Genomic DNA, 66,314 nt, shown 5'->3' on the forward strand with positions numbered 1-66,314 from the left:
TCTCTATATCTCCTGTCCTATAATCCATTATAGGATGGCTAGTTATTTAGAATTATTCCTTTAGTTAAGGAACACACATACACACACACACACACACACACACATACACACACACATACACACACACACACACACACACACACACACACACACTTTCCTGTATGCTTTGTAGATCTTTTGTCAAACATAAATGGAATAACATGCAAAGTATCATATAAACTGGAGAGACATAGAAGAATTTCAGTCTGCTAATACAGAAGATATCACAGATTATTATCATAATCTTCTTGAACATTTATATAACACTTTAAGAGTTACAAATCACTATTGCATATATCATCTTATTTGATCTTTACAACTCTGAGAAATAAGCCCTATTATCATTCCCATTTTACAGATGAGGAAACTGAGGCTGAGGAAAATTAAGTGAATTTCCTGAGATCACATAGCTAATAAGTGTCTGAAATAGAATTTGGACTCAGGACTTCTTGACTTCAAGTCTGGCATTCTGACTATTAAACAACCTAATGGCTGCTTATCATTTGATCTATTCGTGCCCCACATGTATTAATCCAAATAATGATTGGCTTCTTTTTTAAAAAAATTATTAAAGCCTTTTATTTACAAAACATATGCAAGGATAATTTTTCAACATGATCTTTACAAAACCTTATGTTCCAAATTTTCCCCTCCTACACTCCGCCCCCTCCCCCAGATGGCAGATAGACCAATATATGTTAAATCCAATATATGTATATATATGTATGTATATATATATATATATATATATATATATATATATATATATATTCCCAACTTGAAGATTTCTTACCTGGATGATCTTGGGAAGTCATTTAAATTCCCTTATCTAATAACAGGGAAGTTAAGCACATAAAATTTAAGATCCTTTTCACCTCTGTATCTCCAATCCTATAATCCATTATAGGATGGCTAGTTATTTAGAATTATTCCTTTAGTTAAGGAACACACACATACACACACATACACACACACACACACACACACACACACACCTTTCTGTATGCTTTGTAGATCTTTTGCCAAACATAAATGGAATAACATGCAAAGTATATACTGTATGGGAAAGTATCATATACAGGGAAAACTGTATATTATATATATATATATTAATATATATATTATTATATTATATATATAAATATATATATATATTGCTGAGGATGGCCAGGTCCATCAGAACTGGTCATCATATAGTATTGTTGTTGAAGTATATAATGATCTCTTGGTCCTGCTCGTTTAGTAAACATATTTAAACAAAATATGGCTTAATAGTCCTACTGGGTTCATAACAAGAACTGAAATATAGACCATGGACCAAATAAGATGTAGTACAAATGAGTTATGAATTATGAAAATTATGGAAATTCAGGCATACTCATAGGCTAGATACAAATTTGGAAAAGCAATATGAGGAAAAAGTTGGTAGAGACAAAGGGATTGCATGGACTTGAATGGTCCACGTTAATGAAAAAGAGCTGATGTTTTTCAATATTAGAGTGCCACCTGATGGCTTGCAAAGATACAGCAATTCATGTAGCTATTTCAGATCTATTTCTCCCCTTAGTGATGGGATGTGCCCAGAAAAGCAAGAAGATATTATTTAGATCAATGATCTCATATCATTCTCTAAAAATTTGAGATACTCCATCTCAAGTTAGAGATTGCTCCACAAATCCAGACATTGTGAGCACCATAGTGAGATAATTACAAGTTATCTACTTTGCTCAGCAGGATATTAAAAGAATTGGTATATACGGGATCCCAGCTTGTTTCATCTCATCAATTACTGCAGAGATTTCCTTTTATCTTCTCAAGACATAGTGTTGTTTAGGATTGATGACTTGGGTACGAATCAGTAGATCCAGTATCTCTTGCCTAAGTTCTACTTACTAGGACCACCTGGGGTTTGATACCTATCTCCTTACCAAAAACAGTCTCCTGTTTATTTAAATTGTCTAGTAACTAAGAGGCACAGGGGATGGAATGCTAGACTTAGAGCTAGTAAGACTAAGTTATAATCCTCTCTTAGACATTTAATAGATCTGTAACTTTAATTTTAATTAATTTTTAATTAATTTTAACTTAATAGATCTGCAACTTAATAGATCTGTAACTTTGGCCAAAACACTTAACCTTTCTCAGCTCCTACTCATCTGTAAAAAATGGGGGCATTACTATTAGCATTTACTTCACAGGTTTGCCACATGGGTTATATTAAATAATATATATGGGTATCATATAAAATAATATAATACTAAAAAAAAAAACTCTTTGCAAGCCTTCAAACACTAGGTGATGAATGATGATGATGATTCAATAATCAATTAAGATTGATAGACCATCACCACCAGGATGTCCAACCATCATGTGAATGCTAGATATGGCTTCCAAGGTGGTGATTCCTCCAAACTATGCTAATTGTATGGGAGTCTTGTTCCACTTCACCACCTACTTCTCACATGCCTTGGATTAGATCTCCAGTGGGAGATCAGGCTTTAATAGCCACATCTCTAACTCCCATAGGACAGGACCTCTCACTCCTGGCTTGCACCATATAAAGTCATTTTAAGGACCTGATGCCCTAAATCTGCATGAGCTCAGTTCCTTAGGTTCATGAGCATCAGGTCCTAAATCTCCTCAAGTGGGGTCATGAATAAAAGCAGATAGCACTCCCAGATCATTTCAGCTCTAGATAATTTTAGCCATGCTGGAATGGCTACATGGGGTTGTTGGGATTCTTCGAGAAATCTTTGGGAGGATTACCTACCTCAGGAGATCAGTTCATAAGACGGCTTTATATTCCTTGGAAAAGGCCCCTTTGGGATCATTTGTATTTGCAATGACCTATCTACCCACTGGATAGCAGCCTCTTGCTGAGGTCCCACTTAGGTAATTCATTGGACCTACAAAGGCCTCAAAAGATTAGTGGTCAAGACTCTCAAGTCTTTCAACTCACCATCAATAGGGTTAACATGACAAGCCTCATTGTCCAATGGTCATAAAAGCCATCTAAGAAGCATTTCTCAAGATCACTAAAGAAATATGGTTTGTACCTCACTCACTTCCTTGGAAGAATATTGCATTCTTAGACGGTGCCTATTCCACCATACAGCCTAGATTAGTGATAAGAACTAGATGTGCTTCTTCTCATTTCCTTAAGAAAAAGGAGTTGTGAAAGGTCTGCACCCATACTATAAAGTGGAATATACAGTCCTTCAACCAGTGTGCTTGTGGGGAATTTCCATTCAGTCAGTCAAGAAGCATTTATTAAGCATTAGACTATAAGCCTGGAACTATGCTAAGAACCAAAGATCGGGGAAAGGCCAAAACACAGTCCCAGTTCCCAAAGAGTTCACATTTTAATGGAGAAAACAACATGCAAACAACTTTATTATTTCCCATATAAATGGAAAACAAATTCAGAAAGGTATTGTCTACAAAGGAGTGGTTAGGAAGGACTGAAAAATGTCTCTTGCAGAAAGAAGATGGGAATCCAGGTGAATCTCAAAGAAGGCTAAGGAAGAAAAGAGATGAACTTGAGGAAAGATTATTGCAGATATAGGGGACAGCCAGTAAAAGAACATGAAGAGAAGTGGGGTGGAGACCATTGTGTCAGGATCATATAATACACTTAGGGAAGTAAAGGTAAGAAGACTGGAAAGGTAGAAAGTGGTTAGGTCGTAAAGTGTTTTAAATGCCAAAAGAAGCATTTGTATTTTTTCCTGGAGATTATAAGGAGTCACTGAAGTTTATTGAGTAGGGCACTGAGAAGATCAGAGTCAGATATACATTTCTTGAAAATCACTTCGGCAGAGAGTGGACAATCCCAATGGGTCCTGATATTGTCTGACTTCCCACCCACCTCATACTCTTTGAGAGTTTTACCTTCCAAATTCCATGGTTCCTCAAACTCAGTTCTAAAAGATCAACTTCCAAAGGGGTTAAGGATGGATCTCTCAACCTATAGGCAATCTAGAGCATGCTCCTGTCATCCTTTCCTCTTTTATATCCTAAAAAAGTCAGACTATTTTCTCTCTTTTTTTCTTTATCGCATTAAGAGAATAGGCATGAGATTGTGAGGTTAGGTGGACAGAGAGGAAAGGACAGAGAGGAAACTGGGAAGAAAGGAGGACAGCCTCCTTTCCCCTGCTTAGTTTCTTTCAGTTCCTTATTTATCCATCTGTAATGAGATGCTAAGGTTATCATTCTCAGTCAGCAGTATCAGTTTGAAGAATTTGACTCCAGGTAGAAAAAAAAGAATAAGATTTGGAAATTAAAGAAAGATCTAAGAGAACAGAGGAAATGAAGGCAGAGAGGAGACTATGAAATCCCTAGGGGACACTGTAGGGACAGAAAGAATAATAGACAAAAGAGGAGACTTGGAAAATGAAAAAGGATCTAAGAGATCAGAGGAAATGAAGGCAGAGAGGAAACTATGAAATTCCTAGGGGAATAGGCATTAAATTGTGAGGTTAGGGTGGGCAGAGAGGAAGGGAGAGAGGAGACTAAGAAAAAAAGAAGACAGCCTCCTTTCCTCTACTTAGTTTCTTTCGGTCCCTATCCTTATTGATCCATCTCTAATGAGATGCTGAGGTTATCATTCTTAGTCAACAGTATCAGTTTGAAGAACTTGACTCCAGGTAGAAACAAAGAGTACAAGGCTTGGGACAACTAAATGGTACAATGGACAGAGTGAAGGGCCTGAAGTCCAGAATTCTTGAGTTCAAATGTGACCTCAGACCTGGCCAAATCATTTAACATCCATTTACCTCAGTTTCCTCATTCGTAAAATGGGGGTGACAATAGCATCTACCTCTTAGGTTGTAATATTTGTAAAATGCTTAGCAGAATGGCACATAAGTGTAATATTAATCTTAATTATTATTATTCCTTTAAAAATGAAAAATTGAACAAGAGCAGAATAACTGATTCTTATACTCTTTGGGAGGGCCCTCTCTATCAGTTTAACCAAAGGTTAGGACCAGGTCAGGATTCCTTCTGGAAAGAGGAGCAAGCTGCCTCCTGCCTTCTATCTAACTACTTAACAACTCTGAGCTGCTACAAGCTCCAACAATCAGGGGAAGTTTAATTTTTGTTTCCTACAAGCAGGGTTGGATAGGGAAGGTGCACAGAAGGGACAATCATCCTTTGATGAAGGAATGGGATGTGAGCCTCAGCTTATCTGGACCAAGAGTCTTGAGAAAAACTTTGAATGCACTGGTTTATGAATGAATGACATGAGGAGAGGAGCAAGGGAGGGGAACATGGCTCAGAATATAGGCAGGAAACATGAATAAGGAAGTTGTTGACATGTCCATGTGGCCAGAATTTCATTCCCCATCCTCATTGTCACTTCCAGCATGGCAAACTCATCACAGTTGGTTGGTACCCACACTGAAGTTTTTCAGGTTTCTCCCTTGATGAGCCTCAGATGATTGAGGTTTTTTGATGGAGCTCAGGGAAGGTAGTGTGCCAGTTTTGTGACCCAGACTCCTCTGGCATCATCTCTCAATGAGTTTAATCCCTGAACATTTCATTATTCATATGTGGGGTTTTGTTGTTGGGAAAAAGGGGCCTGTTTTTGGCTTATGGTCTTCCCAACAGTGTCTCATTCTGTAACTTCCTTTAGCACCTGGAGCCTCCTCACCCTAAAGCATCCTAATGTGTTTACAATCTCTTCAAATTGAAAACGCCTCTATGGGGCTCATCCTCCTTTCCTATTGGTGAATTACTCCTAGAGTCTCCATTTTGAATTCTCCATTAGGAAGAATTTGTGAATTCCTCTTAGAGTATCCCTCTTTGGGAGGGATTCAGACTGGCCTTTTTTCTCCTCTTAGCTCTATTCCAGACTCTTATACTTCAAAATTGTGCTCTTGAGAGTCCTCATCCTTTCTTTCCCCTTTTACTCTCTTCCATATGTTCTCTTCTCCCATTCTAATGGAATCTCCTTAAGGAAGGGCCCTGTCTTTTTTCTTTGCCTATATTTGTATCTCCAAAGTTTGGTGTGATTCCCAGCACATAGTAATCACTTAGTAAATGTTTATTTCTTTCCTTCCAAGGGAATGTCAGCATTTGAGGCTGAGCTCAGTTCTAGGACCCCAAGTTATCCCCTTGTTCTTTTCTCTCTAGCCTGACAGATTGTCCTTTGCAATCCCATTCTTGGCCATGTATCCTTGTCTCCCACTCCACTCTCTCAGCCTGGACCCCTTTGACTTCCTAGATTCCTTCTAGGAGTATGTACTTCCTGAGCCCTCCTTCTGGTTCCTCTCTTACCAGAGAAACAATAGTACATACAGCATTAACACTGAATCTTTAAGGGTGCATAGAACTCAAATTAGATTTATCTTTATCTCAGAAGAAATCTAGGCTCTTGAGTTGTCTCCTAAAGCATCCTTATACTTCTTAACTCAAGAAAAGCCTTGGGAAAGGGAGCCGACATAGGTTGCATTTGGGGCTCAAGGAAATCTTTCACCAGGAAGTCTCTCCCTATATTTGACCCACATCCATCCTGATGGAAATTAATACCCTTCCCCCCTGTGATTCCTTCCTCAACTATAAGAATGAAGGATAGTGGCCTCCCCAAGGATATAGTAAGAGAAGGTAGGCACTGGAAGGTGAGGCTGGATTTCTTCCCCACAGGCCCTCAACTTTCAAAGCCTACCTTCTGTCATTGGACATGGCCCTACTGGCTTCAAGCAGCGCACATGGCCATAATCCCATGAACATGAAATGGAAGCTGTAATATCCCCAAAATAAACTTCATATAGGGAAAAGATAGTAGGGGAAAGTGTTTCTGCTCCCCAAACTATAGAAACCTGGGGAACTTGGGCTGTGAATATCTGACCACAAACACACTCTGACTTATTTCTACTTCCATATCCTTACATCTAAAGAAAGGAAAATCCTAGGCTATTTCAAAGGACAAAAGCTGAAGAAATACTACTCTGAATCTCATACTGGAATCACTAGAATCATTCTGGGGCTCAATTGGTCATGCCAAGGTCCAAATTGTGTCTCTCAGAGTTTCCTAGGCTTCTGGGAAAGCAAACGTTAGAAGTCAAGTCAGGGGACCAGAGACCAAACTTCACCTTTTCCACCCACAGAAGGGACACTATAGAGACAGAATAACAGGCTAAAGAGGAGACTTGGAAAATAAAGAATTATCTAAGAGAACAGAGGAAATAAAGGTAGAGAGGAGACTATGAAATTCGTAGGCGAATAGGCATGAGATTGTGAGGTAAGGGTGGGAAGAGAGGAAGGGACAGAGAGGAGACTGAGAAAAAAGAAAATAAGATGAGAAACTGGAAGGATAGATGGTTGGAAATATGAGGGAATACATAACAAACAAGAATTATGAAATAATTTGGGATTCCATCCCATGAAATGGAAGTAAGATCAAAAGATCAAGAACATGGTGGTGAAAAGAATATTGATAGCCAGGGTCTTCATCAATAGCAGTCTCAGGCCCAGCAATCCGAGAAGCACCTGGTTCCTCTGCTTGGGTCCTGATTTCCCTGATAACAGAAGAAAAGGTCGGGGTCAGGAAGAAAGGAATCTTTGAACTGCATTAGGAATCAATGATGGGATCTAACTGTGTGAGTAAATAAGCCCCAGTTGTCAACTGCCTCTAGGGGAGGGAATATTACATACATGATGGATATTCACAAATACTTCGCCCTAGCATGGCATACCATGACATACTTTAAATGTTGTTTTATTATATGCTTAGTTTTTAGCTATCAAACATACTGAATCAAGAGACATCTCAGAATCTGAGCCCAGGGGAAATCATACCCTAAACAATGGCTTCTCCCAGGCACTGAACTCTAAGACACCACATATTCTGAGCATTGGGTTATCACACACTGAGCCTGAAGCTATCACTTTGATGACTTGGTTTTTTCAACCTTTTGTCTTGAGCTATCACAAACATTGAACATGAGCTACTGCACCTTTTTCCTGGATGATTATGTATTAAAATTCCTGGGTTATTACCTCTCATCTTGAGACTATTACTAACTCTAAAATTTGGCTCATTCTTCTTCTCAATCCTTAGAAAGATATTACAAGTTCTGAACCCTGGATTTCTTCATTATTTCATTCATGTGAGATTGTTGAACTCACATTTATTAAAATGAACACCAAATACTATGTTAAGTGCTGAGGGATATACAATATTTTGATTATACATAGTACCTGTTTCCACAAAACTAACAGTCTAGTAGGAGAATAAGGTACAAACAATGGTAATGATAATATATGATATTATACATTACAGAAATGCAAAACAAGGTGCTCTCTGAAGTTTGAGGGGGGAGGTCACTGTAGAATAGGGGCTTCAATTGAAGAATTAAAGGATAAGATAGAATTTCAGTGTGACCTAGAAAGATGGGCAAATTTCACAAACCAAGAGGGAAACATTGAAATGTTATTAAGACATAATGGAAAAACCTGAGAAATACAAGGAAGTGAAGAGACATGTGGTATGTTCAATGGGCCATGAGTGGGCCAGACTGATGAGAGATTAGAATGTACAGAAGAGAGTAAAATGATACCAGGGTGGCATCAGATGGTAGAGGACTTTGATAGCCAAACAACAGATTTGGACATTTTATATGGGAAACCAAAGAAAACCACTAATGGTTTCTTTATTTTTTAAAATTTTTTTCTTTTGTATTTCTTTTTTTTATTTTTTATGATTTCTTAACAGAGTGAAATTATTATACATGCATTTATATATAGATACACATGTATATGTATACATATACATATACATAAAAGTCTGTATGTGATCTTCCCTATATATGGAAGATTAGTTGATGATTGTATTGTAATGTGGAGGAGACAGCAGAATTGGTAAGATATATATGGGGAATATCTCAGCAATCCAGGAAAATGATAATTAGAACCTTTACTAGGAACATGGCAATAAGAATAAAGAGTTGCAGACAGTAGTTAAAGATGTTGTAGAAGCAGAATTGGCAAGATTTGGGGGACTAATTAGATATAAGACTGAAGATATCTGAAGAATCAACAATTACCCCAAAGATACAACATAAGAGAAGGGGTGAGCTGAAAGGCAACAGAACAAGGAGAAATGTCAAAAATAGGGGAAAAGAGAATGAACTCCATTTTAGACATGTTAAATTTGAGGGACCCATGCTCTATGCAGGAAAGCATGTTCTAAAGGAATTTAGAGATGTGGTTTTGAGGATTCATAAGAGAAGTAAAAGTCTGGAGATACAGGTTGGTGAGTCACTAGCAGAGACTTAGTAGTGAAGTCAGGGGAATGAATGAAATTTTTAAAAGGAAAGAGAGTCAAGATTAGCCCTTAAGGAATATCCACACTAAAGAGTATTCAGAGAGGAAGATAGAGAAGGAGCAGTTAGAAAGGGCAATGAAAAATAAAAATAATCTAGTGTCCCTGGAAGACAGTGGAAGAGATGTTGATTAAAAGTTTCAGAGATGTCAAAGAAGAATGGAGACTCAGTTTCTGCTTAGAAAGACACTGAAAAAGCTCCCTGTGTTAAGGAGGGGAGTATGAAAAAAAAAAAGATGTAAAGGGCTTGGAGAGAAAATGATTAGAGAGTTGATGGAAACAATTCCTAGAATTTTAGCAGTGAAGAGAAGAGTGTCCATAGAGCAAGTAAGCAATTAAGGTCAAAAGGTTCGAGAAGACCCAAGTTTATCATCAGAGAAAAGGAGCTAGGAGTAAAGGAGACATTGGGGATAGAGCAAAGCTCTGGAGGAGGCTACTGGAGATGGGCTTAATTACAGAGACAGCACTAGGAGTTCCTCATGGTCAGCATGATGAATTAGAAAGAGTGCTAGACTTAGTAAAGAAAAACTATTATTAAGCCTTCTGTTTGGGTCTCCCTGCCCCACGTTTTTCATCACTCAAGCTTATTCTCAACAACCACCAAAAGACTTTCCTGAAATGAGGAGCTGATAGCAAGTTAGAATCTAGCTTCTAACTTTTACCAACTGGGTGTTGTTGCTATTGTTCATTCAAGATTAAATCATGACTAATCTTTGATGACATCCTTTGGAATTTTCTTGGCAAAGATACTAGAATGGTTTGCCATTTCCTTCTCTAGTGGATACATTTTGTCGAGCAATCAGAGGTTAAGTAACTTGCCCAGGATCAGACAGATAGAAAGTGTCTGAGGCTAGAACTTTGGGTCTTCCTAATCCTAGATCCAGTGCTCTATCCACTGAGTCACTAGTTGCCTTCTTACCAATGGTGTAATAATGGACAAATCATTAAATCTCGCTGAAACTTTGTTTCCTCATTTATTAGAGGGGGAAGAGGCAATAGCTCTAATACTTCCCTCATAGGGCATTTATGAGGCTCAAATGAGATGGTGTGTATGTGTAAAATGATTTGAAGACTTTAAAGTGTGGAGTAAATATTGGCAAATATTATTCTTTGGTCAGAGTTTGGGAGGAGATAATGAAGCTAAAAAGGGATGAGCACGAGTTGGAGGACTATAAGGGAGAATGCTCACATAGGAGAGCCTCAGGATATTTAGGGAAATTACAAGCTGTCTTCCAAACCTGTGAGAGTTGTGAGTTGATGAAGGGGTAAAGAAGAGTAAGTTTAAAATTATTACTATAGGAAATAAAGATGGCAATAAGACAAAACTTATTTTATTAGTAAAGAAAAATTCTGGATGTAACTCCTTTCACCAAGGCAGTTGGTACCTACTATGTAAATTGTCATGTTAAAGAGTAGCCTAAAGTAATAAACTGCCCATGGACACACAACCAGTATATATTAGAGGTGAGATTGAAATCCAGATTTGAAGATCCGCCCTCTATCCACTATATTGACAAATGAAGAGTTAAGTAAATATAAATTCGAAGTGATGGCCAAGGTGAGATGCTATAATATAAATCCGTAATAAATGAAGTCAATTCAGGTTTGAGATTTCCTACATTCTGACTCACCATTCCAAAAGTAGGAGCAGAGAAAGGAGAAGTGGGAGCTACCAGGGAGGAAGAGAAGGCTACTCCCCATCTTGAGCCCTGAACTGTCATGTTCCCTGGATTTTGAATCTTCACATATTCTGAAGGCCATCTAGGCCATCACTTCCTCCACTCCTTCAGTCATTACTCACACTGAGCTCTTCTGCATACTACACTCTGAGTCCTGAACTAATACTTATCTAGGTAGTTTGTATCATGCTCTGTGTTGGTCATATTGTCAAGAGTGGGAAATGTGAAGACTAGCATACTGGTCAAATTGTTTCCCTTTTGATCAGGCTGCTTAAGTTCAATCTCTTTTTCTCTATCCTTTTTTCTTTCACCTTTTACCTACCTGTGAGTTCCTGGTATTGGAAGGTTGGTTTTAGCTGAAGAAGGATCCCAGTGTCTGAAATTAGAAAGATATAATCAGCCACAGCTTTGGGATCCAGTGAGCCCGGGACTTTTTCCTCCAGCCCAGGACTTGCCTCTATAAGTCAAAATCCCTTCATCAGTCAGGCTCCCCCCTTGTCTATCCCATGAATCTCATCCATTATTTATGGATTCTTCTCACACACACACCCAGTGAGGAACTCTGGTCAGAATAGCCCATTTTACCCAAGGATCCCTAGCCCAGTCCAGGCCCCTATTCCCTAACCAGGGACTTCCTCTGCCCTTTATAGAATTTTCCATCGATTCCTAATCCTGCCCCTGTTTTTACCCCTCAGTGATATGGAAAATAGTTCCAAAACACAAGCACCCACCATCCCCTGCAGGGACTGCTCATACCTGGCTGGAAGGACACAAGGGTCTCTTTCCCAAGGTGCTGCACTGAGCAGGTTATTGATTCATTCTCACCAATCCTGCCAATCTGGATGGCATTGTAGGTGCCATGGGCTGTGGGAGTCACAATGAGGGACTGGGCTAAGACTGAGGCCCTAAGAGAGGCCAGGGACACATGGAGTTCCTTGGGATAGAAGTCAATGACCAAGCAGGCCACAGCATCCTGACTCCTCACCAGGAACACACTGGGTGACAGAGGAGCCCGAGGTCCTGCAATCAAACCATAGTTTCCTGTCACTCAGCTGGCCCCTACAAAGCATCCTGCAAGTGTGCAACCCAGATCTACATGTGGCAAGGCACATATGTGACCAAATAACAGTAAAAAGCAAACCTCACCCACTTCCTGGCCCCCTCTCAGCCCTGGTCTGGCCCCTTGTGTGGGGAGCAAACACATGAAACCAAGTTAACTGTGAAAAACAAACCTCACCCTTATTTCCCAGCCCTCTCTCACCTGAACCCCCATGCATGGGAAGTGAATTCATGTGACCAAATAACTGTGAAAAGTAGACCTCAGCCCCAGCGTCAAGGCTGGCTCTCACATCCCTAGCTCATATGCCTGTACTACCCCAGAACACAGCCCCTTTTCTCTCTCCCAACTTCCCCCCATCCCAGTCCTAGCTTCCACTGTGGCTAACAGTTCATTGGACTTCATATCTGGGTGTCCCAAGTCCATTAGCCTTATAATGACAAGAACTCAAAGTCCTTCAATCATCTTCCATAGTCTAGCCCCAGGAATTACTACCCAGAGTGGATGCACTAGGTGTGCATGTTCACACAGCACTCTGATACAGAAATGAAGGATCTTGGGCAAAGTCTGGGCACTAGCAACTATGTGACCCACAACTAGTCCTAGTCTCACAATGTTTTTTTTTCCCTATAGCAGAGACAGAAGAAATACTTACTAGGGTCCACAGTCACATTTGTCCCAGAACCAAAGATCAGCTTGTCTGTATCACCTCCATCACCCACCCTCCTTGTGCAATGATAGTAGCCGGAGTCCCCCAGGCTAAGATTCTTTATCTGGAGAAAAATCTGACTGCTGCTGTCTTCCCTGCTAGAGGTGACGTAGTTCTCTCTGGCTTCTGAAAATGTACTGCTGAGGTTGGTCAGCCAGATTGGGGTACGTCCAGGGGCCCAAAGGTACCAGCTCAGTCTGCTTGTGTTCAACTGAAAGCCAGATACTTGGCACTTGAGGCTCAGTGTCATTCCAGTCAGGTGTGGGCTTCCCCCTGACTCTTTCAGCAGTGTCTCATCTCCTATATAGGAAAAGGATGGTAGAGGCAGAGTAAAGAGAGACCCAATCCTCCTCCTAGGAGTGAAGATCTTGAGTCCTTAAATGCCATTTTGTTTTACACCCTTCTCTCCTCCCCTAGGACCTTAGGTAACAAATATTTAGATATATCATAAAGAAGAAAATTGAGGACATAAGCCCCATAGCCAAAAGAAAAGACAAACATGGTCACTGATAAGATTCAAGGACTATTTATAGGGTTGAATAGAAGGGAGCTCCCAGAGTCAACCAGTTTGGGGAATTTCTTGGGATTGGAAGGTAAAGTGCCTAGGATCAGGAGAGGGGGAAATCCAATGCCTTTGGATTCTTAGATCTGGGACTCAAAGATTTGGAGAATGGCATGTGTTAGAGGTTTTGGGAGGGATGACTTTGGGATATTTTAGCATTAGGAGACAGGACTGTCTGAGGAAACTGACTCACATAGCCACCTCAGGCTTAGCCAAAGGATGGCTGAGATCATCAACCCAATCCAAGATTCTTCCCACAATCCTGTAGTTTTTAGGGGTGCAATGGAATAGAATCCCCTGCCCATCTTCCCCCACCCCTGTTAGAAACATGGAAACTTACGTGGAAGTACAGTCACTTTTGTTCCAAGACCAAAATTGTTCCATTGAGCTCACTGTGTCACAGGAGAAAACCTAAACCTCCATCCTTGGGAAGAGCAAGGGGAGTATCAATTGACAGGAAGTGGGTTGAAAGATAACAGAAGGATCCAGGAAGTGAGCGCCAATAGCAGCTGGTGTCAGGCTTATGAGAATCCAACAAGTTCATGAAGCCCCAGTAAAATGGGGGATTTTGAGAGACAAAATGGCATAACAGCATAACTTTGGAGTCAGGAGATCTCAGCTAAAGTATGACTCCAGCATTAACTGAATGTGACCCTAGGCAAGTCATTTAACTCTTCAATATCTCAGTTAACTCTCTAAAACTGAGTCTCCAAGGATCTTGATCTGCATCAAGAATGGCCTCACTGAGAGTTCCCTATGTCAACAAAATAATAGGACTGATTTTTAAAAACTGATGAAACTCAAATTGGGTTCTGGTCAAAGGCAGGTGTAAGCAGGTTCAAAGATCCCTTCAGGTTCCATTCTTTAATAAGATCCCATGAAGACCAGATTCTCAGAGCTTTTAGCAGGACTTTTTGATAACGTATCTCACACTAGTCTTGTGGGAAAGATAAAGAATATAAACTAGATGATGAGAGTTAGATATACTCAGTGCTGGTTGGATGGTTGGACTCACAAGAATCATTAATAGTTCAGTGAAGAATTCCAGGAATCTGTTTCTCTTTGTGCTGTTTAGTATTTTCATTATTTGTGAAATGGGGAACTGGAACATTGACAATGCATTGTTGTGCTCTGTTGAGGGAAATTCCCCATGTGGAGGAGGCTTCCTTGGTTCCAAGAAGGAATTTTTATGTTTGTTCTTGTTGCATCTTCAATTAAATTATCCCTTCATAAAAGCTCACTGATGTTGTGTTAAATAAATAGTAAGTTGTGCTCAGTTTGGGCACCCCGGTTTAAAAGGGACATTGGTTAATTGGAGAGGGTCCAAAGAAGGGCATCTAGGAAGAGCCTTGAGCTCCTGCTATATGAAGAATGATTGAAGGAACTAGAAATGCTTAAACTGGAAGAAGGGAAGACTCAGAGTAGGACATGATAACTTTGCTCAATTATTTGAAAAGCTATCATATAAAGAGAAATAAGATTTGTTTTGTGGGGGTCCAGAAAGTAAAAGCAACGGATAGCGATTTCAAAGAGGCAAATTAGACTAATCTCGAGAAAAAGTTCATAGTAATAGGTTTATATGGCATGAGGCTTAATGGTGTGTTCTACATACATTATCTCATTTGGTGCTCATGATAAAAGAGGAAGATGCTCTTATCCCCATTTTATAGATAATGAAACTGAGACTGAGAGAGATTAAGTGACTTTTTCAGAATCATACAATTTAGACGTTTCTTCCTTACTTCATCCTAACAATTAGAACTACACAAAAGTGGAATAGGCTATTTCAAATGTGTTCCATCTCATTAGAGGTCTTTGAGCAATCTTTGGATGATCTGGCCCCTTCTTACCTTTTCAATCTTCTTACACCTTACCCCCCTTCATATACTGTACTCCAGTGACACTAGTGTTCTTGTTCTTTCTCAGACAAAACACTCCCAACTGCAGACATTTCCAGGCTGTTCCCAGTGCCTGAAATTCTCTTCTCCTCATCTCTGGCTCTTGATTTCTCTTGAACTCTACTAAAATCTAAGCTTCTACCAGAAACCTTTTCCACTCCTCCCATAAACTTAAAGTAATTTCCTTTGTGGGTCATCTCTAATGTATTCTATCTAATCCTATTTATACATATTTGTTTGTTTGTGAACTCCTTGAAAAAAATAACTGAATTTTGTCTTTCTTTGTATTCCCAGCACATAGCACAGCTCTTGGCACATAGTTGGTGCTTCATAAATGCTTATTGAATGACTGATCACTTGCTCAATATGTTATAGGATACCTCTTGGTTATGGGTTAAACTACATTGTCCCTGAGATCCCTTCCAATTCTCAAAATTCTCAAAATTTTGACTCTTTATATACTATAGACCAAATGCAGAAATAAACTTATATTGAGATTACATACACATACACAAGCCCTTCATTGATAGGCATTGTGGTACATACATGTGTAAAGTATTTTCCCATTAGCCTTGAAAAATCATAAATCATTCTGGTCACTGGCTAATGAGACCTTACCCTTCAGCAGTGATTTAGTGTACCTTGCACCCTCAGAGCCTCTATCTTATAATCTCCATCATGAATTTAAATGTCAGATGACTCTTACTTAATTGAACAATTGATTGATTGCTTGATACCCCATGTAAAAAAAGTTTTATTGTCTCTAGTTTAATTGTCTCTAGTCAATGTCCCATTAGTAGACTGAGCCAAATTAGTAACCTGACTTTACCTATACTTGATAATTACCTGATAGATCCCTCTGAGCTTCACTACCTTATGTAAATGTGCATAATTATCTCATTCATGATACATTCTGGAACTGTCCCAGGGATCAAAGACAAGTTCACTGGCCTATACTTTGAATCCTTCAGGACAATATTTGCCAATCTCTCAGGAAAAGTTCAAAGGACTCAGTGTCTGGATCCTATGGCCTTGTCTATAGTGATGAATAGAATAAGAATTCCCAGCAAAAAGAATACTCCTTCCTCCTCCTGGAAGTCTCTGCTAATTCTATTTAGCCCCAAGGTTCCATCTCTAAATAGAGGTTTTTGTAGTATGATCTGTAAGGAATGCACTACTGTGTAGTCTATACCTTCCACTATGATCAAGAGTCCCACCAAAACCCTGCCCCTCTTAGCTCCTTATCTCTCCTCACTCTGATCCACAGCCCTGAAGCATGGGGTTTATGATTCTTTGAAGGTAGGGCAAAAAAGGAAACAGAGCAGATTCTTGTGATGCATAGTTAAGATAAGATGCATTGACCTCCAAGGGACCTAAGTATCTCTTGGGGGAAAAAAAAATTAACTTTCCTTGTTTTTGAGTCTCTCCTGATATTTTGCTTGAAACTCTCTGCCTCTGTGTCTCTCTGAGTGTCTCTGTGTCTTTCTCTGTCTCTCCTTCTCTCTGTCTCTCGGTCACTGTCTCTGTCTCTGTCTCTGTCTGTCTCTCTCTCTCTCTCTTTCTCTCTCTCTCTCTCTCTCTCTCTCTCTCTCTCTCTCACACACACACACACACACACACACACACACACACGCTCTACTCCTGGGCAGCCATGACAGCATCTTAACTGCTGGCATAGTGGCCCCATGCTTAAACTAAACTGAATTCCACCTAAGACACAATAGGGATGGCATGGTGAAAGGGTCACTTCATGGGGCCTAGAATCATAGGAGCTAGAGTTGGTGGAGGAGGAGTTGGTGAACTTATTCCTTCCCAAGGGATGCATTACTGTGTAGTCTATATTTTCCATTGTGATCAAAGGTCCCACAAAAGCCCTGCTCCTCTCAGCTGCTTCTACTCTCTCCTCACTCTCCCTGAAGCATGAGATTTTATGCTCCTTTGATCTATGGTGAACCTTTGAGATTGCCACTGCAAAACACAAGCAACTCTTCCAAATAATAGGGAGCCACTTATTTGATTATAGGTGTTGAAGACAGGGAGTAGAAAAAGGAAAAATTAAAACTCATACTACATAGTACACAGGGCAAGTGGCTGGCTGCCAAGACCTTTCAAAAATGAAGTTATGACCCTATCTCTTAAAAGAGGCAGCAGTTGCTGGTGGGCTTTGGGATGACTAATGCTAAACTTCAGTCAATGCCCTGAAAGCTTTTATACCGAGTCTTTTGAAATATTATTTCTTGGATTAAATATATTTTAAAGTGTAATATGAGTTTATTTTCCATTTATCACATGGCAAAATTGGAAGAAAGAAAGAGTCTTAATGGGAAATGAGGCACAAATTATATTTGGAAATTTCCTTGAGTTCAGGATGGGAGTACAAAGTACAGGTCAAGTTGTGATAGAATTACAAAATATTATAAATTGTTTTTGTTTATCCTTTGTTCTCAAAGAGGACCAATTACATCACAAAGGGTCATGTCTTGACTTGTGCATGAATTGGATATGAGGAGGGCAGAGCTGCACAAAGTCTTTGTCAGCCTCACACTCTCCTCCGTGATCATTAAAGTCCAGTGACAAGACAAAGGTCAAAATGACTAGTGATGACCCAGGATGCAATGAGTGACCAGGCCTTTCTAAATTTATGTGTGTGTGTGTGTGTGTGTGTGTGTAATTATATATATGTATATATATATATATATATATTCTACATTCTATAAAATATTCTATGTATTCTAATAATTTTATATTTCTAACCCCAAACTGAAATAAGAGGAATCTTGGTCAAGGAATATAAGATAATTTTCTGATCTACAATATATATAGCTATAACATCAATACCTTAAAGGAGTAGAGAATATAACCCTCTATATGTAGAACCTCTATATGCCTACAAAAAAGCCATCCTTTAACTACTATGTCAGTCTTTCTCAATCAGTTTTTCTTAGCATTATCCTGAAGTCTTAAAGTTCTAATATTCATGCTTTCTGTTGTCTCATTTCCACAATTAAAGTCTCTGTGTTCATCCAGCAGCATGCTTGAAAGTCCATTTTCTCACACATCTATCCTTTTATTTATATTGTGAATGTTCCTCTGTTTCCTTCCAATCCACAAGAAAAGGAAGAAGAGAATTTGGTTTACTTCGTACTGTCACATACTTGCCAAACTTAGCAAATCTGACTAATGTTCATCTCCCATGTCATTCTTTCAGTCTTCATCACTACTCTTCCAATGTCCTTCTCTAAGAACATTCCCCTTCATTCCCCTTTGCAAAGTCCGATGATAACTGAGTTTACTAAGGGCTAATTCTCAAAGAAAATGCAAGATTTCACATACATACATAGAGGAATTTTTTTTAAAGAGATAGTAAGAATTTCCCAAATGTTTCTACTGATTGCTGTGAAGCTTCCTCGTATAGGTGAGTCTCAGCAAGTCTTCTTTCATGTCAATGCTCCAGAAGGTATAGCAGCTACTTCTGGTTAATAAAACACTATGTGAATCTCTGGGTTCCCTCTGAGCTCCCTTCTTCCTAAGCAGCTCTACTTGGGACCTTGATTCTTTCCTTATGCAAAGTATATTCCAGAAGTCACAAACCACATGGGCATATAAATCAATCCCTACAAAATCCCCCCACCCTTACACAGGCACAAAAACAAAAACATATTTCAGCATAGAATCTCACTGTAGGAATCCTTTAGCCTTGTTATATATTTCTACTTCCTGTAGGTTATTTAGCCTGGACTTTGTTCTGGAGATTTGCCATCCCCTTAATGCCTGCCCTCTAATCTATAGACTCTGGGAAACATTCCTACTCTAATAGCCATTTCCCTTTCTTGGTAAGAGTGACCATTTTGTCCTACGTCTTTTTCATTCATTTATCCATTCTATTCATTCCTTCGGTTTCATTTATTCCATTTCATTTGACATTTGAAACCCTTTTGCCTCCTTCCCAGATGACATGGTTTGAATTCTTAAGTCTATATAAAAGACTGTGTATCCTAATATTAATTACACAGTGCAATAACTGAATTTCCCAGCCATGTTTCACTCAACTTGAGCCATCACCCAAATGGTCTTTTCAGTCCCTCTAGAGTGGCTTTCCTAAAGGGCTACAATATTTTCACTGACCATGTGAAGATAGCTTCATTTTTTTCTTCCAAAAAATAAATTTTTATTGTTTTGGTTACATATATATAAACTTATGGATTACAGCTCTTGGAAATGTACTGTTGTGTAGCAAAACTGTGGAGGTAGAGATAGAGATGCGCAGCAGGGTAGTAATGCCTTCCTCACAAAGACAAAGTGACCTAAAGGTTTATATTTCCTTGGGGTACATCATGAAGCAAATTTGCTTACTGAAATGAATTCTGCAACAAAAAATAAATAAATAAATAACAAAAGAAACTTAGAATAAAAGAAAAACCATTTACACAACAAGCTTAAATCAGAAGCTCACACTGTAATGCTAAAGTAAAAGCAACTGAATTTATTTTTCCTTTTGTTTAAGAAAAATTCAGAAATGTAAAAAAATCATCATAGATATGGGCAAAGTTAGACAGGCAGTGCCTTTGGTGCTGGAATTACCCATCTGAGGTCAGGAATCTGACTTTCAGATTCACTCCCACTTTCAAGCCTGCAGCTTCAAGCAGCATCACCAGTTACATTCAAAATTAAACTAGAAACAAATAAATGTTATTCAAAATAATAAAATATGAACTAGATATAGAGGTAACTCATGAGCTTTCCACTTCATCTAACTGGGCTCTCCTCCTTCTATTCATAAGTACCCCATTCACTGTGAATTATGAAAATGCATTTTTTGTTTTCCTTCTCAGGTTATTTTTACCTTATTTCTAAATCCATTTTTTCTTGTGCAGCAAGATAACTGTATAAATAAGTATATATGTATATATATATGATATATATATATATATTGCATTTAACATATACTTTAACATAGTTAACATGTATTGGTCTACCTGCCATCTAGGGAAGGGAGTGGGGAGAAGGAGAGCAAAAGTTGGAACAGAATTACCCATGCATATGTCTTGTAAATAAAAAGATATAATAAAAAAATTTTAAAAAGAAGAAAGTATATACAAAAAAAAAAGAAGAAGAAAAAAGTGCAAAGGGAAAACTGACCAATCTCTGACTAAATAGGAAACCTTTATATAATAATGTACTGCCTTATTAGATAGAATTTGCTCACTTCAGGGGGAAAGAATCAAAGTACCCCAGTAAGCTCCCCAAGGTCAGAAAGTACTCAAATCTGAGTAAGAATGAAGCACAGTGATCTCACACACACACACACACACACACACACACACACACACACACACACCCTCCAACAAGCTGGTTAGTTTGTGCCACAGTTGTTTCTAAGATTGTGTCACTGTGGCTTCCACTTAAATCAGCACAGTGACAAATAGTTTACCCTAAACCCCAGTTGTGGCAGGCCCTGGGGGAAGTACTTCTGGAAGTTTCATAGGTACTTGTAGAGTCTTCAGAAGTCATTATTGAAGACATGTAGGTCCCTACAGGACAGGCAGAGGCTAAACAGAACATATACTAGCATGAAAATATTGTAGCTGTCTTTAGAAGGTCTCTAGAGAGGATGCATAAGCCCCTTAAAGAATTTATCTGTCATTCCAGGTGATGCATAGTCCTCTTTACACTAAATGCTAGATCCCCACAAAGAATGCTTGAACCTATATGGAGCATGTAGAGACTAAAGAGGGTCTCTTTTAGAGGAAATAGAGACTCATAACTGAAGATACCTAGTTTCTCTCAAAGGATGTACAGGTCCAATAAACAATTTTCCTATTAGCTCTATAGCGAATATTTTTTTTATTATAGCTTTTTATTTACTAGTTATATGCATGGGTAATTTTACAGCATTGACAATTGCCAAACCTTTTGTTCCAATTTTTCCCCTCCTTTCCCCCATCCCCTCCCTCAGATGGCAGGTTGACCAATACACGTTAAATATGTTAAAGTATAAATTAAATACAATATAAGTATACACGTCCAAACAGTTATTTTGCTGTACAAAAAGAATCAGACTTTGAAATAGTGTACTATTAGCCTGTAAAGGAAATCAAAAATGCAGGCAGACAAAAATAGAGGGATTGGGAATTCTATGTAGTGGTTCACAGTCATCTCTCAGAGTTCTTTCGCTGGGTATAGCTGGTTCAATTCATTACTGCTCTAATGGAACTGATTTGGTTCATCTCATTGCTGGAGATGGCCACATCCATCAGAAATGATCATCATATAGTATTGTTGTTGAAGTGAGCACGACCAGGAGTGCTCATTTCACTCAGCATCAGTTCATGTAAGTCTCTCCAGACCTTTCTGAAATCATCCTGTTGGTTATTTCTTACCAAACAATAATATTCCATAATATTCATATAGCACAATTTATTCAGCCATTCTCCAATTGATGGGCATCCACTCAGTTTCCAGTTTCTAGCCACTACAAAGAGACCTACCACAAACATTTTTGCACATACAGGCCCCTTTTCCTTCTTTAAAATCTCTTTGGGATATAAGCCCAGTAGTAACACTGCTGGGTCAAAGGGTTATGCACAGTTTGATAGCTTTTTGAGCATAGTTCCAAATTGCTGTCCAGAATGGTATACCTAATATTTATAAAACAACAATTCTCTAAAGAATTTCAAGCTAGGAAAAAGCATATGAAAGAAAGCTTTAAAACACTAATAATAGAGAAGTAAAAAATCCAACAATTCAGAGGTTTCTTTTCATACTCAGAAAATTAGCAAAGATGACAAAACTTAAAAAGAGTTAATGATGGAAGGGCTTCCAAATGACAAGCACACTAAAATACTGTTGTTAGAGCTTTGAATTAAGCTTTTTTTTATGGTGACAAAAAACTAGAAATAGATTGAGGAATAGCCTAACTTATGAATTATATGAAATTAGGGCTATGAAGATGAGAAAAACATTGAATGACATGAATTTATGCAGAATAAAGTAAGCAGAATATCTCAACTATTGGCCTGTCCATGAGTAGAGCTCCAGGAGACAATTGCTGGCTCTAACCCCTGTCAACTAAGTGGGAGACTGTAAGCTCAGAGAAACAAAACTAGGTTGACCTCTAGTCCTACAGCCCTAGTCATGGTCATTTGCTCCTGGGCTGAAGCCAAGATATATCTCTGAGGTCAAAAGAACAAAGTTATAGGCCAAACCCTATTCTACAGTCTTACCCTGGTCACTCATTTGTGAAACAAATTAGCAACTTTGGACTGAAAAAATGATGTCCCATGGTTTTTTTTCATAGATTGCCTGATCATTATTTGAGCTGTACTCTTCTAAGATCCTTATTGAAGTAGTTATGGGGAAAGCTGAGCTTTATTTCTTTCTCCTATTCTACAATCTTTGACACTTTCTAGTTACTTTTTTCTAGATTCTTTTTTTACTTTCTTTTAAAATCTTTCTTACAAAGGATGATTCACTGAATAGGAGAGATAAGAGGAATATACTGAGAAATGTAAATGATACAAAAACAAAATGTTTTAAAATTTTAAATTAGAAAAGAACTGCCCTGTCCTGAAAATACACAGGTTGCTGTTACCTAGGTTATCCTTCCTCCCCAGTCATAATTAAGATTATAATATAATATTAGAATACTTATGCAACTTTGGAGATGTATTTCTTCAATAGCTTCACATGCCTCTAAAATTTGCTGCTCAGTGTCTCAAAGTTTTCCCAGTTAAGGAAGAAATGGATCTCTACCACAATTTGTATCAATTGGGACTGAAGTGAGTAGAATTAAGCTAGTCAGTCAATAAGAATTTATTAAGTATCTATTAAGTATCTACTATATGTCAAGCACTGAGGATACAGATGAAGCAAGAGTTATTGGGGTTTTTTAAAGGAGGATGAAAATCTTTAATGGAATGAGAGTGACAGAGAAAAATTAGAAAAGAAATAAGAACTAGTAGAGAAAGAATAAGAAAGAGAATCACTTGTCTCAGGAGGTATAAAATCTTACCCAAGTAACAAACTCCCCCAAAATTAAAATGGACAAAAGAGAATCCAACGACTTCATGAAGCAACAAGAAATATTAACACAATGACAAAAAGCTGAAAAAATAGAAGAAAATATAAGGTACCTCTTTGCAAAATCAACTGAACTAGAAAAGAGAAAGGAAATAAAATTTTAAAAAATATTGGTCTATCAGAACACCATGATTAAAAAAAAAAGTATCTAGACATCCTATTTCAAGCAGTTTTCAATGAAAACTTCTCAGGTCTTCCAACCAGAGGAAAAAGTGAAAATAGAGAGAATACACTGCCCACTTCCTAAAGGAAACTCGAAAGTAAAACTGTCCAGGAACCACAGCCAAAATCCACAATTTTCAGGTCAAAGAAAACAAACAAAAGAGAAAAACATGACAGAAAAAAAAAAAGAAAAAATGAACATAGCTTGTGTTGACATACATTCAGTCTCTATAGTTCTCTTTCTGGATGCAGATAGTTTTCTATGCAAAGTTTATTGGGACTACCTTGGATCACTGAACCACTGAGAAAAATAAAATCTTTTATAGATGATCAAATATATATGTATATGTATAGATATAGATATAGATAGATATAGATATAATTTGTTACTCAGTGTCTCAAAGAGTAGTTTTCCCAGTCAGGAAGAAATGGATCTCCACCACAATCTCTACCAATTGGGACTGAAGTGAGTAGAATTAAGCTAGTGCTTAATTCTTGCTGCTTCATATACAATGTGTTGCTGGTTCTGCTTGTTTTGTTCCACATCAGTTGATATAAATCTTTCCAGGCTTTCTAAAATCAGCTTGTTCATCACTTTTTATATAACAATAATATTCTATTACCTTCATATACCACAATGTATTCAGCCAATCCCCTTCTCATTGTCCATTTCTTTGCTGCTGCAAAATGAACTACTACAACATTTTTGCATATATGGGTCCTTTTTCTCCTTTATGATTTCCTTGGGATACAGATCCAGTAGTAACACTGCTAGATCAAAAGATGTGCTTCTATAGATTTACGATGGAGAGAGCCATCTGCATCTAGAGAAAGGGCCATGGGGACTGAATGTGGATCTCAACACAGTATTTTCATTTTTGTTGGTGGTTGCTTGCTCAGTTTTTTTCTCTCATTTTCCCCTTTTTGATCTGATTTTTCTTGTGTAGCATGATGAATGTGGAAATATGGAAATATTGAATTACATGTTGTCTAGAGGAGAGGGTGAGAGGAGAGAGACAGGGGGAAAAACATGGAACACAAGGTTTTCACAAGGGTGAATGTTTAAAATTATCTTTGCATATATTTTGAAAAATAAAAGGCTACTATAAAAAAAAATCTTTAAGAACACTTAAAGAGTAAAGGTCTCACTGATAAGGATTAACACCACAAGCAGAGTCTCTTCTATATAAAAGCAGCAGCAACCCAATCTCAAATGACACTACTGTCTAAAAACTATCCTGTTTCCCCTCATGTGGACAAGTGCTTATATTCATGTGGAGAAAGCTAGTACAGTCATAAGTAATTGTGAAAAGGAGAGATTTTTACAAATTGATGATGACTGAAGCAAGGAGAACCAGAACAGCAACTAATATAATAAGTACAATAATATGAAAGACAACTGAGTAATGCTGAGCCTAGAGTTAGTAAAATCTAAATTCAAATCCAGCCTCAAACACTTACCATACAAGTGACCCTAGGTAAGTTATTTAATCCCTATTTGCTTCAGTTCTTCATCTGTAAAATTGGAGACACACTAGAGAAGCAAATGGGAAACCATTCCAATATCTTTGCCAAGAAAACTCCATGGACAAATCTGTGAGGCCACAAAGAAAAAATATGACTGAATGACTCAAGAGCAACAATAATATGATGAAAAATGTTGGTGCTTGACCAGAAGAAACCCCACAGGCCTGAAAGAATGATTCCTTCATCTGGAAATATTCCAGGTTGTTCTGGGAAACACTTGACACTCTTAATATTCTCTAGCTTCCTGAAATCCAACTGACTGTACTTCTCTGCAATAACACTATCTTTCAACAAATCTTACTACAAAGATGAGTTATGTATATATTGGATTTTGTTTCCATCTTTTAGTGGTAACGAAGTCATGATTACCATGGAACTATTCACTTCAAAAGTATTAGCTAATAATTGTTGCAGAGTGGATAGGAAAGTCCGTTCACCTATCCAACCATTAGAACTTGCTAAACAAATCTAGATGAACAAACCACATTTTTGTATACTTCCTCTGTTACCTGCCCTTAATTCTAATGTCCATGTGTCATTCTGTCTCTGTATAACATACTGAATTATCTAGGAAAAGGGAAGAAGATATGGATTGAAATTTCTTGGATAAAATCCTAATGTTCAAAGCCTAGAGAATTAATACACATTCATGTCTGATATTCAACAAATATTCCAAATAATATAATAAATTCAAATTAAAACATGCAAAAGAGTCACTTTACAAACATCAAATTTGAAAAATATATCTGTGTAGTGAAAGATAGAAATAGTTCATATTGGAAAGACTGAATTAGAAAAATCAAGCAAGAAAAGTTGCTTTAATCTAATAAATCCACTGCTGAGTCTCTCAGTCAATGATAAAATGATCCCTTCATGCCAAAATATTCATAGAAACTTCATTTGAGAACTTGCAAAAAATGGAGACAAAGTATGTGCCTACTGAATAGGAAATTATTGAACAAATGCTAGTATATGAATGCACGGAAATATTACTGTATTATCAGGAATAATGAAAGTGAAAATTCAGCAAACTGTGAGAAAAATTGCATGAATTGATGTAGAGTGAAGAAAGCAGACAAAAAAGAAAAATATATGCAATAATTACAATGATATAAAGAGAGCCCTGAAAGACAACCAAATTTAGGGGAAACATAATAGCCAATATTGTATAATGTCCAGGCTAGCTCTTTGGAGGGCCTCAGGATCAGTCAGAGTCAGGATCAATCAAAGTCCTTGGTCTTCAGGGGAGAAATGAAGGAGGCAGGCAAGCTGCCACGTGGCTTGCCAAAGATGAATCCTGGACTCCAGAGTCCAGAGCCTGATGCCTCTCTCCTCATACTGTGGCAGAGTGACTCTGACCTTTTTCCTTCTGCCCTCCAATCCTTGCCTCACTACCACACATTCAGCAAGCACCAATAGTGAGGAGAGCCATCACATCACCATCATATCTAAATATATGTATACAGACCATTATCTCACATTGAATAGTTAATTAGCATTAAGTGCTCTGCTGTCTCAGATTCAAGTACATCTTTTCAGAGTTTCAACCCTCTACAATATTGTTTCTGAATGAAAGTAATAATCACACTCATTTTCTTTCAAGAAATGGTCATGGCAGCTATGTGGTTCAGTGGTTAGAACATCAGCCCTGAAGTCAGGAGGACCTGAGTTCAAATTTGGTCTCAGACACTTAATACTTCTTAGATGTGTGGCCCTGGGCAAGTCAGTTAACCCCAATTGCCTCAGGAAAAAAAAAAAAAACATCATTTCTCTTGTAATTGCTTTCAAAAGACCTAGAAGCTTCTGCCTTATCATGTGATAAGCAGCCATTTTGGACTTGTGGGTAGAAGATGATGATACCTAGGTTTAGTAAAGTTAATCCGGGAGTCAGGAGGTAAGGAAAGAGGGGTGTGAGGGGCAATCAGGGGGAGTAATTGAGTAGGATGAGCACATTCCAAACTGCTGTTTTGTTTACAGCTTTCTCCCTGACCTTGGTACCCTCTTAACTTTGCCCTTAACCCTCCATCAAAGCCCTTCTACAATCCTTTATTAATTCAGTTTTTCCTGAGTGAACTGTTTCAGAGGAGATAGCAGAGCTCTGCTATCCCACACTATAGCTGCCAAGAAGTAACTTGGGGGAACAAGGTCTTCACATAGGGTCTACACAGAACATAGGAATCTTTAGAAGGTAAGAGAACAGGAATCAAACAGGGCTTAGGTGAATCACTGAGGTGCAGGGAGCAGATTCCCTGGATGGCCTTCCTTGTGGGTTTGAGGGTGGGCTACTTGTTGCCTTGTGTACTCCCTGGGTGATCTTGCACAGCTTACTGGGCTATGAATATAATGGAGCTGCTCATGGTCCTGAACAGAAAGAACAGAAAAGTGACTTGATGATGTTAATAACAGGGTTTCTGAAGCTATCTCCTCTTTCAGGCTATGTCAGAATGAAACATCTGGGAACTCTGTGGGTTAAGAATTTCCCTGAGGTCTTATAAGCCCACAAATGAGGGGAGGGGGGAAGTTACTGGCCCAGCATGAAGCTATCAGTCAGGAGACCTAGTAGCATTTTAATGTGAACTGTGCTGCTTATTGTATCTGTAACTCCAAACATTTCACTTATCCTCACTAGATCTCGTCTTTAAATGAGATTTAAGGAAATTGCCTTAAAATGGGAATACTTAGACTTGTGCGCTATATCTCACAAAGGTATTTTAAGTAAAGCTTCCTGAGGACAAGGCCCAATCAGCAAGTCTCCAGACTTTGACTTCCAGGGGCAGAGACCAATTCTACTTTTTTTTGTACAACCCCAAGAACAGAACTTGGGCTTGTTGCTCTGCCAATTGAGAGCTAGATGCATAATGGGATGGAGAAGAAATCTTTCAGTCAAGACAAGATTTGGGTCAGTATTCAACATGACTGTAGACATTATTTACCCTAAGTCAAACTAGTATTTGACCCTCAAATCCTAGCCTCTGAAAATGTGGCCACCTTCCATTCATTTTTAGGAAGGAGGTGGTAGATGAGCAGAACATGAAATGAGTATAAGGCAATAGTTAACATCCCTAGGGGTGTGGAAGGTAGTTAAAATTGGAAGAAAAGCCCTTTTCCTCATTGAAAGACACAAACACAACCTATCTTCCATCTAATCTAAAACTCTCCCTTCCTCCAACCTTCCTTCTCCTCCTCTCTCCCTTCCTTCCTCTTTCTCTCCCTTCCAACCTCTCTCTGTCTGTATGTGTGTGTCTGTGTCTCTGTCTCTGTCTGTGTCTCTGTCTCTGTCTCTATCTCTATTTGTCTGGCTTTTGTGTCTGTCTGCACATACACTTGTAAGACTGGTACAAGATCTCTTTTGTGGGTTAATTGGTTGGGCAAAGATATAACACCTGTGCTCTCAGTTTCAGTCCTGGTCTAGTAGGTTTATGCCAGGGTCTCTGTCTTGGTCCCAACATGGTGAGGCTGGCACAGTAGTAGATGCCAGAGTCTTCCTTCTGTATCTGGTGAAAGGTCAATGAGACGGTGCTGGCCTCATTTTGCCTGAAAATGAGAACTCTGCCCTTCATGCCCTCCTTGTACTCCTTAGTGTTGCCTCTTCCAGCACTGATGCTAGCCACAAATTCCTTTGAGCCTCCAGTTCCAGAACTCCGGTGCCAAGACATGGCAAAATTCTTAAAGTGGAGCCCTGAAGCTGTACAGGTCAGGGTTATAGATTGGCCCTCATAGATCAGTCTGCCACCTTTCTCCACCAACTGCACTTGGGCCCAGAATCCTGTTAAAAACATACAGGAAAATATATTTTACTTTGCTGAGTCAACTTGGAAGCAAAGTTGGGAGACCAAGACAGGGATCCTTAGGAGCAAGATGGTCAAGAGAGGAATCCAGATAGCTGAGAGTAGGGAGAATATAAACTAAGCATCTAGACCATCAGGGAAGAAAGAATGGGGCACAGAGTGAAAAAGAAATATCTGGCAACTAATTAGAAACTTGGTTCAACACAGAAGTCTAGGAAGAGGGAAAGAAGAGGGTAAGGAGAGAAATACCTGGCAGAATGGAAAGGAGTAATTCTAGAAGATAGGTCCTGGCAAGAGCACTGAGGGGTCTGATAAGCATCCTGTCACTATAGCAGAATTTGGAGCAGGTTTCAGTAGGTGTGATGAGATCTAGGCAGCGGTAACCAAAGGTTGCTTGTGTATAAACGGATGAGTTCTGACCAAAGGCTTTAAGAAAACTGAAAGCAGTAGTGTCTGCCCATCCCCCACAGAGGAGTAGGATGTGGTGGTTAGCATTAGAGGAAGAAAGAAAAGAGCCGCAGGAGGCCCCGGCATAACTCTGACTGCAGAGCTCATTCCCAACTCCAGAGCTATTTGAACCACCTTTCATGGCTGCCATTGCAAGTCCTGGAACACCCTTCCTGAAGATGCCTGGAGATGCTCAGGAAAGAAGCCAGTATTTAGACCAGGCACAGCTTAGTCCTGTGGAGGAGATAAGTCTAGAGATACTACCTAACCTAATTTCCAGCTTAGAGAACTAGACAAAACTATGAACAAAAGTCATCTGAAGAAAAGGGAAAGAACTCAAGGGACATGAAATAAAATAGTAATAAAGGGGCCCCAATAAGACCAAATCTTAGCCCATTCTCAAAGGCAGTATTCATTTTAAAAAATCTAAAAACTTATTTGGTATTAATTAGCAAATAGAAAAGTCTTAACTTGTAAATAAAAAGCTATACTAAAAAAAAAAAGAAAAAAGAAAAAAAGAAGCTGTATCTACTTAACTAGGATTTTTGGCATTAAAATTTATTTTATATTTCTCTCATTGTAATCTACTGAGATCTTTTGAATATCCTATCATCCAAGGTACTAATTATCCCTCCCAGTTTTGTATGTTATAGACATATTTCCCAAGAATGGCATCTATGTCTTCCAAATTATTCTTACACATTTTGAATGGCCCAAAGCCAAACACAAGTTGATTCCCTAGTAATTGTTGCATTTCTCCTCCTCTTCAACACAAGGTTAGTAGGAGAGACTTGGATACCTCTCTTTTAATTGTTAGTGTGTGTGTTTTATACATAAAAGTGCATATTGTCTCCCTCATTTAATTATAAACACTTTAAAGACTTGGATTGTTTCTTTTTTGTTATTGATCTTCTGTGCTTTGCACTATGTCTGGCATATACAAAATGCTAAATAAATGCTCATTGATTGATTAATATAAGGAACCCTATTTTATTTGTAGCTATTGGTCATCAAATCTCATTTATAGTTCACTTGTCAGGAGCTACTTGAGTTTTTACCATATTCATTCTCATCATTTCTCAGATATTCTCAATTCTCAGATTATCCAGGAGCATGTTTGAGTATTTCTTCATTAATCACTAAATTATGACATATTTCTCATTAATTAATTAAGTTATATACCTCATTTTACTCATTATTATTTATTTAATAAACTAGAGAAAACTCTTTCCCCCCCCCATAAGCAGCTGCTCTAATCTCCTAGTGTGAAATAAATATTAAAATTACTGGTTACAACACTTATTAACACTGTAATCCATAATAACATAAAAATATAAATGGCTATTTAAAATATTAATTTTAAGAAAGATCAAAGTCACCTTTAATCTTACTAACAAATGATTTCTCCATACTTCTGGAAACACAAATCCATCATTCAGTTTACTTAAGATACCAAACATCTCTTATCAAAAATTTTCTTGATCTTCTTAACAAGATAAAGATTTAAATGGCTCTATCAGAAAATGCATCTTCATCTACTTTTCTCTATCTTCTCTAGCATCTTTTCAGCTATAAGAAATAAGGTTTTGAAGTCTTATTTTTGCTTCCACAAATGTCCTTGAGGATGGATAAATATCCCAGGGAATGTGATAAGATTGCAGTTAAGGAGGGGGAGGTTGTCTCTTGGACAAGGAAGGATTGGGAAAATGGAGATGTGACCAGATGTGACCAGCATGAACTCAAAGAACCAAAAATGTGTTCTGGTCACATTTTGCTTAAAATTGAACATATTACTTACCTTATAAGGGAGAATTGTAACCTCAACAGAATCCTGACCAGTCAGGATACTGAAAGGAGAAATAGGGCTAACTAACTAAACTCCATAAAAAGGTTTGATCTGTTCTCTATAGGTATATTTCCATTCTATGGGTTTGGGGTACACCCATTCTTGCAAGAATATTAAATCTTTCCAGCATTCATCAATGAGTCAGTGGAGTACTTGATAAGAAAATTTTTTTTCTCACACAGCCATAAAACAGGAAAACGACCTCTTCAATTTCTCTCAAGCTATCACTCTTACCAGTATTGCTCCAGACTAACTCCTCACAAAATTTTGGTTTTAATGTTTTTCATATAACAAATCAACTCTTTCTGTCGTCTGTACAGTTTTCTCCAAATCATTTCCATTAACTCTCTTTTCTCAGTTTTGCAAAAATTGCCAGTCCCATGTGTAAGCCCTAAATATTCTATTTGGCTCTTAAAGTTATAGTAACTAACAGTAACTATAACTTCTATGGGAAAGGCTAGATTCTGAATGTTAATAACCATCCTGCATATTAGATTTAGTTTTAGGTTTCTTCAATCTCCTTAGCAAACCTGGAAACCTGTATTTAAACCCCACTCTTCCCACAGAAAATACAGCTATTTCTCTATCTAGTACTAGATGTACCTTCAGCAAAGGTACAAGTGGGTGAGGACAAGAGGAAGGGGGAAAAGGAATGCTTCTTTCTCCTCACTTACACTTGTAGACTCTCCTTATACAAAGGGGATTCATCATCATGGATTGAGGGAAGACTGTGTTGGACCCCAAATTTTATTGGAGTTTTGAGCTGATGTTGTGAGATGTTTCAAAAGAATTTTTAGACTTAGACCATCTCCTAATCAAGAGGCAAAAAAACTGATTATGCTGCTAACAGGAGGCAAAATTCCATATGGGGAGTTTAGCAGTTAACAAGGGGAAAGATAAGAGCTAAGTTCCCTTATGAAATTAATCAGGGGGAAGATGCCATTAAAGAGAAAAATGCCATTGAAACTTGGCAAGTTCCTAATAAATCCTCCAAGCTATAAGGAGGGCTAAATTTAAAAAAAGAAGAATTTAGCAGGTGAGGATTATAGTTGGAGTAGGTTCCTTTATAGGGAAAAATAACCTTGGAGATTGGCTTCATAACTTGGCTAAATTTAAGTAAAATTAAGAGGGTTTTTGTTACAATGGGCCCTAGCTGAATTCTCACAGCTCCTCTCTGGAGCAAGCAGGGAAGGGCATGAACAGAATTATGTTGTCCTTAAGTGGGACCTTTGGTTATTCTTAAATGGGCCTTTATTGCATCAGGCCCTTGTTGAATTCCTTACATTCCTGGCATCAACAAAAATTATCATGACCTCATAGTTACAATATCAAATCAGCTATACTTGAGATGATTTTTCTCCTACAAAAGAACCAATTTGTTATCACCTCACATCTCTCAGATGGGCTAAAATTACAGGAAAAGGTAATGATAAATGTTGGAAGGGAAACTGGGACACTAATGCATCATTGGTAGAGTTTGAAATGATCCAACCATCCTGGAGAGCAATTTGGAACTATGACCAAAGGGCTATAAAAGTGACCAAGTAGTGCCATGACTGGATCTGTATCCCAAGGAAATCACAAAGGAGGAAAAAGGACCCACATGTGCAAAAATGTTTATAGCAGTTCTTTTTGTAGTAACAAAGAATTGGAAAATGAGTAGATGGGGAATGGCTTGATAAGTTATGGTGTATGAAAGTAATGGAATATTATTGTTTTATTTAAAAATGATGGGCTAAATTCTCTTGCTATTTAGTCCACTTGGAATGGTGTTACAATTACAATAAACTTTGTCCCTTGACTAGGAAAAAAAATTAATGAACAAGCTGATTTTAGAAGGGCCTGGAAAGATTTACATAAACTGATGCTGAGTGAAACAAGTAGAACCAGGAATACATTGGACATGTAAAGCAAGATTATATGATAATCAACTATAAAAGACTTAGTTCTTCTCAGTGGTTCAATGATTGAAGGCAATCCCAATAAACTTTGGGTAGAAAATACCATCTGCATCCAGGGAGAACTATGGAAACAGAATATAAATCAGCACATACTATGTGCTTTTTTCTTATTTCTTTTTCTTTTTTCTTTTTCTTTTTCTTTTTTCTTTTTTCTTTTTCTTTTGTTTTTTCTTTTCTTATTTTTTTCTTTTTCTTATGTTTTTTCTCTTATAGTTTTTCCCTTTTGTGCTGATTTCTCTCTCCCAATATTATTCATAAAGAAATGTATATTTTTAAAAATTAATGTAATGTATAACCCCAAAAAAGAAAGCAATAAAAAGGAGAAAAAAAATTATTCTCCACTTTTTCACTAACTCCTTTTTGAGAACTTAACTGGTCAGTGTGATAATAAAATCTTTGCCCCTGATATAAAAAAGGTTGAAGACTTTTGAGATACCCTGCAACATTGTCCCAAAACCCCAATATATTTTGGGGGTTCAACACACACACATACATACAGCAACACGAACTGAGGGAAAACAAAGGGATAAAAAAATGGAAGAGTAAAATGGAGACTTTGAGATGGCCAGAGGAATGGCAAGTGGGGGGTAAGAAAAGACAATAGGAATTGAAGTAATTCTAACAGAACAGAAAAGAAATAGAGAAGACAGAAAAGAAAACAAAGAAAAGAAAGAGCTAAAAGAAATCCCAGGGGATGAAAGACATGTTGTTGGAACGAACAATCAAAGACAAGTTGGCGGGATTTTTTTATTTTTATTCTGAACTTATGAATAAAATGAGCATTTCTATAACAAGGTAGAATACAAAAAAAGAAAGAGAATTACACAAGAAACTACAGATCTATTATCTACAACTTGCCACAAGGGTTCTTAACATTTTTGTGTCATGGCCTCATTTGATACTTTGGTGAAGTCTATGGACCCTTTGTCCAAACAATATTTTTAAATGCATAAAATAAGATATATAAAATTACAAAGGAAACTATACTGAAATTCAGTTATGAAAATATTTTTCAAATAAATTTATTTACTTCCTGAGATTTATATACAGACCAACAAGAGGTGAGGGAAGAAAGGAAGACATGGTAGAAAAGGATTAATGGATTCAAAAGAGAAGTCCAGCTGTAGGAGAAGAAAAATAGAGGTTAAGCAATTTAGAAAATGAAAGCTATGATTGTGAACAGGACATTAATGGCCACAATCTTCATAAACAGCAGTCTCAGAATCAACACACTGAGGAATAGCTTATTCTTCTGCTTGAGTTCTGCTTTAAGAAACAAAGGTAAGGTCAGGATCAGGGTCAGGAAAAGGGACACCATGCTAAAATACCACCACCAGAGTGACTTCTACTACCCACCCCAATCTCTCCTGTATCCTGAGTTCAAGTGCTTTGGGAATAGCAGTTCCATCCCCAGACCACAAATCTTACTTTTAGCCCTGGCTCTAATATCATTTAAGGTATGAACCCTGTGGAGATGAAGCCTACTTTTTTTTACGCTACCTACTGACCAAATGTCAACAGAAACAGTATTCCTACCTGCTTCCTTAGTAATATCCTAATTAATGAAGAATCAGTCTTTATAGATTAAGCAAAGCAAACCTTCATTGTTGGTTCCCAGTAGGAAATGGAAAACCACATATTGGAATCTCAGAAGCATGTTGTCTAGCATGTTCGACACTCTGAAGTATTATATTCTCATATACCTTTAGTTCTAAGCTATCAGATACACCGAATCCTGAGTTTTTACCAAATATGTAGTATGGGAAATCAAGCCCTAAGCATGTTATCTCTCACATTCAATTCTGGAATGTCACCTACTCTTACCACTGGCTTATCATACACATTTTGACTGGAATATTAGAAACACTATACTATGTACCCTGAGTTTTGCTCTGTCAGACAATCTAAAATTTGGGTGATTGTACTTTCTTGGTTCTTAAACTATCATAGGTCCTTGGGTTGTTCATTCATTCAGCTAAAATTTCTTAAACTTTAATTCAAGAACTACATTAGCCAGTAGTAAAGATAAAATATTTAGCTAAAATATGATCCCTTCCTTTAGAGAACCTATAATCTTGAAGGGAATTTAAGACACAAATGCAGAAAACTATAATTTATTTTATAATATTAATACATTAGAGAGGTAACAGGTAGGTTCACAGGGAATACGTCATTACCATAAGCAAGAGTTCTACCAAGGTGGCATTTGAATAGGACTTTAAAAGATGAGTAAGAATTCAGCAAGACAAGAAGACACTAAAGAATCATTGGTCCCATGGAGAACAGTTTGTAAAATGCAAAGAAGTGGACAAGCATGTGGTTTGTTTGATAGATCATGACTGGACCAGCTTGATTAGAGCATCCTATACATAGAGAAGATTAAAATGAGATAAAATATCAGATGATAAAGGAACTTGAATAAGACCAAAAATAAATGAGTTTGAACATTATCTAGGGAAAAATAGCCACTAAAGATTTTTGAGTGAAGAAATGACAGACTAGGAGTAGAAAGACTATTTAGGTCATTGTTTTGAAGTAGAAAAGAGAGTCAAGGTGGGAAGACCGATGAGCATTTCACAGTGGTCTTGGAGGGTGGTAATGAGGACCTGTGCTAGCATGATAACTGTGGGAATAAAGGGATAAAGATAAATGCTGGAAAAGGAAGAGGAACAAAAAAATAGTGAGGTATGCTGAAGGACAGTGGAAGAGAGAGTGTTCAGTTATACATAATAAACTGACAAGAGCTTCAAATAGGTCAAGGAGGCTGAAGACTGAAAAGGCCCACTGCTTTGAGTGAATGGGGAAGTTATTGAGAGAAGTCAGGACTGAGGCTGGAATGCCTGATGCCCAGGCTTGAGGACACAGTGAATAATGAGTTATCAGGCAGTAGCTACAGATAACTTCTGGTAGCATTTTATCAGTGAAGAGGAGGAAAGAGATGGGATGAAAGCTGGATGGACAATAAAGGCAAAGAAGATACGGAATGCTCAAGCTTAATTATAGACAAAAGGAAGGAGTCAATTTTGAAGGAGATCTTGAAGATATGTGAGAGAAAACGTGGTTCTAGAGGAAGCAGGAAGGGCACAGGCAAGTCATATTTGCTGATTTTTCTCACTGAAGTTTAGCATCCCAGGACTAGGAGTAGAGAAGGGAAAAGATGAGGATAACCTATAATGAAAACCTGTAGTCCAGGAGTGGGGGAGGAGAAAGGAACCAATGAGTTCTAGGGCAGGAGCCAGGGAAACATCAAGAGATCATTTCATTGAGGCTAACTATATAGAGAGATAAGTAAAGCCAGAATGAGATCACTCTCAGCCCTAGACTGGTTTATCCCTGAATTTAGAATCTTCACATAGTCTGAAGGTCTCTCCCTCGGGCCCTGAGCCATTAATCATACTGGGCCCTTCTATACACTCTTTGAACATAGGCCATTTGTACAACGTTCTGTGCCTTGGACCATGGCCATGGACAAGAGGAATCCTATGCAATTACATTATCATAATGAAAGACATAGAGACTATCAGGCTGGATTGAATGATCTCACTTCGATAAAATTGTTCAGGATTATTTCATTATTTCTTTCCTTTTGCCTTTTATTTTTAACCCACCTGTGAAATCCTGATCAGGGTAGGATGGTTCTAGCTTCACAGACTCCGAAGGCAGGATAAGATCATCAGGCACAGTGTTGGGATCCACTGGACATAAGATTTCCTTCTCTATAAATTAGGATACTTTTCATTAGCCAGGCTCCCTCCCCCATTATTTATTCTAGGAACCCCATCTCTAATTTATGGATTTCTCTCAGTAAGGAAACACTGATCTCAAATCTATCCAAGAACTCCTTGGCCCAGACCAGAACCCCTATCCAGGGAGCCCCTCCTCACTACAATATTTCTCCCTATTTCCTGCTTCTGTCCCTCAATGATCCATAAAATACTTTCAAAGCACAAGATGCACCTTCTTGGTATCCCTCCCCATCCCCAGGCAGGGATTGCTCATACCTGGCTGGAAGGACACAAGGGTCTCTTTCCCAAGGTGCTGCACTGAGCAGGTTACTGAGTCATTCTCACCAACCCTGCCAATCTGGATGACACTGTAGGTGCTATGGGCTGTGGGAGTCACAGTGAGGGCCTGGGCTGAGACTGAGGCCTTAGGGGAGGCCAGGGACACATGGAGTTCCTTGGGATAAAAGTCACTGACCAAGCAGGCCACAGTATCCTGACTCCTCACCAGGAACACATTGGGTGACAGAGGGGCCCGAGGTCCTGCAATCAAACCATGGCTTCCTGTCATTCAGGTGGTCTCTACAAGGTAATTCTGCCAGCCTGCAACAGACTCGGTTGTGGGCAGATACACATGCAACCAAATAAATGTGAAAAGCAAACCTCACTCACTTCCTGGCCCCCTCTCAGCCCAGGTCTGGCCCCTTATATGGGGCAAAAACTCATGAGCCCAAGTCATTGTGAAAAACAGATGCCAGCCCTTGCCTCAGCCCAACTTTTATGAACCCAGATTGCGTGCCCATGTTGCCCCCCCCCCAGACCACAGCTCCTTTTTAGTCCCAAGACTCCCTACTCTTGACTGTCACTGAGGCTGTCAGGGATCTTAGGATTTCACACATGGATATCCCAACTCCATGGACTTTGGGACTCAAATCCCTTCAGTGACCAGTCCATAACCAGAATTACTGCTCAGAGAAGGTATACTAGCTCTGTTTGGTCACACAGCTTTGTAGTCAAAAGAGAGGTCTGAAAAATAGGAGGCCCTGGTTCTGATCTGATCACCAGCACTGATTGACTATAGGTCCTGGAGTCAATCCCAGGGTTGGGGCTGGGACAGAGGAGGCACTCACCAGGCTCCACAGTCACATCTGTCCCAGGACCAAAGACCAGCTTGTCTGTGTCACTTCCATCACCCATCCTCCTTGCACAGTGATAATGGCCGGAGTCCCCAAGGCTCAGGCCCTTAATCTGAAGGAAAATCTGTCTGCTGTTGTCCTCCCTGGAGGAAATGATGCGGCCTCCATTGGTTTCTGCAGATGTGAGGTCAAGGCTGGATAGCCACCGAGGGGCATGTCCAGGGTCCCAAAGGTACCAGCTTAATATACTTGTATTGAATTGGAAGCCAGAGGTTTGACACTTGAGGTTCAGGGTCAGGTTATGTAGATAGGAGCCTCCTCCTAATTCTTCTAGCAAGATCTTATCCCCTACAGAAGGAAAAAATAATGGGAGTGGAGTAAATAGGGACAATCCAACTTTTCTGCCTCCTAGGAGTGAAGGTCTTGACTCCTTAAATCTCTTAAACCCATTCTTACCTAGATATTTCCTACTCCCCACCCATACTCCAATTCTAAATACTTATCTTAGGAACCATTTCTTTTTAGTCATTTACATGGCTCTCAGAACTTCAAGAAAGGGCAAACATGATCAAAGGCAAAATTTAGGGAATCCCAGAGGTCAAAATTGTTCCTCAATTTGAGGGAAAGGAATAGAGAAGTTCTCTTTGTCTCCCAGATTCTCAGAGATCCTTAGGATTGGATAGTGAAGTGCCCAAGGAACAGGGGGGTAAAAAATTCCAGGACCTTTGTATTCACAGAGTTGGACAATTCTTAGAAATTAGGAGAGAGGGCAGAGCATGGGAACTGGTCCACTTAACTAGCTCAGTTCTAGATGACTAGAGCTATCAATCCAAACCCAGGTTCCCCCCCACCCCCAATCCTGCCACCAAGAGGCACATCCAGGATTCCAAAGGTACAAGCCTACCAAACTTGCCCTCTGAGGTCCAGTTGAGTGAGATTCCCTTACTCAGTTCCCCCACCCCTGTACACATGGCTAGAAATAAGGAAACTTACGTGGAAGCACTATCACTTCTGTTCCTGGCCCAAAGTCTTCCCACTTATCTCACTGTGATACAGAAAGCAACCTAAACTCTTCATTCTACAATGCAGAGTTGGGGAGGGAAGCTGAACGTGCAGGAAGTGGGATGGGGGTGGGGCAGGAGAAAGATACAGGAAATTAGTGATAAGAACTTGTAGGGTCAAGCTTGTACCCAAGTTGCTCATGAGATCCTAGAGAAATGGAGAATGTCCTCTGACCAAGGCAGGTCTCATTAAGTCTCAAAAGGTTCTCTTGAAAAGACTCCAGGCAAAAATTAATTTGGAACTATGCCCAAAGGACTATCAAACTGTGCATATCCTTTGATCCAGCTGGGTCTGTATCCCAAAGATTTCACAAAAAAGGACCCACCTGTGCAAGAATGTTTGTGGCAGCCCTCTTTGTAGTGGCCAGAAACTGGAAATTGAGTGGATGCCCGTCAATTGGAGAATGGCTGAATAAATTGTGGTATATGAATGTTATGGAATATTATTATTCTATAAGAAATAATCAGCAGGATGATCTCAGAAAGGCCTGGAGAGACTTAACATGAACTGATGCTAAGTAAAGTGAGTAGAACCAAGAGAACATTGTTCATAGCAACAAAATTATGTGATGAGCAATGTGATGAACTTGGTTCTTTTTAACAATGAGGTGATTCAAGGCAATTCCAATAGACTTATTATGGAGAGAGCCATCTGCATTCAGAGAGAGAACTATGGAAACTGAATGTGGATCAAAGCATAGTATTTTCACTTTGTCTGTTGTTATTGTTGTTTGCTTGTTTTCTTTTTCTTTCTGTTTTTTTTCCCTTTTGATCTGATTTTTCTTGTGTAATATGACAAATGTAGAAATATATTTAGAAGAATTGCACATATTTAACTTAAATTGGATTGTTTGGGGGGGAAGGGAGGAAAATTTGGAAAACAAGGTTTTGCAAAGACAAATGTCAAAAACTATCTTTGCATGTATTTTGAAAAATTAAAAGTTTTTATTAAAAAAACTAAAACATCTTTTTAAAAAAATCTATGAAAGTTATTTTTATAACCACAACTAACATCACTATCACTCTGTGGTTTGGGAATAAGAATCATTTGTCACATAAAGAGTTTGATGTGTTCTTTCTTTGTCTCATCTTAAGAATAATTTATGCAATATAGGGGTTCACTGTATTTCAAATATTTCTTAAAATTTACCAATAAATGTTTAATCCTAGACGAGGGAGAAAAGAAAAAGACTCCAGGCAAGCCAGTCTTTGCTATATAGATCAAAGCTTTCCACTTGATTTCTGGAGTGTCCACTTAAGTTCCTGTTCTTTACCTACTACCAGCCAACAGTGAGAGAGAGAATGCTCTATCCCTTTGATATGATAAAGTAATAATAATTAATTAACAACTAATTGTTATAAAAATTTTTGAAGCTTGCAAAACACTTTGCAAACACTATCTCATTTCATTTGCAGGACAACCTTCAGAGGCAGATTGGTTGTTATCCCCATTTTACAGTTGACATAACTGAAACAGAAGTTAGACAACTTATCCACAGTTACACAGCTTGTAAGTCTTTGAGACAAAATTTGAACTCAGGTCTTCCTAATTCCAGACTCTGCACTCTATCCACTACACCACCTAACTGCCTTCCTACATAGAATCACCAGTGAAGGATGAACAATGGAAATGGAAATACAAAGAGATGTGTCCTAATGTCTGGTTGCAGATCAAGTAATAACTAAGCCCCAAATTTGGGGCCCCTCAAAATCCAGATGTAGTTCCCCAAAGAGGACCAGGCTATATCTACTCTGGGACCTACCTTGTTGAGCAATCTTTCTGGGGTCTTTGAAGGATATTTAAATTGGTGGCTCTCATGGATATTATTTGAGATGATCAATTCTCTCAGGAAGTTTAAGAACTTTTGAAATGATAAATTCTCCTGATATGACTTGAGTTGATCAATTCTTCTGAGGAGTTTGGACCAGAGTAGAGGACCAGCCATTTTTATTCCATCTTTGATATGCCTGATAGTGTCTTTATCAAAGAAATTATGTTGTGATAGAACCTTAGTGACAATGATATTCCTTGTCATAAGCTAAATTCTTCACAAATGTTCTGTGAAACATGATTATGGGGGTGGTGGTGGTAAATGTTAACAAAAACAAAAGAATTTATCAACATGGAATTTCTCAATTCTTTTTTTTTTGGGGGGGTCAATTAATAAAAATTTATTTTCTTCCTCTCCCACTGTCCCTTTCTCCCACTAGAAAAAATAAAAATTAAAAACAAAATCTCTGTAACAAGTAAAGTCAAGTAAACAAATCCCTACCCAAAGGGAAAAAAAGTCTCATTCTGCATTCTGAGTTCATCAACTTTCTGTCCAGAGATGGATGGCATACTTTATCGTCAATCTTCTTTAATGGAATCCTTAAGTCTTTCAAAATTGTTTGGTTTTTTAATGAATTTATTTATTTAAAACTTAAATATAAAATAGAATAAGAAAAAAATCATGCGCCCAGCAGAACATGAGAGGATCCAAAATATAAAAAACAAATTTCTATTTCAAGAAAATGTATATAATAAATACTACACCTTATATTCAAAACTGTCCACCTCTTCTTTGCTTCCTTGTGGGTTTTCTTTTGTTCTCTGTTTTGTTTCATCATTCTTTTCCCTTTCCTTATCCCCATCTCCTCCAAGCAGGGTACAGTTAAATGCTGAGATATAGATATAGCTATAGATTCATAGATGTACATGTGTTCATGTGTATATATGTATGCATGTATGCATATACATATATTGCCTATATGTATATACAAATCTACACATATGTTTATATGTACATACTTACAAATAACATATACATAGATATCTGTATTCATACACATATATACACACATACTTTCTCATACATCTGTGTTAGGTTATACTACACTTCTTTGTTCTCTGTTTCTCTGATGGATAACATCATCCTTCTTAGGTCCAAATCTTTCCATATTTTTCTAAATCAACCAACTCAACATTTCTACAGCAATATTTCAATCTTATGCAATCTAATAGTTTTAAGTAGTCTAAAATAATATCACTTCATATGGCTAATATACAGTGGTTTCCCTAATTTTTTTCTCTTTTTTTTCTTAAAAATTCTATTCCTGATCACTACTATTATGTTTATTATTTGTGTGTATCTCTTGTTTCCTGTCCCTTCTGATTCCTCTACTTTACTTCTACCTTGCCTTACTATTATTTAACTTAACACACCTCCAAGGATCTTTCCGTTATCCTCTCACTCCACCTTTTCCCTCCTTCTTTATCCCATTCCCAGTAATTAATGCTCCCTTTTATATGATGCCTATCCTATTCCTTCCCTATCTTATTTCTTAATAAATTTAGGAAACTTTTATACCTTTCTAGATATATATGTATTGTTCTTTCTTCAACCAATTCCTGATGTGAGGATTCCAGAACTACTACTAGCCCTCCTACTACTACTACTAGCCCTCCTCCTCATCTAATTCCTCTATGTTAATTCTTGCTCTCATTCATATCACCCAATTATTCTTTTTTTTCCTTTTTTTAAATGGTTTTGCTTTTTAGAATCACATCATACTCAACTTTACCCAAGTTTTCTTTTGAACTAGTCACTTAATAATGACAGTCTTAGACATATGGTTTACATTTCTAAAAATAAAGCATAGTTTGCCTTATTGAGATCCTTGAAATTAATCTTTGATATTTACCTGATTTTTTTTATCTTATATGGCAAATTATCAAATCAAAAATGCAGGCAGATAAAGGTTGAGGGATTGGGAATTCTATGTAGTGGTTCATAGTCATTTCCCACAGTTCTTTCGCTGGGTGTAGCTGGTTCAATTCATTACTGCTCTATTGAAACTGATTTGGTTCATCTCATTGTTGAAGAGGGACACGTCCGTCAGAATTGATCATCATATGGTATTGTTGTTGAAGTATATAATGATCTTCTGGTCCTGCTCATTTCACTCAGCATCAATTCATAAAAGCCTCTCCAGACCTCTCTGAAATCATCCTGCTGGTCATTTCTTACAGAACAATAATATTCCATAATATTCATATACCACATTTTATTCAGCCATTCTCCAATTGATGGGCATCCACTCAGTTTCCAATTTCTGGCCACTACAAAGAGGGCTGCCACAAACATTTTTGCATATGTGGGTCCCTTTCCCTTCTTTAAAATCTCTTTGGGATATAAGCCCAGTAATAACACTGCTGGGTCAAAGGGGATGCACAATTTAATAGCTTTTTGAGCATAGTTCCAAATTGCTCTCCAGAATGGCTGGATGTATTCACAGTTCCAACAACAATGTATCAGTGTCCCAGTTTTCCCACTTCCCCTCCAGCATTCTCCATTATCTTTCCCTGTCATTCTAGCCAATCTGACAAGTGTGTAGTGGTATCTCAGAGTTGTCTTAATTTGCATTTCTCTGATTAATAACGACTTGGAACATCTTTTCATATGGCTAGAAATGGTTTCTCATTAACTTTTTTTCACTCCAAATTATGCTTAATTTTTGGGGGTATGATATTTTTGGCCACAACCCTAGTTCTTTTGCTGCTCTTTCATATATAGTGTTCCCAGATCAGCAGTCTTTTAATGTAGCCACTGTTAGATCTTGTGTGATTTGTGTGATTTGAATTATTTTTCTTTTGTGGCTCATAATATTTTCAACTTGATTTTGTGGTTGGGGAATTTAGCTGTGATATTCATACAGGATTTTTATATAGGACCTCTTTCAGCTGGTGGTAGATTTTTTTTTCTATTTCTATTTCCCTCTCTTCTTCTAAAACTTTAGGACAATTTATTTATTGTATTATTATATCAAGATTCTTTTTTGGTCATAGTTTTCAGGTTATCCAATAACTCTGTTTGATCTTCTTGATCTACTCTGCAGACTGTTGGATTTTTTTAAGAGCAATTTCATATCTATTCTATTTTTTCATTCTTTATTTTTTGTTTTATTATTTCTTGGTCTCATAACTTTTTTTAAATTACAGCTTTTTATTTACAAGATATATGCATGGGTAATTTTTCAGCATTGACAGTTGCAAAACCTTTTGTTCCAATTTTTCCCCTCCTTCCCCCATCTCCTTCCCCAGATAGCAGGTGGTCTCTTATAATTTTGTTGGCTCCCTCTAGCCCAATTCTGGTTTTCAAGGAGACCTTTTCTTTCTTAAGATTCTAGATCTCCTTTTCTAACTGGCTAGTTTTCCTAACAAAATCTCCTTGTTTTTCTTGGATTGTTCTTGTTTTTTTGTTTGTTTGTTTGTTTGTTTGTTTTTCTTGAATCTCTCATTTGATTTTTAAAGTCCTTTTTAAGTTCTATGAATGGGGAGGGAAGGGAGCCAGTGACCATTTAACATTACCTTTTGGGGCATCAAAAAGAAGATTGGGACTTCTGCCAAGATAGCAGAATGAAGCCAGGAAGCTGTTTGAGCTCTCCCAGTTTCCCTCAAAAACCACATGAAACCAAGCCTCTGAACAGAGTCTAATGGATTGAAACCACTCTTCAGCTCAAGAGATCAAAGAGAAGTGAAAAAATTCCCAAACAAAAGAAAGTGAATCTCTTCTCTCTCCCCTTTCATCAATTCCTCAACCCTGCTTGTCCCTTTCACAAATGTGGGGCATTGATATCTACCAATGAGGAGAGAGTCCCGTGCCAATGGGCTTTGGGACTCAGGTTAACAAAAATACATATATGTATACACATATGAAAAATACACCAATCTATATTTTCTCATAATACACAATTCTAGATCCTATTCTTATGCACTGTTTTTTTAATCATTTGTTCACTTCCCAAATCCACTTTATCTTCTGATCTATCTTTCTATCACCTCTCATCTTTCATCTTTCATCTCATCTATCTACCTTTCATCAACTGTGGTAATGAAAACCTCACTCACGCTAAAGTATTCATTTTATATTATTTAGCAAGTTAGGTGGTACAGTGGATAGAGCACTGACTGTGGAGTCAGGAAGACCTGAGTTCAAACTTGACCTCAGATATATGGCAGGATCAGAATCTTCATCCAGAAGACATCAAACTATTACTTAAGGATAGCTAGTGTGTCCTCCAATTTAGCTTTGTCATTGAGTATGCGATGGGAATACTTTACCATGTCAAACCAATGTTTACCATGTCAACCATAGAAGAATCCTTGGAAGGAATTGAGTCTAGTGCATACCTAAAAGATAATCTCTTCTACAACCCACCTATACAGTAGTCATCCAAGCTTTTCTTAATGAATACATACTAGGTCCTCCCCATACTACTTTTGAGTAGTTCTAATTGTTAGGAAACTTTTCTTTATATCACAGCTACATGTGAATTTCAAAACTTCCATTTTTTTCTCCTTGGGTAAAGCAGAAAATGCCTAATCCCTCTTCTCTGCAGAAAGCTGTTCTAGGTGGTCCAATGAATAGAGTGCTAGATGTAAAGTCAAAACAAACTGAGTCTAAATCTGGATTTAGACATTTACAAGCTGTGTAACTATGCAAATCATTTAAACTACCTCAGTGTCCTAATCTGTAAAAAATTGTATAATAACAGCACTTACTTTACAGGCTTGTAGTGAAGATTAAATGAGATGGGGGCAGCTAGAAGATACAGTGAAGAATGCTGGTCATGGAGTCAGGAGTTCCTGAGTTTAAATCCAACCTCAGGCATTTAACATTTCCTAGCTGTGTGACCCTGTGCAAGTCATTAACTAGAAGTTAGACTAGAAGTCATTAACTAGAAGGACTTGGTGCCATTGAGAATTAAGGTGAGAGAGTTTGGGGGTAGAGCTAAGATGGTGGAGTAAAGTCAGAAAGCTGCTCAAGCTCTCCCAATTTCCCCCAAAAACTATATGAAATCACAACAGCTAGGTAGTACAGTGGATAGAGCACCAGTCATGAAGTCAGGAGGACCTGAATTCAAATCTAACCTCAGACACTTAACACTTCCTAGCTGTGTGACCCTGGGTAAGTCACTTAACCCCAATTACCTCAGCAAAATATATATGTATATGAAATCAAACCTCTGAATGGAGGCACTCCAGTGGAATAAAACCACTCCCCAGCTCAAAGTAGACCTCAAAAATGCTGTGGATGTCTTGATTGAAAGCTCAAAGCATATGAGCCTTTTGATCTCAGAGGCAAGATGAATGAGGTGGGAGACTCATAGAGTATGAAAAGAGTTCCAGTTTATTATGCTGTACAGCCTTGTTAATATACATTTTTGCAAGCATGATCAGCCCGTGGACAGTAGACAATCCCCAATCATCATCCAGAGAAGCAGCTCTTGGGATTTGCGTAAGCATGATATCTGCCAGTGAGAGGAGAGCCAGTCCAGCAATTTAGCATCTCGCTAACAGGCAAGAGGCCCTGTCAAGGCATCCCTGCTTCCGAGAAACTAGCTGTGACCCTCAGGCTGATCCCTTTCCCATGTTATGTATCACTGCTCCTTGATCAATAAGGGCATTTCTGCAGTGTTGCAGAAAGCTTATTGTGCACTAAAGGTCAAGGTAGCCTTTGTAGTCCTTATCATACCCTAGAAGAAAAACTTCAAGAAACATTAGTCTCACTGGGGTGAAAAGGGTGTTCAAGCCAACTCAAATAGACTCTGGGAAAGCCAGTGAAAGGGTTTAAATCACAGCAAATCAGAAACTGAGACCCTCAATCCTGATTCAGTAATAGAGCAAATTAGTGGGGCAGCTTTCAGTCCCACCTCAGAAAGCAAACTCTGGGAAACCAGGTTGTTTCCTGAAAAGAACAGGCAAAGCTACCCTCTGCAAACACAAGGGACCCCTGTGCTCAAAGCCAAGGCTCAGAGCTGCACAGGAAGCTTGGGACAGTGCCTCCTTTACCCCAAGAGCAGAACTCAACCTAAGAGTAAAAAAAGAAAAGAAAAAAGGAAATACTAAAAGAAAAGAAAATGAGCAAGAGAAAGAACCTTGACCATAGAAAGCTATTATGGTGACAGGGCAGACCAAAACATAAACTCAAAAAAGGACAGAATATACACAGAAGAAATCTCAAAATGTGATATGAGTTGGTCTCAAACCCAAAGAGGCTTCTTGGAAGTGTTCATAAAAGACTTTAAAAGGCAAATAAGAGAAGTAGAAGAAAAAAATGAGAAAAGAAATGAGAGTTATACATGAGAGAATCAACAGCTTGGAAAAGGAATGAAAAAATTTGTCTGACGAAAACAATTCTTTAAACAATAGAATTAACTAAATGGAAAAAGAGATACAAAAGCTATCTGAAGAAATCACAAAAACCTAGAATAGGCCAAATGGAAACTAATGACTTTATGAGACAGCAAGAATCAGTCACACAAACTAAAAAGAATGAAAAAAGGAAGAAAATGTGAAATACCACATTGGAAAAATAGCCAACTTGCAAGATAGATCCAGAAGAGACAATTTAAAAATTATTGGCCTACCTGAAGGCCATGACCAAAAAAAAAAAAAAAACCTGAAACCATTACATGAGAAATCATTAAGGAAAATTACCCCAGTATTCTAGAAGCAAAAGGGGAAATAGTGTTTGAAAGAATCCATCAATCACCTTCAGAAAGAGAATCTACAAGGAAAACTCCAAGGAACATTGTTAAAAATAACTCCAAAACTACAATCTCAAGGAAAAATATGGCAAACTCCCAGACAAAAACAATTCAAATATCAAGAAGCAAGTCAGGATTACCCATGATCTGAAAACTTCTACAATAAAGGATCAGAGAGCCTGGGAAACTATATTCTGGAAGGCAAAGGACCTAAGGTTATAACTAAGATTCAGCATCATCTTTTAGGGGAGGCTATGGAGCTTCAATGAAGTAAAAGACTTTCAACCAGATCTATTGAAAAAAACAGAACTAAACAGAAAATTTAATCTACAAACACAGGACTCAAAAGAAACATAGAAACATATCCCCTCCTTTTAAACAGGGGGGAAATGTATATTTATTTTATATTATTATATATTTATTTTAATTTTTATTTTATTTTTATTTTTTATTTTTAAATATTTATTTTAATATATTATATATGTGTAATTATATATAACATAATATAAATAATATATTATTATATATTGTTCAAAGGTTCCCATCCTTAGATGGGAAAATGATATATATAACTCTTGAGAAATGTTGTCAATCATGAGGGGCGGGGAGGAAGGGATAGATGGGGAGACAGACAGAGGAGAATATCACATGAACTGAGGGTATGGTTGTGAATGGACAGTAAGCTGATAACATCAAAGAAAAAATATTAAGGGGTGGGAAAAGGTCTGTACTGGGAAAAAAAAGGAAAGGGAAGATATAATGGGAAAATTAGTTCACATGAAAAGGTACAAAAGGTCTATTACAATCAAGGGAAAGAAAGGAGAGGGCATGAACATTATTTGAAGCTTGATCTCATCAGTTTAGGCTCTAAGAGGGAATAACTTAATCATTCGTTTAGGTATAGAAATTTATCTAACCCTGTAAAGAAGTAAGAGGAGAAAGAGGAAAAGAAATGTGAAGGACAGGATAGAAGTGAGGGCAGAAACACCTACAGGAAAAGGTAAGAGAAGGGAGAAAGAGTTGATAGAAGATAAGATAGTAGGTGGAGTAGGTTAAAAAAAAACCACTACTAAGACAAGGGAAGAAAGTGGTAGGAGATAAGGTATTAGGTGGGGTGGGTAAAAAATAAAAACTAAGGACAGGGTGGAAAGAGTGGAAAAAAGTATATTCAGGGGAGAAAATAGAATTGGGGGAAATACAGAACTAGTAATCATAACTGAATGTAAATGGGATGAACTCTCCCATAAAATGGAAGGAAATAGCAGAATGGATTATAAAACAGAATCCTATAATATGTTGTTTACAAGAAATATATTTGACACAGAGAGACACATACAGAGTAAAAGTAAAAAGCTAGAACAGAATTTATTATGTTTCAACTGAAGTAAAAAAAATAAGCAGGGATAGCAATTCTAATCTCAGATAAAGCAAAAGTAAAAATAGATCTTATTAAAAGAGAAAAGGAAGGAAAATACATCTTGATAAAAGGGTAGCATAAATAATGAAGTAGTAATGATACTAAATGTGTATGCACCAAGTGGTACAGCAGGAAAATTACTAGAGAAGATTTTACAGGAAGAAATGGACAGAAAAACTATTTTAGTGAGGGACCTCAACCTTCCTCTCTCAGAATCAGACAAATCTAACCACAAAATAAACAAGAAAGAAGCTAGGGAGGTTAATAGGGTCTTAGAAAACCTAGATATGATAAACCTCTGGAGAAAATTGAATAGGGATAGAAAGGAATATATCTTTTTCTCAGAAGTATATGGCCCCTATATTAAAATTGACCATAGATTAAGGCATAAAAACCTCACAATCAAATGCATAAAGACAAAAATAGTAAATGCTTCCTTTTCAGACCACAATGCCATAAACATTATATTCAATAAAGTGCCAGGGAAAGATAGACTAAAAACCAATTGGAAATTAAATAATCTAAGTCTAAAAAATAAGTGCATCAAACAACAAATCACAGAAACAATCCATAATGTCATTCAAGAGAATAAAAATAATGAGAAAACATATCAAACCTATGGGATGTAGCCAAAGCAGTTCTAAGGGGAAATTTTATATCTCTAAATAGCTACATGAATAAAATAAAAGAGAGAGAGAGAGAGAGAAAGAGAGAGAGAGAGAGAGAGAGAGAGATCAATGAATTGGGCATCCAACTAAAAAATCTAGGAAAAGAACAAATTTAAAACCCTCAATTAAATACAAATTAGAAATTCTGAAACTCAAAGAAGAGATTAATAAAATAGAAACTAAGAAACTATTGAACTAATAAATAAAACTAAGAGTTGGTTTTATAAAAAAAACAACAAAATATATAAATTTTTGGTTAATTTGATCATAAAAAAAAGAAAGAACACCAGTTGCCTCAACAAGAACCAAAAAAAGGAAGAAAAAAAGGATTAAATGAGATCTCATTGCAAAGACACTTGCAAATCTCAAAATACTGTATAAATCTTAGCTATCATCATCATTATTATGTTAACAGCCTTTAAAATACTCAAAAAGAACCATCATATGTAACAAATCCATTCTTGCCCAGGATAAACTCCACAGTTCTTTCAACCCATCCTTCTATAGTATAATCTCAAGGCCCTTCACCATCCTTATCTCTCAACAACATAAGATTTGAAATTACATTATGGACAGATTGTAGTTATTGTCTTTAACAGCAAGGTGAAGAATTTAAACTTAGTCTTAAGGACAACAAAAAGTTTATAGTCTAGGGAATGGTGTGATGAGAAAACTTAATCAGCTGACTTATGCCAGGTGAAATGGAGGGGGAAAGCATATAGGACAACCAAGGAAAAGAAAGCCTGGGCTAAGATGGAAGCTGTGCAAATGGACAGGAAGTAATAAATGCTTAGAAATCATCAAGGATAAATGAAAAGACTACAATGTCTGATTGGCATTTACTATTAACCCGATGGGTTGCCTATATGATGAAAACCTTAGATAATAGTACACAATCTTTGTATGAGTGGAGATTCTTTGAATCCATTGACCCCACTTCTCCTTGGCTTCACTTCTGTGTCATGGTTTTTGTAGCATGATCTCCCTGGTATGTACCACTGTGTATCCCAGTTCCACCATGATTGATGTTCTAACTAAAACCCATCCTACTTATCTCTCTCTGCTCTCTCTTAACTCTTGTCACATTGTCAATCACAGAGTTTTATGGTCTTTTGATGTGGAATTCTTAGGTAGAGGAAGGGAGACTTCAGAGGGGACACCTGTGTTCGACCTTAGACTATCTCAAAGATTCAAGCTTCACTTGTAGAAAAGGACCCTCCTACTATTATTCCACTAAAGTGTCTGTCATTAAAAGTTTTTTTTTTTTTCTTGTTGCTCAATAACTGTATAATATGAGGGTCCTGGGTATATTAAAGGTGGAAATGACCACTAGGGACATGATGACAAAGAGTGCACTTACTCAACAGGAAATAAATCCAATACATCTGACTCAATCATCAAATTCATCACACATACACACACACACACATACACACACACACCATTCTTGTTTCCCTAAGGAACAAGTAGAAGCAATGCATATAAGAGTATGAGGCATTGTGGTTAAGTGGTAAACACTTAAGTAAGCAGTGTGATTGCAGAAAAGTGTAAAAATTGTATTTCAACATGAAGAAATGGCCCTTTCATATGCAAACATTTTAGTGAGTGAAAAGAGCAAAAAAATAACTTTTATGTATCAAAACCACGAAATTCATATGTAAAGAAATTCAGTTTTCAGATAAAACACAAAAAGTTTCATTTTAGAAAGGATTAAAGAAAGACTTTTTGCACAAAGGAAAAGGAGAATTAAAATAACTTTATGGAAGATGTAAAGTGTTGCCCTTTTTGTATGTGAATTTGGTGATTTTAAGGACCACAAAAAAAAAAGAATTTTGGGGCATTAAAAACATAAAATATATGTATGAAGAAATAATTTCAAATAAATGTGGGAGACACAAACTATTAGGAACACTCAGTAGAGAAATGAAAGGATTTATATGAGGATTAAAAAAGGAATGCAACTTAAGGCATTGTGATACATCAGCTAATTTATGTGTGATTGTTTTTAAAGCTTGAGAAAACAAAATTCACAAAGCAATAAATCAAATAACTGGAGACTATGGGATGATTAAATATGACTTGGTTTCAGAACTAATAAAAGGTAGATTTTGTGAGTTAAATGGGGATAATACTACTTCTAGAGTTGTTATGAGAATAAATAAGATAACAGATATACAGCACTTTACAAACCTTAAAATGCTATTGTTACTAGTTATTATAATTGTGCAAACTCTTTCATCTCATAAAGGAAAGATGGGTCACCAAGTATAAGAAGACTCTTAATTTGGATTATTGAGGATAGTAAGAATCAATCAATCCAATAAGCATGTATTAAGCTTCACTATGTACCAGGAACTGTGCTAAGTACTAAAAATACAAAGGAAGTAAAAAATATTGCTTCTGATCTCAGGGAGCTCACATTTTAATAGAGATTGCATTGAAATAGTTATGCATATGCAAGATAAATGCAGAATAGATAGATAATCTTACAGGGAAAGTATGAGCAGTGGGGTAAGAGACAGGCAGGAAAACAGGAATGCTTCCTACATGGTTTTGAGCTGAGTTTTAAAAGAAGTCAAGGAAACAAGGAATTGGAGGTTAAGAGAGTATTCCAAAAATAGGGGAAAGATCATGCAAAGCATGCACTTAGAAGTTGGAATACCATGTGCAAGAGAGAAGTAGGCTGATGTAGCTTGGTCACAAAATGTGTGGAGGTGAATAAAGATTATAAAAACTGTAAGAAGATTGGAAAGGTAAGAGACCAGATTGTGGAGGGCTTTATATGGCAAGAAGAGGACTTCATATTTGATACTTATTGTCATGCATGGGGGGAAGGCAGGGAGGCTAACATGGTCAGAACTGTGCTTTAGGAAAATCACTTTAGTAGCCGATTTGAAGATAGACTCAAGTAAGAAGAGAATTGATTAATATTAACTTCTCCCCAAAGGAGGAGTTTTCCACCATTTTTGATCATAGATTATATGATGAGGAAGGAGGAACATATCAAGAAGATACATGCAATGGGAGTCTGTTAATTTAGTCATCCCCAGCCAATTAGGGAGGGATTTTTATGTTTCAGGATAGGAAATAAAAGGCTCATTCCCATGTCTCTAAGTGAAAATCTACCCAGAGATTGCCCTTAGGTGAATTACCTGTTTCTTTCAAGAACTGTAAATAAACCAACTTACTTCATACAGTCCTGAGTCTTTTTAATCTTTTTACCATGTTTCTAATAGGGAAATAGTAATAAATTCTCTTATTCAGTTTTAGATGTTTAGGAGACATCCAATTTGAGATGTCCTAAAGGAAGCTGGAGAACTGAAGTTAGAAGAAAGGTCATATAGATCTTGGAGTCATTTGCATAGAGATGATAATTGAACCTATGGGAAAATGATTAAATCACCAAATGATATATTATGGAAAGAGAAGACAAGAGTACTCAGAACAGAGCCTTGGGAAGCACCCAGTGACCTGGATGAAAATTCAGCAAAGGAGACTGAGAAAGAATGATCAAATGGCTTGGAGAGCCAGGAAAATACAGTGTCATGAAAACAAAAAGTAGAGAAGATGAGAAAGTGATTGTGCTTATCAAAGGCTATGGAAAGAACAACAAGAATGAAGAAAGACAATTAAATGATTGGTACCTTAAGAGAGCCTATTTTCAGTTAAATGAGGAGACAACTAATATTGATGGCTTTCTCTAACAGTTTAGTGAAGAAATCGAATGGGGTAGGGGAGAGAAGAGATAAAATAGGTAATAGATAGATTAGATAAAGTGAGCACATTTAAAGGAATAGGGAAGGCGTCGGTATATTTAAAGACATCAAGGAAGTAGCAAGCCAATGGGAGAGATTGGGAACAGAAATAAAGTGGGGATAATAAAGGGAGCAATGCACTTGAGAAGATAGGAAATAAAGTGATTTAGAGTGCAGATAGAGGGGCAAGTCTTGGCAAAAAAAAAAAAAAAGATTTCTTTCTTTGTCAGAAACAAGAGATGAATGGGATGATGGAAATATGAGTGAACGATTGAGATGTTGAGGAAAAGAAAAGCAGAATCTCTTAGCAAATGATGCAGCAAGAAAGAAATTCAGAGGAATTCATCAGGACAGCAGTCAAGAAAAATTCTAGCATTCAGCTGCTCAGAAGACTTCAGTGATTGTGTGTGAAAAGCTATAAAGTTCAATTCTCTGAGATCCTCACTCTTTTACATTGGCCTTTTCCCATTACTGAAACTCTACTATTCAGGTCCCCTCTGGGGAAAGTTGGCATTCTTGCTTTATTTTCACATTTATTTAAAAAAAAAAAAAAAAAAAAAAAGTTCTCATGTATCTCCATTGTATGATACTTGATTTTGATTTTAGTACTATATTTTTTGTGATATTAGAAAGGTCTTCTCATGCCTATATTATGTTAAATAAGTGTTGTACTTTGTCAAATGCTTTTTCTACTTCTACTGAGATAGTCAAGTGGTTTGAGAGTTTTAATGTAATTTTTTGTTTTCATTGTTTTCTTAATGTTGAACGAACCTTGCATCATTGCTATAAATCCAACTTGGTCATTAATGAAGATATAGGAGAATATAATGTACTCTAATCAAATCATTGCTTAAAATGAAGGAGAAACAACTCCTATAGTTGTTCAAAAAAGAAAAAAGGCTACTGAAGAATGAGTGAAAAGGGCAAAATGGACAAAGGAGGGCTTGAATCAGGGTAGAAGAACATTTCCATGGGAGGAGAGATATATTCTTATAATGAGAGATCAAATCTTTCAAAGGATAAAATCTACAGAGATTTGGTGCATTAAGGAAGCCACTGCCTCTGAGAAAATGTGCCTCTTACCTAAAAATACAATTCCCCTCAGTTGCTAATAGATTCCCAGCCTTCCCTGAGAAATTACTTTAAATTTACATAAGATGGAAGTAAGAAGACATGAGTAGTGACTTTTCTAGTAAGACAGAAGGTTGATAATACCAGGGTGTTTGTTCCATCAGAGTAGGAACTTTTTTTTGGGGTCTTCCTTTCCCTAATGTTTGGCATAGTACCTGGCATATCAAAAATATTTAATAAATTCTTGTTGACTCACAAGGAAGTTTAATCTAGCACTGATATCAAGATTGGATTAGATTGATAAGGAAATTCAAGCAGGAACAAGTAGGAAGTTATTAGAATAATTGAGGCAGGTACTAATTGACTAATACTAGGTGGAAGAAAATGGGAATAAAGAGGAAACAAGTTATATTCTAGAGGTAGAAATGTAGAAAATGTCACTAAATAGGACTCTCCTAAACATCTCCATCCTTTGATTTAAAATCTCCAGGGATAAAATACTCATTCCCCCTCAAGGCATCCCATTCCACTTTTGAGACAATTCTAATGGTTTAAAAAGATCTTCCCTGCATGAAGCCCAAACCTGGCTTCCTAAAACTTCCCTTATCACTCCCAGGATTGCTTTCTAGGCCATGCTTTAGAACAAAGTCTAATTTCTCTCCAACATGCCAGTCTTTCAAATACTTAAGGATTTTCCTCTCCTTAGATGACCAAATCTTAGCTTTATTCAACCATAGAGGTAGGGAAAGAGCTAGGATTCTTCTGGTTAGTCACCCTCTATTACACCTAACAACAGCCATTTAAGCTCAGTGGGGGAACCATTTTGGACAGAATTTACCTCAAGGTCACTTCATTACTGTTTAGATCAAATGATCTCAGGCCAGAACTCTGTGACTTGGATCAAAAGGGGAAGAAAGTGTCTAGTGTGTATCTAAGTGGGAGTGAAGTATATGTATGCTCCCCATATATGCTCTCCTCACCACCTCCAACAGATTAACTGGTTTCTGCCCCAGGTGGTCCTGACGTTTCATCACTGTGAGTTCCTGCTCAGTCTACACAGTGATATATGCCCTATCTTAAACCCCAGGTGTGGCAAGGTCTGTGGAAGGTGTTCACAAATGATTCACAGGACACTGAAGTGTATGGAGAAGTGCTTATAACAGAGTGAACCTCAAAGAGGAGAGGTTAGTAGTAGAGGGAAAGCCTGGAAGTAGCAATGGGAAACAAGGGCTATTCCAAGTCCCTTACCTCAACTAGTGAGTCTATAGAATGAGTGAAAGTACAGTCAGTGCTAGAGACAGCTATGTCATCTGGCAGGAATTAGATCTCAGTGAATGCAAAAAGATAAAGGGAATGAGAAAGAAAAAAGTTATTATTTATGGAGCAGGCATTCCAGAGAGCACAATAGAAGGAATGGGTAGCTTTAGAGTGAAATGTTGGGGAGATTTGGTTGAGGAGATAACAATAAAGCATGTTAGTGGGGGGACAAAGAACAGCTTTGAACAATGGCAATCAGGAGTTCAAAATTAGGATAATAGCAGTGAGAGTTTTTTAATCAATAGAATGAATTGGAGTTTGGGATTATTATCATCCCTAAGGATTCTGCCTCAGGTTGGATTCTCCCAAGGTATTAGACAATAATTTGTAGGTGAAAAACCAAGAAATTGGGAGTGGTGAGGAGTGTGATGGAATGGCTAGATCAGAAAGGGTAGAATTTTTTTAAAATTAGAATGAAATTAGTCTAGTACAGCCAAAAGTCAAATTATATGATAATCCCTAGCTGGGATATTCTCCAAACTTACATTCTCATTCATGGGTTGAAAGGGAGCTGCTATTTTGAGTTCTAAAGCCACCCTGTAAGGTCATACTACTACTATTATATATCATGAGTTCCAAACCATGTGTATACTGCTAGTATTCAATTAATAAATGTTTTTGTAACAATACTTATCTAAGGTGAGACTTACATGAACTGATGCTAAGTGAAATGAGCAGAACCAGGAGATCATTATATACCTCAACAACGATACTGTATGAGAATGTATTCTGATGGAAGTGGATTTCTTCAACAAAGAGAAGATTTAACTCCGTTTCAATTGATCAAGGATGGACAGAAGCAGCTACACCCAAAGAAAGAACACTGGGAAATGAATGTAAACTGCTTGCATTTTTGTCTTTCTTCCTAGGTTATTTTTACCTTCTGAATCCAATTCTTTCTGTGCAACAAGTGAACTGTTCAGTTCTGCACACATATATTCTATCTAGGATACACTGTGGTATATTTAACTTGTATAGGACTGCTTGCCATCTGGGGGAGGGGGTGAAGGGAAGGAGGGGAGAAGTCAGAACAGAAGTGAGTGCAAGGGATAATGTTGTAAATAAAACTATCCAGGCATGGGGTCTGTCAATAAAAAGTTAAAAATCAAGTAAAAAGCTATAATAATAATAATACAAATAAAAATAAAAAAGAACTGTCCCAGAAGTGATCTGGGATTTTAACACCCCCCCCCAAAAAAAAAACAATATTTATCTATGAAATACTTATGAACCAGCACTATCCAAAGCACTAGGGCTACAAAGAAAGGCAAAAACACTGGTTCTGCCCTCAAAGAGCCCATATTCTAATGGAGGAAACAACATGCAAATAACTATGTACAGACAGTTTATGTTCAGAATAAAGGAAAGATAAACTCAGAGGGAAAGCATAAGCAGTAGGGAAACGGGTAAGGAAACCAGGATAAAAAACTGTTACAGGATTAGGATTTGCATTTGAACTAAATTTTGAAGGCCATGAAAGCCAGGAAAAAGGGAACATTTTATATATAGTCTGTGAAAAGACATGGAGCCAAGAAATGGGGTGTCATGTTTGAGGTACAGAAAATAAACACATAAGCTAAATCAAAGAGCATTGTAAAGGAAATCAAGTGTAAGAAGATTGAAAAGATAGGAAGAGGTTAAGCTGTGAAGAAAATGCCAAGTAAATCATTCTATATTTGATTCTGGAGCTAATGGATAGTTACTAGAACTCAGTGAGCAAAAGGATGGCATAGTTAGAACTTTGTGCCCTTTGGCAGCCAAGTGGAAGATGAACTGGAATGAGGAGAGACTTGAGGCAGGAAGACCAACCAGAAGGCTATAACAAAAGTCCAGGTTTGAGGTGATGAGGATGTATCAGGATAATGGTAGTATAAAGGAGAGGAGATAAATATGAGACATATTATGAAGATACAAACAAGACTTGGAAAAGATTGGATATGGAAGTGAGTATGTATGAGGTGTAGAAGACACTGAGATAGTGACACTGGGTGACTGAGATATTGGTGGTGCTTTCAACAGTATTAAGGAAGTCAAAAAGAGAGAAAGAAAAACCTGAAGTGACTTATATGAACTGATGCAAAGTGAAATGAGCAGAACCAGGAGAACATTGTACACGGAGAATAACAGCAACATTGAATGATAACCAACTTAGTGATGAACTTGGCTATTCTAAGCCATATAATAATACAAGACAATTCTGAAAGACTTATGATGAAAAGTGATATCCATTTCCATAGTAAGAACTGATGGAGTCTGAATATAGATTGAAGCATCTTTTTTTTTTACTTTGTTTTTCTTGGGAATTTTTGGTCTGTATGTGGGGGGGTTTTCTAATAACATGACTATACGGAAATACATTTTGCATGACTGCTCATGTATAACCTACATCAAATTGCTCCCCTTCTCCATTGAGGGGGTGAAAGAGGAAGATAAGGAGACAATTTTAAATTCAAATTTTTTTTTAAAAGAATGTTTAAATTGTTTTTACATTTAATTGGGAGGGAAATGAAATATTAAATAAAGAGAAAGGGAAGAGTTTTGAGGGGGAAATAATGAATTCTGTTTTGAATATATTGATTTTGAGGTGCTTATAGGACATTCAGTTTGAGACATCCAAAAGTCATTTGGTGACCTAGCACTGGAGCTTAAGAGAAAGGCAAAAGTTGTGTATATAGTTCTGGGAATCATTCTCATAGTTATGATAATTGATATGAGAGTTGATAAGGTCATCAAATAAAATAGCATAAAGGAAGAAGGCTCAGAATAGAATTTTGAAGGATATTCACACTTAGAAGGTATAATTTGGATGGAGACTCAGCAAAAGAGAGTGAAAAAAGAATGATAAAACAATAGAAAGAGAGTCAGAAGAGAGTGAAGAACTAGAAAGGAAAGAGAATGAAGAAGAGTATCAAAGGTATCAGGAGGTCAAAAAGGATGAAGATTGAGAAAGGCTTATTAAATTTAGCAATTCAGAGATCATTGCTAACTTTAGAAAGAGTAGTTTGTGTTGAATGATGTCAGAAGCCAGATTATGGAGAATTTGGAAATATATAAAAGGAGAGAATGTGAAGTTACCTAGTATATATGGCTTTCTTAAGAAGTTTGGACAAACAAGAGACTAGCTTTGCTCCCTATATAGGCCCCAAGGCACATTCTCTCAACATGATAAGACACATAGCATAATACCAACTAAAAATGTGCCCCTTGTGGGCAGTGGACAAAGTACTAGCCTTGGAGCTAGGAAGAATCTAGTTTAAATCCAGCTTCAAACACATACAATTTTGGTGACCCTTGATATATTCTTTGACCTCTGTCTGCCTCAGTTTCTTCAACTGTAAAATGAAGATAATAATAGTACCTACTTCACAAAGTTTCTGTAAGAATCAAATAAGATAATATTTGTGAAGGGCCTGGCAAATATTTAATAAATATTTATTCCCTTCCTCTTGAATTGGGGAGTAGATGTATCTTTTTTATACAATAAAACATCATCATGTGTGACTATATTCAAAATGGGGAAATAATCACACTTGTACCCTCACAAGAGAATCTCAGATTTTTAGTGTTAGAAGCTACTTCAGTAATCATTCAATTCATAACTGAAAAAGAATCTCCTCTATAATCCTGATTATTGTTGAGTTATGTCAGGCTCTTCATGATCCCTTTGGGGATTTTCTTGGCAAAGACATGGGACTAGTTTGCCATCTCCTTCACCCTCTCATTTTACAAATAAGAAACTGAGGCAAAAAGGGTTGAGTGATTTCCCCAGGATCACATAGATTTTATATGTGTGTAGGTATGTATGTATGTATGTATGTATACATATTGTATAAGTATTTTGTAAAAGTTGAGATGATGTGCTAAAGCTTTCCCAGAAGTATGACTACAATATCCATCCAGGGAAGGAACTTATCAGTTGATTATGTAATTAATTTATTTAGCACCTAATGTTCCAGTCATAGTGCTACTGCTAGAAATATAAAAAGAAGTGAAGGATATACATTTAGTCCTCCTATATTCAGAGAAGATGAAAAAAATCTGGAGCAAAGTACTGTAAGGGAGCAGAGTATGATTATTTCCCCATTTTAGTTAAAGATATTATATATATAACATATCTATTATTATTATGCACACATATATACATATATGTATATATGTATATATATATAAAACAGCACAGCCAGTCTTTCAGTCCCTCAGTTATCTTTTATTGAGCCTGACACTCCCCTTGTTCTTCCTTCCTCTGACTCTCATCAGAGCTTTAATGTCAAAGAGATGGGGGTAGCTAGCTATTGATCTCATGATGACTTATACTTTTAATTCCAACTGTGGGATGTTTCCTCCCTAGGAGCTTTTGCATAACCAACACTCTTCCTAGGACAACATGACCATCCATAGGCTCCCTACATTTTCTGTTATTCTTGAAGAATTGTAGAATAGAGGCATTCTTCCTGAAAGCTAATTGCCAGGCTGAGAGGTGAGAGTCAAGCCCTCTAGGAAAACTCTGGTCATATTAGGTCCAGTTTCTGACTTCTTCTTCTTAATATAGGACATACACTTCAGAAACTAGTAAGCTACCTGGAAGTATGCTTGATTTCTGGGCACTATTTTTGCTGGGATGGCATCTATGAAAATTAGCATGTAAGATTTCTCTCATGGCTCCTTGAGAAGGGATCTTCAACATCCTGAAACACCCTGTGTATTGATGCTTACAGGGTTAAGGAAGTGCCTAATTCATTCCAGACAAAGAGAATTTAAGGCTGTTTTTAGTATCTAGAAGTTTTGTATGTGAATTCTCTTTAAAACTGATACTTGTATATGATAATGTTAGAACCCATAATCAGCTCATGTTACAGGTCCAAAGAGATGAATGTATTGCAGAGTTGCCTTCCTGGTTCACTGGCTTTCTGATTGTTACTGTTATTGTTGTTGTTGCTGAGTCACGTCGGACTTTTAATGACCCTCATTTGCCATTTTGGCAAAGAAAATCAAGTAATTTGTCATTTTCTTTCCCTCTCATTTTATAGATAAGGAAACTGAGACAAACAGGGTTGAACGACTTCCCCAGGGTCACACAGATAGTAAGCATTTGAGGCCAGATTTGAACTCATGAAGTTGAGTCTTCCTGACTTCAGGACCAACACTCTATCCTTTCCCAACTCCTTCCCAACTCCTCATACATTCTACCTACAATAGATTCTTCAGAAACAAGGGCTCTGGCCCTGATTTAGCATTTTCTGAAATTTATTTGTAGACCCTTGGAAAAGCCAAAGTAACTTCTTTGCCAAAATCAACTTAGTCAAGACTAACCAACCTGGCATCAGCCTGAGATTGGTAGATAAGGGCAGGGGGAGGGAGAGAATCAAATAAGAATGAGGAAATAAACTAGAGCCACTAAAAATATGGAGAGGTAGCTAAGACTGGGAGAAAAGCTCTTTTTTCAACTTGAAATACAAATAGACAGAGCTTGTTTCTGCCCCAATCTAAACACACACAGATATACATGCAGAGGAACATTAAGAGGACTGCTTCTAAGAGGTTTCCCATGCCTGTATTCATAGGTTAGTCAGTTGCTGTCTTCTCAACTCCAGGGCTGATTCTGCCTTAGGCAGTATAGGTTTTGTGCTAGAGCCTATACCTGGGCATAAATATAGTGAGTCTTGCACAGTAGTAAATGCCCGAGTCCTCCTTCTGCAGATGGCGCAGAGTCAGTGAGACTGTACCAGCCTCATTGTTCCTGAAAATGAAAGCTCTATCTTGAATGTTCTTCTTGTATTCCTTTTTGTTACCTAACCCAGCAGTGATACTGGCCACAAACTCCTTGGTGCCTCCAGGTGGGCTCCAGTGCCAGGAAAAGGAAAAGTCCTTAAAGCGGAGTCCTGAGGCTGTACAGGTCAGGGTCAAGTTCTGGCCCTCATGGGTCAGTTTACCACCTGTCTCCACCAGCTGTATCTGGGCCCAGGACCCTGCAGAGGACACATGGAAAGAGAAGGTCAAGAGACACCTGAGCTAGTGAAATGCTGAGGCTCACACCCAGGCTCCTTAGGAGAAAAACCCAAGTAACTGAATAAGGAGACTCTCAGCCACATACCCAGTTCATTGGAGAAAGGAGAATGGTGAACAGAATAGAACCGAAATATCTGGAGGCTAATTGGAGGGATAGTTGAGCACACAAGTCCAGGAAGAGAGGGGGAAAGGGATAAGGACAGAAATACCTGAAATAATACAGAAGAGTAGTCTCAAAAGATAGACCCTGGTAAGACCATTAGAGCTCCTAAACATTTTGCAGACCATGGATAGTTGTAGAACAAGTTTCAAGGGGTATCGTTAGATCCAGGCAGTTGTGATCTAGGGTTGATTATGTCTGCATCTTTATATGGCCAGCCCAGACAGAGCAGTCTTTAAAAAGGTAGCTGAGAACAGTAATATCAGCAGCCCATCCCCCACACTGGGATAGAGAAGAACAGGGTGGCACATGAGAGGAGGACAGAAGTAATTCTGAGGAGAAGGGACTTGCCCAACATAACAGTGACTGTGTGGCTGACTCCCAGCTCTAGGAGCATTTGAACAACCTCATCCCAGTTGCCATTACAGGACCTGCAGCATCCTTCCTATAGTTTAAGGCATGTTCAAGGCACAGGCCAACATCCATAAATATGCTAAGCAACTAAGTCTGGCATTTCTACCTAGAACTAATTTACAATTTTAGTGCCATACTCATTAAACTATAAAAGTGTCATTTTAGAGAACTAGACCAAAACAAATTCATTTGGAGGAATAAAAGGGTAGGAATCCCAGAGGGAAATCATGAAATAAAACAGGAACAGAGGGGTCCTAATAGGACCATTTTTAAAAACCCACCTATAAATACAATTTTTAAAATACAATCAATTACATTGGTCTTGAAATCATGTTAATTTCTTTTTGCTAGTAGATAAAAAAAGCTATCAAATTGAAAAATTAGTACTATTTTCTAGCTAGTAAGTGCAGAATCAAGAGACTAAATATATTTTGATATTTTTATATGTCCTGCTCTCTTTCTCTGTCTCTAACTCTTTATCTTTGGTTTTCTCTGTTTCTCTGTCTAACTCTCTGCTTCTTTGTGTGTTTTTATCTTTTTATCTCTCTGTCTTTCTCCATGTCTGTGTGTCTCTGTGTCTCTTCTCTGTCTCTGTTCTTTCTCTGTCTCTATCTCTCTGTCTCTGTCTCTCTTTCTTTCTCTCTCTCTCTCTCTCTCTCTCTCTCTCTCTTTCTCTCTTTCTCTCTTTCTCATTCTCTGTTTCCCCCTTTACATACTCAGAACTGATTGTTGTGACTCTGGCAATATCCTGGATGCTAAAGGAGATTCAAAAGCTCTTGGCTGCAGCACAATAAAAGAAGACCAGACTATCCTACTTTGGAATATACATGACCCTTCTTCCCTTTGCAAATATGTTAAGTTCCATCATCACCTGTCTCAGCAGTTCCATGAGGTCAAGTTGTGTGTGTTATCCAACTCTCCAGCATAACAATAGGAACAAACTGGATTTGAATTCTACAACCAGCAAAGATTACTGTTCATTGCTCACTGACCTTCATTTCTTCTGCAAGGAGAACTAACAATGTTTGCATAAGCACTTTTCAGAGCAAGGACATGCCTAACCTTAGGCATCAGTAATTGAATCATTGGCGCTCAATTTAGAAAGCAAACCACTGGGGCTTGCTCCAGAGACTGATCCAAGTGCAAAGACCAAACTAAAGAAAAATGAAGTTTGAATTCCAAATAAGGCAGTCATTATCGAGTAATCTCCTTCCACCTACCTTCAACCCCTGAAAACAAACAAACAAACAAAAAAAAAACACTTTAAAGGAAACGAGAATTGGTACACTTTAGAAACTAATTATCAATTATAGAAATACATATAGAAGAACTGCACATGTTTAACATATATTGGATTACTTGCCATCTAGGGAGGAAATGGGAGGAAGGGGGAGATTTGGAACACAAAGTTTTGCAAGGGTCAATGTTGAAAATTTATCCATGCATATGTTTTGAAAATAAAATCTTTAATAAAAAAATCTATTCTAAACAAAAAATTATCTAAACATAAATATATTTTTATATATGTAGAGACAGATAGGTGATAGATGTAAATGACAGATAGATAGATAGATAGATAGAATAGAGAGACAGATATAACGTGGAAAATCCCTTAATAAATGACACAGAACCAGAGGTTTCTATTTATTATATCTGTGGAACCTTTCCTCTTCTTCACTCTGCCTTCATAACATCTCTTGTATATGCTCTCTTCTGCCCCTGATACTGCCACCTCCTTGTTACAGGCCCTCATCACCTCATGCCTAGACTGCAAAAGCCTGATGGTATATCTCCCTGCCACAAATATCTCCCACTCCAGTCCCTCCTCTATTTAGCTGCCAAAGTTATCTTTCTAAAATGCAGGTCTGATCATGTCATCTCCTACTTAAAAGACTCCAATGGCTCTCTGTAACCCCCAAATTAACTCCTCTCTTTGATATTCAAAGCCTTTCATAATCTCGAATAGCTCTTTTCCTATTTAGTCTTCTTACATTTTACATCCTCCCATGTATTCTGTGATCTAGTGACACTGGCCTTTCTAGCTCTTCCTTCAGCAGGACATTCCCATATCCATACTCTAGACATATTCTCTAGCTTTTCCCCATGCTTGAAATTCATTCCCTCCTCATCTCTGTCTCTTATACTATCAGTTCGGGTGACTTTGAACACATATGCTGACTAGGTTAGTCTGAGTCCTTTGCCTCTGGCTTATTTGTCTGTTTTATTTCTTTTCGCTAACATAGATGATCAAATAGTGTTTATGAGTTAGATATTTCCAGGCTTAGAAGCAACTTTGTCCCTTTACTAGGGTGGGAGCACCTGGTCCTTTCCCTCAATCGGAACTGAGTAAAAACTGAAACTACTTTTTACTTGAAGATAATCTTCAACAGAAGATTGGCCTATCTCCTGGCCTGGCTCACTAGAAAATATGAACCTTGGAGGACTTTCTGGTACTATAGAGAATTGAGATGAAAGTTAAATGACTGTTTGCTTACATTTCAAAATGTTTCATGACTTATTCTATATATCATTCCTCTAAAAACTTATAGTAGGAATTATAAGCCCCTATTCTATATTTAAGATTTTGGTAATTCAGACTTTTCAGCATGTGTGTGACTGCTTAATTGTATAATACCCACAGGAGAACATTAGAGATTAAAAACTGGAGAACCCTGAAACCCAGAACTCTTTTATGATTATATGGTAAATGTCCATTTATATTAGTCTAGCCAAATTGTGTTTAAAAGGTGTTTGAATAGAGACAAGCTGCTGAGATACTCTGTATTTACACCATGCTCTCAGTGCTCATGAGAACACACACACACACATACCCCCTCAAATTTATACCAGACCAAATAATGATCAAGAAATTCAATGAAAAACTACAGTAAATGACTTCTTCTACCTTAGAAGCATACAAAAAGTCAGCCAGAAATTCAAGGGCAATTAGAAAGGGGATCCCTATCAAAGACAGCCCCAGTGTAAGCAAATAATATTGTAATCTCAAAATTTTAATTTTTCACCATTTTTCAATAGTGATTGACAGAAAAACTGCCCAGAGTATCTACCTACTCATGCACTGTGTGCAGTATACAGAGGTACCTAGGCAACACAGCAACAAACAAATCTGTAGGGGAAAGGAAGGAAGTGGGGAAGGCATAGATCAGTATGTCAGATAACACATTTTTAAAGCTGTAAGAAAAAATATTGGTGATAGCTTTCTGTCCAGAGGCATCAAAAATGGCAGACTACCATGAAAAATCCCCAGGAAAGTTGTAAATCCATAGAAAATGTCCTTGAAAGCCCCCAGAAAACAAATAAAGCCAGTGCAAGTGTGGTTCAGCCAGTTCCAAACATACCAGTTTTGAGCACCTTGTTCTAAGATGACTTAGTAGTATCTAGTATTCTGAACTTCAAAAATTGTGAGGGATTCATACCTGCCAATAGGTGAAAGTTAAGACAGAAACCCAGTTGATCCAAGGCGAAACCAAACAGAATTGGCAATCCAAAGTACAGGAGTCAAGTTGAGGGCAGAGGAGAGGGAATGAAGATTGGCCTTAGCCCTAGTAAAAATTCAGGTACTAAACTTAGATAGATGAGTTAACCAAAGAAAACACTATTAAAAATTATTGTGAAACTACACATCTCCCAAAAGAAAAGGGTGGCTTAGTAACAACTTCCACAGAGAACTGAAGAAAAAAATGAATTGTTCATAAGTACTATGAAGCATGAAGTGCATAAGCTCTCAATGGAAAAGTAAGGAGAATAAATAGCTTAGAAGAGAAAATAATAAACCTTCTTCAAATAACAGACTTTCTGAAAACTAGTGCAATGGATGACTGACCCATAAACGCAGCTGAGTACGGAGTACTCAGCAAATGCAATCCCCATGTGAAATTGGGAGGATACACATATATTCTGTAGCTTGTTCCATTGAATTAGCACTTTGGTGAAAAGGAGACTCTTTGATTGACTACAT

At 37.6% G+C, this 66,314-nt stretch overlaps 1 protein-coding gene across 1 annotated transcript; it reads right to left on the minus strand.

The window, feature by feature from the left end:
• Positions 1 to 1,274: 1,274 nt before the first annotated feature.
• Positions 1,275 to 39,199, minus strand: LOC100918091. Its single transcript, XM_031947454.1, has 11 exons — positions 38,928 to 39,199; positions 37,929 to 38,282; positions 37,078 to 37,341; positions 36,685 to 36,792; positions 28,482 to 28,800; positions 28,189 to 28,193; positions 13,709 to 13,756; positions 12,753 to 13,106; positions 11,797 to 12,060; positions 11,363 to 11,416; positions 1,275 to 7,556 (listed from the first exon to the last, which is right to left on the minus strand). Exons 2-11 carry the CDS (start codon positions 37,993 to 37,995, stop codon positions 7,438 to 7,440), a joined length of 1,602 nt encoding a protein of 533 aa, XP_031803314.1. The 5' UTR covers positions 37,996 to 38,282; positions 38,928 to 39,199; the 3' UTR covers positions 1,275 to 7,437.
• Positions 39,200 to 66,314: the final 27,115 nt, after the last annotated feature.

This window comes from Sarcophilus harrisii, chromosome 1 (assembly GCF_902635505.1).
Source record: "Sarcophilus harrisii chromosome 1, mSarHar1.11, whole genome shotgun sequence".
Taxonomy (NCBI): domain Eukaryota; kingdom Metazoa; phylum Chordata; class Mammalia; order Dasyuromorphia; family Dasyuridae; genus Sarcophilus; species Sarcophilus harrisii.

Bases quoted from the DNA above. Each gene is read 5' to 3' on its own strand.
- LOC100918091 (XM_031947454.1), bottom strand. From the start codon at position 37,995: ATGGGTGATGGAAGTGACACAGACAAGCTGGTCTTTGGTCCTGGGACA. The intron at 11,417-11,796 runs GTATGAGCAGTC...TTCTAATTTCAG, and splicing joins CCTTGTGTCCTTCCAGCCAG to ACACTGGGATCCTTCTTCAG. The intron at 7,557-11,362 runs GTAGGTAAAAGG...TTCTGTTATCAG, and splicing joins CCAATACCAGGAACTCACAG to GGAAATCAGGACCCAAGCAG.